General features: G+C 37.4%; 3 protein-coding genes across 3 annotated transcripts; all 3 read left to right on the top strand.

Annotated features, from left to right (window-relative positions):
* Positions 1-23,677: 23,677 nt before the first annotated feature.
* On the top strand, positions 23,678-29,867 carry LOC104226451 (chromo domain protein LHP1-like). The gene is made up of 6 exons (XM_009778466.2): positions 23,678-24,007; positions 24,124-24,149; positions 24,267-24,353; positions 24,484-25,218; positions 28,944-29,004; positions 29,401-29,867. Exons 1-6 carry the CDS (start codon positions 23,759-23,761, stop codon positions 29,446-29,448), a joined length of 1,206 nt encoding a protein of 401 aa, XP_009776768.1. The 5' UTR covers positions 23,678-23,758; the 3' UTR covers positions 29,449-29,867.
* Positions 29,868-33,861: 3,994 nt separating this feature from the next.
* Positions 33,862-40,066, top strand: LOC104226450 (hypothetical protein At1g04090-like). Its single transcript, XM_009778465.2, has 3 exons — positions 33,862-34,136; positions 37,784-37,988; positions 38,282-40,066. Exons 1-3 carry the CDS (start codon positions 34,080-34,082, stop codon positions 39,808-39,810), a joined length of 1,791 nt encoding a protein of 596 aa, XP_009776767.1. The 5' UTR covers positions 33,862-34,079; the 3' UTR covers positions 39,811-40,066.
* An 18,336-nt stretch (positions 40,067-58,402) lies between these two features.
* Positions 58,403-58,813, top strand: LOC104226449 (uncharacterized). Its single transcript, XM_009778464.2, has one exon. The coding sequence runs from the start codon at positions 58,403-58,405 to the stop codon at positions 58,811-58,813; it is 411 nt and encodes a 136-aa protein (XP_009776766.1).
* The last annotated feature ends 13,276 nt before the right edge of the window (positions 58,814-72,089 follow it).

The following is a 72,089-nucleotide window of genomic DNA, read 5'->3' on the forward strand; positions in this document are numbered from 1 at the left end:
CACTCAGATCGAAGCTCAAAGCCTGCATTTGATACTTCAGGTATTCCTAGCTCGATCAGTTCCACCCCTAAGGTAGAAAAGGAAAAATTCTTACCACAAGAAGGCTCATGCCTCACCAAAAGGCTTCTGTAATGCAAGCTCCGATACGTCCCGAATCGCCAGTGCACCTACTCGACCCTTATTTCCCTTCACTAAGGGGCCTACCCTCATCCAGGGCCCCCAAAGTATAGCCCCTTGATGGAACAGCTCAAAGCCTAGGTTTGTTAGAGTCTTACGGAGGGAAAACCCTATAAGAAAGGGAAGACCCGAGATACGAAGGAATCATGCTGAAACTTACCACGAAGTGAAGCTGGTAAACCTACTCGATAACCGAGCACCCTCCTGGTGGCCCAACCCTTGTTGGCCCAAAGGAACCTCTGCTCCGGATCCAAGGACTCCAGGAGCGCCAGGCTCGAATGATGCACTCTCCTCAGAAACACGGGCCCATCTCGCCCCAATAAAAGCTCCTTCATGATTATGAAGCACACATCTCATCTATCGCCGTGCCCGGTCTCTGCCATGCCTCGAATGAGCAGCTGCTAAGGGCATGACCCACCAACACCACAAAATCAGCAAACCCCGAGGACCCCCGGGGAGCGAAAGCAACCTCACGACTACATACGAAAAGGGCGGGAACGATTCAACGCCAACCAAATGCACCAACCACCGGCACCGCCTCTAGTTTCGAGGTAATGCTCAACCCTGAAGACCTCCGCCATAGCAAAATAGCGCCACAGCAGGCCAACAATGCCTTCGCCGAATTGGCATACAACTTCAAAAGGCCTCCGCCAAAGAAGGCTAGCTTACGAAGAAATGGCATCCCTAACAAACGCCCGTGCGAAACAGGTTCTAAGTAATGACCAGGGCGTCCCGGAGCACGGCCAGGCCTCCATTAAGAGATTGCCTCCAGGAAGTCACTAGCGCCCCAGAACCGCGAGTCCTCAGGCAAGTCTCTTTTTGAAGGCCATTATGAGGCCCGAATATATTATCCACGCTTTCACGCAGAGAAAGGGTCCCGGCGGCCTGAGGTTATTGGCCTAATTCGGGTCCGGTTCGAGAGGTCACGAAGGACCCCACGCGAAGCCGCTTCATCAACCGAAGGCCGGGAGGAATACTCGTGCCCAAGGCCAGTATCATAAGCGACGAAACAGGATCATGCATTCGAAGCTGCCAAAAATATAAAGAGATACAACAAGTGTCAAAGGAAGGAATTAAGAAAATATCTTTGTATTTATACAAGTGTTCGGTTACAACGACCCTCGAGGGGTCCTTACATATGATTACATTGCATTTAATTACAAAAGCCCACAGGGGATCCTTACGTAAAAATAAAGAAGTATAAGTGATATGCATACAGTAGAAGCCTAAGGTCCTAGCCTATTCATGTTGCCTCTCTGTCATCATCCTCTCAGGCATATGACCTCAAAGACAATATCTTCCAAGTTCGATCCCCTCGGGGAACACATCCTAATCCTCTCGAAATGGCATCTTCAAAAGGGAGGGTATGGAAAAGGAAGGCAGGGGAGAAGAGCAAAATGACGAAGGAGAAGCCGAAAGAACACAAGAAGTGGCTAGGTGAAAATTTTGGCTAGTACGAACTCTGCCAGTACCGCCATTTTGAGGCCACTTCTTGAGACGTTGCCTCGGCCTAGAAGGCAACAGCCGGTAGAGACCACCGACACACCCCCCGGGAATCCAAAAGGGGTGTAACACGCTGAGCCGAGGGAGGAGGGTGAGCAACGATGTATAATCCGAGCCCCCTCTTGTGCAGCGGTGCATAATCCAAAGTATCCCCGGGGTTGGAGGAAATCGGTCCTCTACCACATCACCCGGGCCAACAATAACAACAGCATCACAGTGGCATAACTTTGCCCAATCAAAAGAGGATCGAGGGTTGGGCCATGATGCACATGGCGTAATACCTTGAGGATACAAGCTTCAAACATAACGAGATGGAAGAAATTCGAGATAGCAGGAAAGGAAGAAAATATGGGTGTCACAGGAAATTTGGATAAAAATCCAACCACAAAAACTCCCATTTATAGGGAGGGCAAAGTAACCGACGATGCCATTACCGCCCTCGAAGAGCGTAATAGCAGGCGCACTCAATGTGTTCATAGAATCTGAATCGATAGCAATGAAGATCAAAGAATCGTGACATTTTGGGTAATCCTTGAGAAGCGGAAAGGCGAGGTGCCTCGACACCTGTAAAAAAGAGGTTGTGCCGTCAACGCGATGTCGTTATGGGAGATCGAGAAGAGGGGTGTCAAAATCTCTTATCACTTCCCTCTAAGAAATGTGGAGACTATCTGTGCACGGTGAAATGGGGGATGCTGATTTCTCCTCAACTGAAACCTCGAAGGGTGATCCCAGAAGCCCGGGATCTCTAGCCAGTCACTTCCCTCAAGATCAGCCAATACCTTGCCAAGGATGGTGTCGACTAAAACCTCGACGAATGCAGGAATCTCCCGAGAAATGCACCCGGGGTCGATCAGGTCTATTCAAGCGGCTCGACATCAGCCCATGCGTACATCACAAAGCTAGCCGTTTGTCCCATCCTATTTCTTTTATCACGCAATGTATCTTGTACGAAGTTGGGTCTTCCCCCTCTATATAAAAAGGGAGTCTCTAACACCCTGTAAAGACAGAGCTCTATTTTCTCCACAAATGCAATAATATCTCTCTCGCTCTTCTTTCTAAACTCGCTCTCTATCTCACTGGCTCGAGGCCACTTTAATATTTATCGCTTTCTCATTTGTTCTTCATTTTACCACCTGGTATTGAGTATAAAGAGCCTTATTTAATTGTATCTTAACTGTTATCCCATTCCCGACTATCCCCGATAGCCCGAGCTTGACCCCGACGTCGACCCCGAGGCCCCCTTCGACCAGGCCTATACTAGGGCAGCAGGCCCTCCGGTTCGATTACTATCTCGTTTTAACTTGCATTTCATCATTAAACTTCATATTATTAGCATCAACTGCTCTAACAACTAGCTCAGGAATAGATCACGTATTTTTAGAATCCCATTTACAAATTTAATTGTTGTTACCATTTTCACGGTAAACAAGTCCCTTATTAGCAAGCAGTACCTAAGATGCTGTTTTTTTCGAAAATAAGGTGATAGAAACCAGGTTCTCTATCAATTCTCACAGTAAGCAACTGATTGTAAAACTAAACAGTTTAGAGAACCAGGTTCTTTAAATTGGTAGTAATTAAAGAACACGCGATATTTATGTAGAAAATTCCTTGCTCAAGAGATTAAAAACTACGACCCACCCTAGTAGGATTTCAACTCCACTAAATCAAGCAAACTTCATATTACAACCTATTGCAATCTAGGAATTAAACTCTTAATCCATCATCCCTTGTAAATATTGTAAGCCATTTGCAATAACTCTATTACAAAGCAACAAATCTTGACTAACTCTAGTCAAGAAAATAAACCAAACAGTGGTTTAAATATCTCCTACAGAGATACTTCTTGAAAGTAGTGTAGGATTACAAATAAAGAACCAAATAACAAAGACTAAACAAACCTAAGGACTTAAGATATCTTCAATCTTTGGATCTGGTCCTTGAGATTGAAATAACTTTATTCTTGAGAGAGGTGGTGGCTAGCACTTGAGAGAATATGAATTTTGGATTTGCAAGTGTTGGGAAAATGAAATCTCTTGCCTCGTGTTGATAATATGTGTGGATGAGGTCATCAAAGATGATGCAATAAAGTGTCTTTTAGTTTGGCCTTAGCAAGCTACAATTGTGTTGTTGTACTGGTGCTAGACGGTACAGTGCAACAACTTTTACAGCTGTAGATTTGACTGCACGACAACCATAGGAACTGATCCTTATATGTTCCTTCTATTATTACTTTATTTGATTTCATTGAGAATTGAACCGGACATGTGACTAGTCACTCTGAACGCAAGGGAACTAATTGTATTAGGTTCCTTATCTAGTTGACTTGTATTGTGACCGGAGGAAATGATCCCTATATGTTCCCTCTATTGTTCCCTTATTTGATTTTATTGAGAATAGAACCACACATCTGACTAGTTACTCTAAACGCAAGGAAACTAATTGTATCAGGTTCCTTATCTGGTTCTCTCATAAAGTTTGTCAAATCATCAAAACAAAAGACGCATAACTTATTAATTTTCCCATTTTTTATGATGACAAGCTTAGAATTGATATTCCCCCTGAGAACCAGATCTCCACATTGTTCCCCTTATGAATCAACCATATTCCTCTAGAGAAACTATCGCAAAGGAACTGATCATAACTGGATCCTCGAGACTGTTTGACAAATCATCAAAACACAAAATAACATAACTTATCATAAGGTGAAGGAAAAATTTAGCAATTTTTATTTGGGAAAAGGTACAAATTTGCCTTTGTACAGAGGTGAAATGTCTAACTTTACCTTCCGTTAATGGTTGGGGTCACATATACCATTGTTGTTACAATAGTGGTACATATATGTCCTTATTCATGGACAAAAAATAATTAGTTACTAATTAATCTCTAATCACAATATCTAGCATCAAGTTAAGCCACGTGACTAAAGAATAAACTAGCCCCTTTACCACCTCCATCCCCCAGTGATACCATTAGAATGCGCATACCAAATCATCCTCTAATTTCATTCTACATCTTGCCACCATTCCAAGTCCAATCAAAGTCATATCATTAGAATCATGCAAATGAATATAGTTAAGATTAGATAGGTACTTTGGTGACCGCCTTTCAAAACTCTCAAAAGAAATCTATATATTATCAAGGAGGGACAAGAAGAAGTGATGTGACATCTTTCATTAATCAAGATTGCTATTTATCTTTTTACCTTTTTTTTTTGCCTTTTTCCACTATTTCACATTTATCTCTTTATTATATATATTTGTTTAACCAAAAAATATTTTTTGTAGTCAAAGTCAATATTAAAGAAAATTGTGTTTCTGAAACTAAGTTTACTTCACTTTTTCAAAAATAAGAGAGTAAAAAAACAATTGAAATTTAATATTCAGTAAATAAAGGAAAGAAATCCTATTGAAGAACATTGTTTTCTCCCAAGAATTGTGGACAAGAATCTTCAATCAAATAGGGATAAAGTAAATGACTGATTCCATATATTTAAGAGTCTTCTAATGATGGTACAAAATAAGGTCTTCTGATGATGGTACAAAATAAGGTAAGGAATCTTATATAATGATATAAAAGATGTAACGATTCCATCTTACTTAATTCCTACCCGTAACTTACATTATCTGCATTAATTGTCCGTTATTGAAATTACTTGCGACGGTTATGGTAATAATAGATGATCGCGTATAATCAAGGATAATGCCGATTCTCTTTTCATATTCGTAATTGTTCGTGAATCTTCCTCATTTATGGCCTTCATGCATCTCGTGCCTATTTCTTCTTTTCTAGTTATCAGGTACGGTACCTTCTTCAGTAAATCCCATGGGTATTTTAACCGCGATTCATCATTTTTCTTTGTTAGCTTGCTACAAATGCCATTTGTCATCTTATCGTTAGTCCATGTGTCCGCTTATTTTTCCACCAATACAGATAGTCCCCCATTTTCTGAATATTCTCGACTGAATATTCGGGAAGTGATAAGTTTAATTATGGTTGGAACGTCTTGCCGCCTCTTCCCAACATCATTAAGTTTTCTTCATAAGCGAAGAGACGTACTTCCTTTCCATTTACTGCTTGGGACATGTATCCTATTATGATTAGCTCTACAGTTTATAGTATCTATTTAGCATTTTCTACGACTATGTCAGTTTAAAGTGACGGTTCCACGATGACGGTCCTTCCTTATAAATACTGCATTACATGCCACCCAAAAATTTCTTCTTTTTTGCATTCATACTCTAACTTCTTCTACAACTTTTCCCCTTTCTTCATGCTTTCACCATTAAAAATGACTTCTCATTGTTCGTACCCTTCTTCATCATATGACCCTCGTAATCATTGTTGATGAGTTTCCCCTTCTTAATCCCCAGTTAGGAGTAGGATAGGTGGTAGGCTCCATAGCCTAGATTCTTTATCCAGCCGTAGCTCTACTCCTTCCTAGAAGAATATTTCAAAGCCCTCTTCTTCCAAAGCTAGAAGTCGATCAGCCCCTAGATCTTTCTCTAGGAGTAAGGACCATAATGAATTGATACATGAGCCTATTGTTTCTGAAATTGTTCCTCAATATTTATTTTTCAAATCAGACTATGAAGCAATGAGAAAACAAGTTCTTCTATTGCAACACTTAATCCCGCCGATCGTTACCCTACTTTAGTCACCGCTGGCCTTCTTTCTCTAGTTCGCTGTGAATGCCACTAGAAGTCTAATTTTCCTGTTGTAGTTCCTAGTGCTAATATGAATAACATCTTATCGTGAAGGTTATTTGTTTGCTTACATTTATTCTTTCACCTTAGGATTCAAGCCACTTATTGACAAAGTAATCATTGAGTTTTGTCGTTACTTCAATGTGTGTCATGGTTAAATAGGCCTGATAACGTGGAGGGCAGAGGACAATAGCTTGCATTCGTTATGTATCAAACTTGATTTCAACCCTTTTACTTTACAACACTTACTTCATATGTATTCCTCGAAGCTCGCGAAGGTGTATTTTCTCTTGTGGAGAGAAGCAAGAGAGTTTTAGTCAATCATAAAATTGATCGTGATTGTGGCCGGTATGCCCAGTTCGTAGCTGTTCCCACTCGTGATTTGGTGAGTGATGAAAATATGCTTTTTCTGAGAAGTGGAGCTTTGTACGTGAGTATTTCTTTCTATCACTTCCTTTTCTTTTCTCTTATAATTCCGATTTCCTCAATCATTTCTTCCATTACTTTCAGCAATCATGAAAGTTTTTGGTGAACTTCCCAACTTTTGTGGTTGTGTCAAAAAGATGTTGACTGATTCCCCTATAGAACAAAGAACGTGGAAATTTCTTTCTCAGAAGTTCGGATGGAAAGTGAAAACCCATGGTATTTTACCTTTCCGTACCTTTCTCTTCTTTTTTTTACTATAACTTTTCTTACTCTGACCCTTTTTCGTTATTCGTCCCGTCTCTATTCCCGCTGCTAGACTTTCTGTTAGAATAACCTAAGAGCAGATTTTGAGCATGTCTTCTTCTAAGAGGAAGAATAGTGAAGATCATGACTCCGATGAAGAAGAAGAAGAAGATGATGATGATGATGATGATGATGATGATGATGCTGATGATATATCTCTGGTGAGGAAGTCACAGGTTAGGAGGCGTATGGTTTTACATGATGAAGCCACTGTTCCCCAAGACCTACCTTTATGCCTCGTGCCTTTAAAACTATTTGACGAACCTGAGAATGTCCCTTTGGACATCTCAGAATATGAAGATGATGTTTTTTCTGGTAATCCCCCCTCAAGTCCTATTGACATACTCTTCGCTCAAGGATTTGAAGGTGAAGAAGATCTTGGCCCTATTTCTAAAGAGCCACCCCTTGCTGCTCTTCTAATGAACCCGACGACTCTTGTTGTTAATCCTTCCATCTCTTCTGCTACCTCACCCATTGTTGCTTCTGTTACTGCACCTACGTACTATAACTCCTCATGAAGAGGTTGGCCTTTCTAGTGGGAGAAGATGCATGAAGCATATTTTGATTGAAGTCCACGATAATAGGAACTTGTTAAAGAAGTGTGTCCAAGATGCGGTGTGGTTGAAACCGTTTCGGCCTTATCGAGAGGGTAAAGCTTGAGTCTCACAACTCTATAACCTTAATGAATGATGTTATACATTCTACCCTTAAGGTATACTTCTCTTCTTTTATGTTTCCTCTTTCTCTTATAAGTTTATAACCTTTCTATATTGCCTTTATGCAGATCAATTAAATAAGTACAGAGTTGATGAGAAGAATATCTTTGACTGGGCAGCAAGTGGAAGAGCTGCATATAGAGGCTGACAATTGGAATGAGCAATTTGAAACTCTTTAACTTGAAAAAGAGACTCTTGTGAAGAAAAAGGGTCTTTGGAGCAGCAACTCAAGATTACAACTGCCAAGTTGGTAATTTCAAAGGCTTCTTCCAATCAAGTTGAAATAGACAAGGATAGACTGAAATCCTCCTTTGCTGAGCAACACTTTAAGTCTACTGAGGAGATTAGAAGCTTAAAGGAACTTCTAAATCAGAAGGAGTTGTACGCTGGTGAACTAGTTCAAATGATCACTCAAGCTCAAGAGGATCTCCGTTCCTCTTCTGATAAAGTCAACTTTCTTGAGGAAACTTTGAAGGCATCCTATGAAGCCTCAGAAGCTGGAAAAGAAGATCTGAGGGCAGAGATAGAGCAATTGGAGAAAGATTATAAAACCCTTGAAGATAAACTAACACTTGATGTTAGTTGGGCTTTTTTAAATACCCGTCTAGAAACTTTGACCGAGGCTAACCCGGAGGGTTTTGATCTCGAGGCTGAGATTTCCAAAGCTAAAGAGGCAACTGAAGATACTCAGCAATGTCAAAGCTTTTCAACATTCGAGGCTGAAAGTTCCAAAAGTGATAAAGATGGTTTCGTAACTGACCAAGTTGATGCACGACCTTCGTTTTCTCAGGTTGATCCTTCCACCCCTATGATGCTCCTTAGTTTTTCACCCTTCACCTCAGAATTTTTCTTTTAGTTGGTGTTTACGAAATAATTTTTTTTGTTTGAAGTTGATTTTGGGAAACTTTTCCTTCCCTAATAGGATACCGATGACTCCTTCCCCTGTTGACTTTGTTTGGATCGGGAGAAGGCGCTGGTTCCTGTAATTGCTATGTTGCATTATCCTTCCCTTTTCTATTGGAAACTGAAATACCGTTCATTTCTCTTGTTGCCGGTTGATCTCCTCTTATCTGTTTAATTCCCTTCGGCATTGGGAATTTCAGAAGTTACTGGTATGTTGACGGCACAACCTTCATCTTGTGCAGCCATGGTCTTCCAAGAATGATATTGTAACCCATATCGCCATCTACTACTTCTAAAAGGGGCGTCTTCATTACCTCTTCGACATTTGTGGGCAACAGAATTTCCCCTCGGGTTGTTACACTTGCTGAATTACACCCGGCAAGGAGCTTCGTGGCTGGAATTATGCTTCCGTTAGTTTGGCTTGTTCTAACACTCTCCATTAGATAATATTTGCTGAACTCCCTGGGTCCACCAAAACACGTCTAATTTTAAAACCCAAAACATTAAGGGAAATTACCAAGGCATCGCTGTGTGGTAGTAGGAGTCCATCTATGTCTTCCTCTGTGAAGGTAATGTCATCCTCAGTGACTTCCCCGAGTCACTTGTTATGGGTCACCGATACCTTCGTCTTTTTTGCTGCCGAGAAAGTTACACCATTAATCTTGTCCCCCCTCCCCCCGCCCCCGAAAATCATGTTGATCGTCAGACGATGGGGATCTTCTCCTGCTTTCGAGGGTTCCACGTTATCTCAATTGTGACCATAGTTATTTTTAGTTCGGTTACTTAAGAATTCTCTGAGATGTCCGTTTTTAGCAATGTTACCACTTCCTCGCACAAATGTCGATAGTCCCCAATCTGATGGTTGTTGGTCCTATGGTACTGCACCATAACTTAGGATCCCTCTGGCTGAGATCGGATCTTATTGGTCTCGGGAACCGTGTTTCCTTAATGTTCCTCACAGCCGACACTAGTTCCACTACGCTGACTTTGAAGTTGTATTCGGATAGCCTATGGTAGGAGAAGTCCCGGGAGCCCGATACCTCTTTGTCATACAATGATTTGTTATTCCAGCCGTGATCAATTCTCCTATCGGTAGCAAATCTATCTACTGACCAAAAATCTCTGTCGCGTCCTTCAGCCTTTTTATAGGACAAAAATTGACCTTTAGAAGACCGTCAATCTGTATCGAAATCATCCTTCGATTTCTCTTTATTCTTCTCCCAGTCCTGACCCTTGGTTGATGTCGGGAAACGAGCTGGTCATTCTCAATTCTTATTTTCGAATCGTTCCAATTGTGAAGATCTACCCATGTTGTTTCCTTGAACTCGAGTAGACTTCCTTTTAATTTTCGGGAAGCGTCAAAACTTTTCGGATTTAGCCCTTTAGTAAATGCTTCAGTTGCCCATTCGTCTGGCACGTCCGATAGCAGCGTCCTTTCTTTATGAAATCTGGTCACGAACTCCCGCAGCAATTCGGACTCTCCTTGCGCAATCCTGAATATGTTGGCCTTTCGGGCCTGTACCTTCCTGGCCCCGGCATGTCCTTGATAAAAAAGTCTACGAGTATCTCGAAGGAATCTATTGAGTGCTTGGGTAAAAGAGAATACTATAACAAGGCCCTTTCGTGAGGGTCTCCCCGAATTTCTTCAATAAAACTGACTTAATCTCTTGCGGAGCTAAGTCGTTCCCTTTCACCGCCGTTGTGCAGGTGGTGATGTTCTCCTGAGAATCCAAAGTCCTATCATATTTCGGCACGTCTAGCATCTTGAATCGCTTCGAGATCAACTCCGGTGTCGCGCTTGATTTGAACGACAACTTGGTGTATTTCTTCGAATCCGATCCTTTCAATATCGGCGGTGCGCCTAGGATCTGATCTATTAGGGCATTTATTTCCCTTATAAATCACATGAGTTCGGTTCTAAGCCTCTCGGGGTGTTGTTATCAACCCTCTGTATTGTTTGGTTTACAGGAGCAACGGGAGGAACTGGACCTCGTCCATTCGCATTGTTGGAAACACCCGACAATGACTGCCTCAACTCCGTCATGACCTAATCTTGTCGTGAGAGGTGGCCTATGATAGCCTTTTTTCGCTCCCTTAGGATTCTTATTGTATCCGATACGTGCGCGTCTTCAGCGTCATCAGGAGTTGCCTCTCGAACATATCGTGGTCATGGACCAACGTGGACTCATCCCCTTCGTTGGGGGTATCACTGATCGACTCTTCGTGTTGAGGCTGATTTCCTTGGGCCTCAACATTGTGTGCGACGTTGACATCATTATCTATCATTTTTTATGATTTTTTGCTAAGAAACACAGAACCAAAACATGTTAGTAATAGATGCAAGGACCAACTCAATTACGCAACTGTCTAAGCCCCACGGTGAGTGTCAAACTGTTTACCCATAAAACGGTACAGTTGAATTTATACGTGGTTTATAGACAAGCGGGTTAATTTGATCCCAAAATGATAAATTAATTAAATAAAAATGCAAGACTTAGCATTGAAATCAAGATAAGATAGCAGAGAGCTTGGTTCCGGGAGCAGAGTTTCCGAAGCCAGTAATAACGATATTAATAAGCAAGAAAATAAAATGTTGTTGAGCTTTGAACAGTATATAACATAAATTTGTCAGAAAATTCGTCTCTCACAATGGCTGTTGAGCTCACTATTTATAGTTGCACCTAGGGAACAAGGTCCTAGGATCACGCCCCTCTTAAATCACAATTATGTGGGCCATTGAAGAATGTGTAACAGCAGGCTATGAATGCAATGTTCTCTATAATGGATTACACATTTAATACTGCAGAATATTCTCCATTGAATGCTACCGGGTGGTCGGCATTTATTTGTCTTTATGAGCAACATTCTCTTCGGGGATAACCGAGATTGTTGTCCCCAGACTAGGTTTACACTTGCCTCGCTCTTCATCTGCCTCCGGCTCAACGTGTTGTTCTATTATGTGAGCATTTAATATGAACATATTTTACCCTATGCAGGTATATTTATCACGGCTAAAACTCGAACTATGAACTAGCCTTTGCGTTTATTGTAAAATATTTGTTGTGTAACTCATTTTACTCATAGAACTGCAGGTAACGTAATTGCAAGTACTATAGTTTTGAAGAAGCATTAATACTTCGTGCCAACTCATTATATCCATCGTCGAGTACTGTTACAGGCATACAAGGACGATGTGGTCAAACCTTTGTATCAAACATCAAGCAAGATACTGGGACTAGGAATTCCAGTTTAAGTGCAAGGTTTGAGATTGTCTCTGTATATGTGAATTTGGCTGAAGGCTCAAAATTCCCAACATTAAGTGCAGAAAGGTTGAGTTTTGAAATGTAACATGGTGTACCTATGGAGGATTATTTTTCATGGTGCCGCATATGGGTAGCTAGCCTGGTCATATAGTATTTTTCTTTAATTTTTTCTCCAAAGCAATATTGCATTATTCATTGTACATAGACATTTATTTCATCAAGAACAACTTTATATACATTTTGCAAAGTATATAACTGAACGTCACAGGATTGCTCTTCTATTAATTGAATTATATAGTTTTAATTATTCATCTAAAAGATTAATAAGTAATATTTTCATGAAAAGTTAGTAGAAAGGTGGCAAATGGAATTTGAAAGAAACAAATGTACTTGAGAAGGATGCATTACCACTCCTCACACCTTTATATACGAGATTAAAACTTCTCTGAAGAAATTGAGGCTAAGTTTCATACTGCCGATCTTGGTCAACATGCGTTAATCATTTTCTCATAAGTCGTGGATTAAATGATGACCATATTTTTATTTTAGGGATTTAAATGAAATTAATTCAGATTAGTTTTTTTTTTCTATAACTCTAAAGAAAGTGATTTTTTATCGTGGGAAGGGTGTTGGATTAGCAAAGTAATTGATGGTGGAAAAAATTTCATTATCAGCTGTTAGAGAATAATCATTTTTTCTATTAAAAGAAGTTGATTATACTGTTAGAGAATATTTGCTTTCTTTCGGATTTAAAAAATTCAGTCTTAGAAGTTGGTAGTTTTGGAGTTAAATGGAGTCTCATCTATGGAATGCACTACATCAATTCTACTATTATCTGAATTTTATATACATAAATTTATCGATTTATAATAAGATCACATCATAAATTCACTTTTTCGTTTATAATCGCAGATAAATTGACTATTGGGTATATGATTGGAATTTGGAGATGAATTGTGAGACAAATTGTTCCTAAGAGGTCCAGTTGCTGCGCCAAATTCTCGCTTCCACTCAGCACTGACCTGACCTCTGGAACTCTGGAAGCAGAGTAAGACAAAATAGAGGATTTGATTTGGGTATCTCGGGGCAGTTTGGACACTGATTTGTAAATTTGATTCTTTTCTGACCACTTTCTTTCCCTATTCATCACCACCTATTGCCTATTGGATGTGTTTAGGAGACTACTTTTAAAACTTGTGGCCATAAATTTGTTAGCTATAAAATTTCTTGCTCCCTCCGTTTTAATTTGCGCAAATCCATTTGATTGGCACGGAGTTTAAGAAAAGAGAGAAGACTTTTGAACTTGTGGTGTAAAATGAGGCACATATATTTTGTGTGGCTATAAATCGTTACATAAAGATAAATTGTTTCCAAATAAGAAAAGGAATCATTCTTTTTGACACGTACCAAAAAGTAAATAGGTTCACATAAATTGAAACGGAGGAAGTATTAAACACAAAAATAGTGTTACATAAAATGAAACAGATACAACACTTTTATTTTGTCCATTGTGAGTTGATAACGAGGGAGACTTTCTTTGCCAAGTGAAGTCTTTGTAACGATGAAGAGATCAGTAGCCGAATATGTTTCTTTTCTTCTTTCTTCTTCTCTTTTTTTTTTTTTTTACAATTTTACAAATGCAATTTATTACAACGTTTTAACTTTTTAATTAGATTAGTCTTAGAGTATGCGCTTTGCGCGTGTACCTTATCTCAATAAGTATTAATTTTTTTAAAAAGTCATATAAATATTAATTTAAGAATTATGTTTGAGTTATATAATAAAGTTAAAAGAAGAAAGTGTAAAATCATAAAAATGATGATTAATGTCGATCCTATTTAATTAACTCAATAAAGAAAGAACCTCTATCTCATGGAAGTCCTTAAAATCTTAAATGTTAGTTCTACTAAAAATATATTATTAATTATAATTACGATTTTTGCTCAACTTGAACGGCACTTATGAAGGATAAAAGTTCATCAACATTTCATGTTAATATTTCATATTTTTATGATATATTGTGTCAATATAGATTGATAGATTAGACTCGTCTATCGAAAAAAATTTGTGCGAACATTGATTCTTAAATTATAGTCCATCAAAATTATGGTGAAATTTAATTAGTTGGATTCAAAATTTTAAATGTTAATATAAATTATTAACATAGAATTATTTGTTGAAAAGGAATAGTTTAGTTTTTTAAAGGTACAAACGTGGAGATATCGACCAACTTTAACTTTGTGACAACTAACTTCATATAAATTACTCTCCAAATTTTTAGATTGTTAGGTACCTTAAATATTTTATTTTTAAATTAACATATACAAAATAGCTACGTATGTAATTTTCAAAATTAATTCTTTGAAGCTATAATAATTAACACTTCCAAATCTAAAATTCTCGTTGTTTCCAATCAATAATATTTTTTTGACTTTGTTTGTACTTTTAAGCTTAATAAATGTTTAGGTAAACATACTCATAATTATAATAAAATAAATTATATGTCTACCTGACGTGAGAGGGTTCATATTTTTGGAGTTAAAGATTAATTATTTTATTCAGTTCAAATAAGAAATGTATTTATATATATCTTAAAGCTTATTTGACTTTAAATTCTTAAATATTAGGAATTTATACGTAGTTCAAATAAGGAAAGACTTAATAGTTAAAAAAAATTATCTTAAAATCCTAAGTATTAGGTAAATAGTGAAATGGCGATATTGTCTAGTGTAAAAATTATTTTTAAAAGGATAAAAAAGGTGAACGATATTTCTCTAAGCGATTTCGTGCTTTTAATATATTATTATAGATTACTAAGTTCATAAACTCCTATAATTACTCCCCTTAACATGGGATAATGGTACAAACAAATTGTTAATAATCAGTTACACATAACCTAATTTTTTAGACTCCTATAGGCTATAATATCTCAATAATCACTCTATTAGTCGTTAATACAATCAAAGTATATTCACTTTCAAAAGAAACATGCTTTCTCAGTTTTAAATTTTACAAGATTTTCGTTTTCTCTCTCTCATTTTTTTTTATAATTAAGACGTTTGAATCTGATATCAAGATGTGTATTAAGATTAAGATATATAAATCTGAATACACATATGAATATCGAGATGTGTATTAAGATCTGAATACTAAATCACTAAGACTGCTTGTCTTTTTAACATCTGAATATATATAATTTATCTTTATTTAAAAATTAATAAACATAAGATTCAAATAAAATATGTGGTAATTGATGGTGGTGATGGCTAACGGAGGTGCCTGTGAATGCCGATTAGAGGCGGTGGTTGGTGATGGTTCCGGGTGGTAGCTAGTGGTGATTGGTAGCGATAGCAATTATGGTTGAGGATGGTGGTGGGTGGTGATAGTTAATAAATGGTGGATGGTTGTGGTTGTGATTGAGGAAGATGATGATGGGTGGTGGCAGTTTATAATAGTGGCCAATGTCGGTTATAGTTATTGATGGTGATATGATGGTTGATTATGGTAGTTGAGGTGGGTGAGTGTGTGTTTATGATTGATGATGATGGTAGTGGGTGGTGGTAGTGGTGACGGCTATGGTTGATGATGGTGGTGGTGGTAGTTGATAATTGTAGGCGATGGCGGCAGTTAGTAATGATTGTGGATAATAGCATATTAATAAAATTAAGTCTTGGTTATAGATCTTCATCATACAGACCTATTCAAACATATTAAGTGGTTGTGAAGTAAAACAAATAAATCACTTAATAATTAACATCTGAATGATTAAAATTCATACTTTAAAATCAAACACAATTAATATTTGAGATTTGATGAATAAGATTCGGACCTCCATTAAGTCCAAACAAATGAGGTAAAACCTCTACGGTCTACACCATCCAAAAGTCGTCAAAGGCTTGGGATGCTTCCCCAGGTTTGTTTGATAATGTATTTATTATTTTCTATTATATATACTATATATTATGTGTATATTTTCATAATATATACATTTTACTACATACATTTAATAATATATACATTATATTTGTTTTCCACAAATTTGCTTCTTCTTTATCTCTCTATCAGCAAAAATGTGTTTCCTTCCCCCGAGTTTTCTTATAATGTATTATTGTATATTATATAATGTGTTATTTTAAAATTTATTTTCTTTTCGGTTTAATGTCTGTATACTATATATAACTATATATATATATTTATATATATGCTTTTGCCATATGCTGCATTATTTCTCAAGGAAGTTACTCTCAGGGTAAAATTGAATATGATTTTATCACTAACAAAATAGAGCATACAGATTCATATGATAATCCAACTCGTGCCACTGCATTTAAGAAGTAATTTAGAAAGTTTTCATCACTTATAAATGTTAATCTTCAATAAGAGATTAATAACTGATGTATTATAGTAGTTAGTTTTTAAAGACGTCCACACATAAATAAAAAAAAGCATTCATTAAAGCTAGAGCTCACACCATTGTTTACAACTTATTATGAAATTCAATTACAACATTAGATGTACATTCTTTTTATTTTTGTCTCAAATCTAGTACTATGTGGAGTATCACTTTTCCGGATTCATGAATAAACAATACTACAAAGAACGTGACAAAAACAAATACAACGTTCATTCTGCATTAATGGATATTAAAGAAATACCTAAATAATTTTAAGAAAAAGTAGACTTAATTATATTAATTATGGTTGGTATAGTAGATTCACCCTTTTTTCCCTCCTCATTTGAAAAAAATTCCTTTAACAAATACTAACTTTAGAGCATGTTTGGAAAGCCATTTAGTAGTAAGATTTGGGTGTAATTGATGTAATTACACGGTTTTGAACTGTTTGTCAAGCCAAGTAATTATTTGGACGCATGTAATTAGGTATAATTAAGAGAAATAATTATACTGTTGAAATGTCAAATATTTCAGCTTCTCACATCGGTGGGTTAGCAATAGTTGGGGGGATTTTTCCCCTATAAAAGAAGGCTTAATGTTTAGGATTTAAACACACCTCTCATTTGCCTTCTCATCTGTTTAAGGCATTTGTATCTTCTCTCTTTAGTATTATTTCACTTGTATTTTTGGAGTGAAATAAAATATTGGTTGTGTCCGAGGAGTAAGCAAAATTAGCCGAACCTCGTAAATTCTGGTGTTCCCTTTATTGTTGCTTTATTGTCTTATTTATTATTTGGTGGCTGTCATAATTTTTGGTATAGTAGTTGTGACTTATTCACACTATATACATTTGGCTTCCGCAACAATTGGTATCAGAGCCAAGGTACTGTCTAAGTATGCTCTGTGGTTGCAGCATAGTCTGATCTTCCACATCAGAAAAGATTTATCTTGGTAACTGAGTCAAGGTTCTGTCTGAGTATGCTCTGTGGTTGCAGCTTAGTCTGATCTTCCACACCAGAAAGGAAATAATCTTGATTTGTGTCGTCAGCTATTAAATAATATTTGTGTCAAAGATGGGAGACAATAAACAAGAAGAATCTACATCAAGTGTCAACAATACGTCATCATTGGCATCTTCGCTTATGACAAGAATTGTGTCAAATGCGAAATTTGCGGTAGAAATATTTGACGGGTCCGGACATTTTGGGATGTGGCAAGGCGAGGTTCTAGATGTCCTTTTTCAACAAGGGCTAGATCTGGCCATTGAAGAAAAGAAACCAGATGTTATTGGAGAAGAAGATTGGAGAATTATCAACCGTGTTGCTTGCGGTACCATTCGATCCTACCTTGCTAGAGAGCAGAAATATCCATACACAAAGGAAACTTCTGCAAGTAAATTATGGAAAGCACTGGAGGATAAATTTTTGAAGAAAAACAGTCAAAATAAATTGTACATGAAGAAGAGACTGTTTCACTTCACCTATGTTCCTGGTACCACGATGAATGAACATATCACCAGTTTCAATAAGTTGGTCACAGATTTGCAAAATATGGATACAACTTATGATGATGGTGACTTGGCCTTAATGTTGTTGGCGTCACTTCCTGATGAGTACGAGCACCTTGAAACTACTCTACTCCATGGAAATGACGAAATTTCTCTCAGAGAAGTTTGTTCGGCTTTGTACAGCTATGAACAAAGAAAGCGAGAAAAACAGAAGGGCGGAGAAGGAGAAGCACTATTTGTGAGGGGTCGTCCTCAAAATCAAACGAGGACAAAGAAGGGAAGATCCAAGTCAAGATCCAGACCCAGCAAAGATGAATGTGCCTTTTGTCGAGAAAAAGGGCACTGGAAGAAAGACTGTCCGAAGTTGAAGAATAAGGCCAAACATAACAATGGAAAGGCCATTATGGATTCAAATGTAGCTGATTGTGATGATTCAGACTTCTCATTAGTTACAACAGAGTCATCAACATCATCAGACATATGGTTGATGGACTCGGCTTGTAGCTATCATATGTGTCCCAACAAGGACTGGTTCGTGGAATTTCAAGAAGGAGAATATGGAGTCGTCCACACAGCGGATAACAGCCCTCTTACCTCATATGGCATTGGTTCAATACGATTAAGGAACCATGATGGAATGATCAGAACATTAACAGATGTTCGATATGTACCGGATTTGAAGAAGAATCTCATCTCTGTGGGAGCCCTAGAATCAAAAGGGTTCAAAATCATTGCAGAAAATGGAGTGATGAGAGTATGCTCCGGTGCACTAGTGGTAATGAAGGCTAATCGGAAGAATAATAATATGTACCGCTATCGTGGCAGTACAGTTATTGGGACAGCGACAGTGACATCCAGTGACGACAAAGAGGCAGAAGCAACCAAGCTATGGCACATGCGCTTGGGACATGCTGGAGGAAAATCCTTGAAAACTCTATCAGATCAAGGATTGTTAAAAGGAGTAAAGGCTTGCAACTTGGAGTTTTGTGAGCATTGTGTTAAAGGGAAACAGACAAGGGTTAAATTTGGTACAACGATCCATAATACTAAAGGCATTTTGGATTATGTACACTCTGATGTTTGGGGTCCTTCCAAAACACCTTCATTGGGTGGGAAACACTATTTTGTAACCTTTGTTGATGATTTTTCTCGAAGAGTGTGGGTGTATACAATGAAAAACAAAGATGAAGTGCTGGGAATTTTTCTCAAATGGAAGACGATGGTGGAGAATCAAACAGGCAAGAGGATCAAGTGTATTCGCACAGACAATGGAGGTGAATACAAAAATGATCATTTCAATAAGGTCTGTCAAAATGATGGCATCGTCCGACACTTCACTGTCAGACATACACCACAACAGAATGGAGTGGCTGAACGTATGAACCGGACCTTGCTAGAGAAGGTACGGTGTATGTTGTCCAATGCTGGCTTGGACAAAGAATTTTGGGCTGAGGCAGTTACATATGCATGCCACCTCATTAATCGTCTACCATCTGCTGCTATTGATGGCAAGACACCATTTGAAAAATGGTATGGAAAACCTGCTGTAGATTATAACTCTTTGCACGTGTTTGGCTCAACTGCATATTATCATGTGACGGAGTCAAAATTGGATCCAAGGGCAAAGAAGGCTATTTTTATGGGAATTACTTCTGGAGTCAAAGGATATCGCTTATGGTGTCCTATGACAAAGAAAGTAATATTCAGCAGGGATGTTACCTTTGATGAATCTGCTATGGTAAATAAGGTAACAGAAGACACCAAACAAAATAAAGGTGCTTCTAAGCAGGTGGAGTTTGAGGGAAAATTTATTTTTCCTACACAAGAAGCAGAGGAGGAAACAAATGAAGATTACCCTCTGGAAGAAGAGCCAGTAGAGGAGATTCCAACTCAGGAATCTCAACAACAACTTGAATCAATAGCAACCAGCAGGCCAAAAAGAACAATAACGAAACTTGTTCGTCTCATAGAGACGGTTGCTTGTGCAACCTCAATTGTAGCTGATGATGTTCCTACCACTTATAAAGATGTTGTCCAAAGTTCAGAAGAAGATAAGTGGAGGATTGCCATGAATGATGAAATACAGTCCCTTCATCAGAATCATACATGGAGATTGGCCAATCTCCCGAAGGGAAAGAAAGCAATTGGGTGCAAATGGGTATTTGCAAAGAAGGAAGGATTTCCTAACCAAGTAGATGTTCGCTACAAAGCAAGATTGGTGGCCAAAGGATATGCTCAAAAGGAGGGAATTGATTACAATGAAGTATTTTCTCCAGTTGTAAAACATTCCTCCATTAGAATTATGTTGGCTTTGGTAGCACAATTGGATTTGGAACTAGTTCAGATGGATGTAAAAACTGCGTTTTTACATGGAAACTTGGAGGAGGAAATCTACATGACTCAGCCAGAAGGATTCAAAGTTGCTGGAAAAGAAAATATGGTGTGCAAACTTGAAAAATCGTTGTACGGATTGAAACAATCTTCTAGACAATGGTACAAGCGATTTGACGAGTTTATGTTGCGGCAAGGGTACAAGAGAAGCAAATACGATCATTGTGTGTATTTGCACAAGCTTAAAGATGGTTCCTTTGTATATCTTCTCCTATATGTTGATGATATGTTGATAGCTTCCAAGAATTCGGAAGAAATTGATAAGTTGAAGATTCAACTGAAGAAGGAGTTCGAGATGAAGGATCTGGGTGAGGCAAAGAAAATTCTTGGCATGGAGATAATTAGAGATAGACGTTCAAAGAAACTCTGTTTATCTCAGAAAGAATATTTGAAGAGAGTACTACAACGTTTTGGCATAGATGACAAGACTAAGCCAGTTAGTACTCCACTTGCTTCCCATTTTAAGCTAAGTACTACTATGTCGCCAATGGATGAAGCTGAACGAGAGTATATGTCAAAGGTACCATACGCAAATGCTGTTGGTAGCTTGATGTATGCAATGGTTTGCACAAGGCCTGACATTTCACAAGCTGTTGGAGTTATTAGCAGATATATGCACAATCCAGGGAAGGAGCATTGGCAAGCTGTGAAGTGGATTCTACGGTATATTCATAATACTGTAGATGTCGGGTTAGTTTTTGAGCAGGAAGACAATCAGTTTGTAGTTGGATATTGTGACTCAGATTTTGCGGGTGATATGGACAAACGAAGATCAACTACTGGTTATGTGTTTACTTTTGCAAAGGCACCAGTTAGTTGGAAGTCTACTTTGCAGTCAACAGTTGCTTTGTCTACAACAGAGGCAGAGTACATGGCTATTACAGAGGCTGTGAAAGAGGCAATTTGGCTTCAAGGATTGCTAAAGGAGCTTGGTGTTGAACAAAAAGGTATCACAATTTTTTGTGATAGTCAAAGTGCTATTCAATTAGCGAAGAACCAAGTTTATCATGCAAGGACGAAGCACATTGATGTTCGGTATCATTTCGTACGAGAAATCATAGAAGAAGGTGGAGTCACGGTGAAGAAAATTCATACTACGGAGAATCCTGCTGATATGCTGACAAAGGTGGTGACTGCGGTCAAGTTTCAACATTGTTTGGATTTGATCAACATTGTTGAACACTGAAGATTGAAGATGAAGACACAACCAAAATTTGTTATAGAGAGAAAATTGAAGACGTGGAATTTTTGCCAAGGTGGAGATTTGTTGAAATGTCAAATATTTCAGCTTCCCACATCGATGGGTTAGCAATAGTTGGGGGACTTTTCCCCTATAAAAGAAGGCTTAATGTTTAGGATTTAAACACACCTCTCATTTGCCTTCTCATCTGTTTAAGACATTTGTATCTTCTCTCTTTAGTATTATTTCACTTGTATTTTTGGAGTGAAATAAAATATTGGTTGTGTCCGAGGAGTAAGCAAAATTAGCCGAACCTCGTAAATTCTGGTGTTCCCTTTATTGTTGCTTTATTGTCTTATTTATTATTTGGTGGCTGTCATAATTTTTGGTATAATAATTGTGACTTATTCACACTATATACATTTGGCTTCCGCAACATATACTCTTCAATTCTCAAAGGGATGCGAGAATTAATGGTAATTATCTGGTGTAATTACATGGTGAATTTTCAAACTTAATTTTTTCTTTATTGAATATGTTAAAAAATAACACTCTTTCTCTTTCATACTCATTCCGACGCGAATAAACGTCGGTCACGCTCCTTCTTCCATCTTTATTTCTTTAATTTTTTTCTTTTTATTAAACACTTTTTTCTCAATTTGAGCTTCCTTCCTAAAAACATTTACGTACTTTGCTATTTTTGCTTTCCATTAATTTGTGTTAATATTATCATTTAAAAATAATATTTAAATATTTGTCATACATTAGAGTTTGCTTACTTTGTATTTTACTAAATTTTGTTTCGATTATTAGTATAAATATTTGTTATAAAAAGTATTTCTTAAGCTCATAACTAGCTTTCTTATATCTACATGAGTTGGTAAAAGATTAGATTGGTTATTAAATTTTTTATAATTAATTTAGTAACAAGATTTCTTATTTGGAAGATATCAATTATTTTTATAATATTATTTAACAATTTAAAATTACTTAATAAATTTTTATAAAAATATTTTATTTTAAAAAAATTAATACTTGATATTCATTGTTTATATATATATATATATATATATATATTTATCACATAATAAAACTTGTTCACATGTTAATCTAAAAAAATTTATTTAGTTAGGTAATTATACTTGTCTAACCATACATGACACTGAAAATTATAATTTAATAATATTTCGACAAGCAAACAAGTTGTTGTAATTACTATACTATAGAATTACCAAATATGTAATTACAATGCCATATAATTAGGGGTGTCAATAAATATTTAAAAACCGGCTAAACCGACCGAACCGATTTTTGGGTTTCTTTTAAAGAAACCGTAGGTTTTTATATAAATCTATAACCGTACCGATAATTAGGGTAGTTTTTTATTTTATAAAAATAAACCGTAAAAATACCAAACCGTACCAAATAAATTTTACATATGAAAAATATATTTATATAGTAAGCTTAAAACTAATAAAGCATTAAATTTTTCATTGGGCCTTGGAATTATAAAACCTGTTACAAGCCAACAAGTAATTAAACTCAAAATACTAGTTCCTAAAACCTATTATCCTACTTATACTTAAACTAATTTATTTAAAGTATCTTTATTAGCAAGATACAAAGTATTCTAGCGATTATGAGTAGCAAACTATAATGTATTGAATATGTTTTCCTTCATATAATTTAGATTGATCTTTTCTAATATTTAATATAGACTTTATTCTTGAGTCATGTCTTGGATAATATCTTTTCACTCGTGTAATTTATATCTTTTCATGTTTTTTAATTCATCAACTTTTAAACCATCAAAATGCCTAGAGAGTTTTGCTAAGTCGTATAACAGAAAGCATATTATTGCATTCTACTTTTACTAGTGAATTTTACATGACATTTAAAAAAATACCAAAAATTAATCGAACCGTACCAATACCGAAGTGAAACCGATATGATTGAGACGGTTTCGAAAATTCTAATTTTGGTTATGCATAATAGAATAACCAAAAAATTAGTATGGTACAAATTTTATAAAATAACCGACCGAACCGAACCATTGACACCCCTACATATAATTATACATAAGTTTTCAATTTTTATTTATTTTTTTATTTTGTTTTTGGAAACATACCCTTAAAATTAGGACGGAGGGAGTAACAAATAAATACAAAAGCTAGAAATTATCTGTCAAAAGAAAAGGACTTCATACCTTTTTTTTGTTTCTTACAACAGTCCTTTCACACAGAAGACTGCAAGCTGAAAACAAACTTAGAGAGAGAGAGAGAGAGAGAGAGAGATGAAAGGAGGGAAACAGAACTCCGACGCCGTCGCCGGCGACAATGGTGTCAGTTCTGAGCAGCCATCCACCGGTGCCTCACAAGCTGAGCAGCAAGAAAGAGATGGGGATGCTGGCGAAGAGGATGAAGATGTGGGAAAGGAGTATGAAGAGAAACTCGAAGAAGAGGAATTAGCTGATGTGGAAAAACCAAAGCTTGCTGAAGGCTTTTATGAGATTGAGGATGTGTGGAGAAAGAGGGTTCGAAAGGTTAGTTTCATTCTGGAGTCAAACGAGTTTTCTCTTTTTTCGTTACCTTTTTTATCCTTATTTAATTTTGTGGTTGTATGAATTTGGGAATCTTGAAAATGCTGTGGAAAACAAAGGGCAAAGTTCAGTATCTAATCAAATGGTAAGTTTACTATGCAATAGATATATAAAGTTGTTTGCTTTCCTTCCCATTTTCCATTTTTGAATTGTTGTACCATGAATTTTGTTAGATTGAAGGATAAGCTTCTGTTGTATACAGGCGAGGCTGGCCGGAGAGTGCAAACACATGGGAACCTGTGGAGAATCTAATGACATGCTATGATGTTATTGACGCATTTGAAGAGAGGTGTGCATTTTTTGTCCATTGCACTTACCTGAGTATAGTAGTTAGCTGAGTTGGTTTAATAGAATAATGGGAATATTGATTTTTCGGCTCTTTTTCATTCTTTTGTTGTGCTTTGTTTTTCTTTTTGAAGCTTGCGGTCAGGGAAACAACGATTGGCACGTAAGCGTAAGCGGCAGCATGGGGTTACTCACACTCAAATAAAAAAGCAGCAGCAGCAGCAGCAGTGTTCCCCTGCAGCTGCTACAAATGATGTGCCTGCAGTGAAGGTTAGCATAATGGAGGAACCTATGCCCTCATCTCCTCTGGCTAGCTTGGATGCTATTAATCATGTGGATAGTAGTGGTAGTGGTTTGAATGATATCCAAGTGGACGGAGTGGCGAACGACAATGATTTGAATTTTGATTCCTCTATAAAAGAAATTAATGAGAAAAATGAATTGGATTTAAAGCTTAGTGAATTAAAGGGAGGGATAGCAACAAAAGAGACATCTGTGGATAGATCTGGTGATGGCCTTACAAGTGGATTTTCAGCAGCCAATGGAACAGAATCACTTCAATCTGGTCGTTGTACCGGAGCTAAAAGGAGGAAGCCTGCTTCTGTTCGGAGGTTTAAACCGGAAACTGCCTCAGGTGTAATGAATGATTCCCAAGATGCTTTACCAAATGCTACTAGTGGCCCTTTTGTTGCATTCACGAAGGAAGGAATTCACGATCATGGATTTGTGGGCAATGCTTTGGGTTGCAAAAATAAGTGGGATGATTCCAAAGATGCCTGTGCCATAACAGAAATTATAAAGCCTATGAGCTATTCGGCATCTGTATCGAGTGATTTTCAGGATGTGTCCGTGACCTTTTTAGCTAAGAGGTCTGTGACTTCTACACTTGTTTTTACTTAGTTGCAAAGAATATGAGCTTTCCTTAAGTATAGTGAAATTAATGTCTTCAGAAAGGAAAAAAGGTACAGTAAAAATAATGAACTTCTTTCAAATGAACAAAAGATGCTTGCTGTGCACTAAATTTGTTGCTTACTCACTTATCCAAACTACCTCAGTTATTCTTGGATGTAACATATTTTTTGGATGCCATGTATTGGAATTAACTGGCTTTTTTTCTGTTTTATCACATGCATTGTCTTGTTTGGTGTCCATTGTTTCTTCCATCAATGGTAGTGCAAAGTTCTGTCTTTTCTTCTTTGGAACAGAATATGTCGGTTGGACTCCAGTGGGTGAACCTCTTTAACAGAACTGCTTTTCGTATACACTTTGAAGGATGTGCTGAAACCTTTAATCTAAGGAAAAGGAACAGTCTCTGTAGAGAGATTATTTAATCAGGATCTGAGATAGGTCTTTGAGAAAGGGAGCCTTGGCGTAACTGATAAAGTTGCTGCCATGTGACTAGGAGGTCAAGGGTTCAACCCGTGGAAACAGCCTCTTACAAAAATGCAGGGTAAGACTGCGTACAATAGACCCTGTGATCCGGCCCTTCCCCGGACCCGCGCATAGCAGGAGCTTAGTGCACCGGGCTACCCTAAGATAGGTCTTTGACTTGGAAAGGGAGAGAAAATGATGGACTATCATTTACCCATTTGATTTCTCTAGGTGACCTTTCTTTTTGGTTTTAGCTTGTTGAGTTTTGGAACATTCATCAGTTACTGAGTTACTCCCTTTATCCTGGTAAAATTTGAGCTTGTTTGGTGTTGCTTAGAGATTAAGAAGTGAAAGTTTGAATAAATTAATATATTTGTACTCGATTTTAGTATGTTTACTACTTTAGTAATGTGAAAATAAGTATAATTGTTGAAAGGACTTTCCTTCAATTATACCAATAAATGAATATCTTTAAAATTCACTCACTTGCTTAATGCCTTGCACTCTCATCAATGCTACTACAACTTATAACCAAGTTTCAAGATATAAGGGAATGCTGTCCATCTGGTTCCTTTGCTATTTCCTTCTAACATTGCCTTAATGTCTGTGACATTGCCTTAACCGTCTCTAGCCATCTTTTTTAAGTGTCCCACATTAGTTGAGGGAATAGGATTTTGTCTCCTGATATGGTCTTGGTCAATGCTCACCTCATGAGATAGCTTTTTGGGTTGAGTTAGACTCATTGTTATTTTTTAACATGGTATTAGAGCTAGTCCTATGCCTATCTTGGTTTATCAAATGTTTGGGCCCTTAAGTTATCCAGATGTTCAGTTTTGGGCGGTGCAACGGTGTTTTGGTTGAGGTAATGAGCTTCTGCCCTCCTCATATGCTCTTTGGGTAATCCTCGTCCCATGAGCTAACTCTTGGGATTGTATCAGGCGAAAGTCACCAATTTATTCAGTCCAAATTGTCGCTAAATAGAACTTGCCCTGCGTATCTCTATCTTTATTATTTCTAGCAATATCCACCACTGGACTTTGCTCTTCACCTCATCTAACAACGCACCTCTAGTCAACTTTTGCAGTCTGTTTAACTATCCAAATTGAAGACCAATCCTCTGTGGAAACTACTCTATCCTCCTGGTGTAAACTTTATCCATGAAGAGCATAGCATCTCCCTAATCTAGCTTGTTATTAACAAATTAACAAAACTTGCGTAGAAGCAACTAATATTGTTCTTGGGCTTGCTCCTTGACCTGGTAATGATAAACTGTAATTTCTAGTGAAGTTGGTTATCGTGGTAAAGTTGAAACTGTCTATGCTGCTTTGGTTGTTAGTGTTTGGACCAGAGTTACTTTAACATGACCCCTAGGGAGTAGTAACTTGAATTTGGCCATTCTAAACACAATACACTAGCAATTCATTTATATCCCTTTGGTTTACAATTTAGCTAGACTAATTTTTTTCTAACTAGACTCAACTTATTAAACCGTGGTTCATAATTTTTTGCTAGTGCTTCTTTGTGGAAGAACCTTTATTTTGGATAAAAAGAAAATTCGTAAATCATATCTTCATCTATATTTTAAAGAGAATTTATACTATTTTAACCAAGGTTAACACACACGACACCCATTTTCTTTTACAATTTTGTGACAATTAGTTTATCTAAATCTGACTCTCCTTAATGGAATTGTAACTCCAAAAATCTTTTGTTAGTGCTTTATTCTGTAAAAACCTTTGAAGTTATTTACTTGATGATAATAAGAAGTGATTTGATACTATTTTGTTGAAGGTTTTGAACTACATTACCATAAAAAAAAGGTTTTTACCTAGGTTAACTATATAACCTAGTGAATCCTACTCTTTGCAAACTAAAATTTATGCTGGGTAGTGTATCACATTTTTTTTCCCATTCCACAAACTGGAATAATTTTCATGTTAAGCAACTTTTGTGTGGAGGATGTAGGGTTTAAGTAGAGATGCTGGTAGACTAAACTTTAGGTACAGGGAAACGACCAGTATCATTCTTGAATGTGTTGTGGAAGCCATTATGGAAGAGCAAGAATGTAATAGGGACTAGGGAGAGCCAGAGTTGTTACAACAGGTTGATAGAGCAGTCAAGTCATAGAGATAATAACTGGCCTTGGAAGATGATTTGAATAACCAGAGTTCCAGTTAAGGTAGCATGCTTTGAGTGGTTAGCAACCTCGGGAGCCTCTTTGACTCAGGACAATTTGCAGAAAAGAGGCTTCAGTCTATGCAATAGGTGTTACCTTTGTGAAGAAGAACAAGAATCAGTGAATCATCTCCTCCTTTATTGTAGAGTATCTAGGCAATGCTGGGATCTATTTTTCAGCATCTGGTATTTCTTACTGTCAGGGGTTTGTTAGAAGCGGAAACCTCAAAGAGTACCTAGAAGGCTAAAACAGATGTGGAGAACCATTCCGTTGTGCATTCTATGGACCTTATGGCTGGAAAGAAACGATGCTTGCTTTGAAGGACATAGGAATCATATTATTAGAATTAAGAATATATGTCTCCATAATCTATATTTTTGGTGTAAAAGTAGTCAGTTAGGAAATCTGAATCAATATTCGGACTTTCTGGAGGTGTTAGGAGGGGGGAGATAGCTTGTTGATGTTGTCATTTGGGATGTTTCTTGTACCATTTTGTACTATCTTGGTACCTTATAAATAAACTTTTACCTTGTCAAAAAAAAATAATTTATATGATAATAATAAGCGGGAGAACCACGTAGGCATATTTATGGAAATGGACGAAATAAAATAAAAAGAGAATTTCACAAGTAATGCGTCAATGAACCGTGACTGATATTTTAAGAGGGACAATGTAGTCTTTGAAATTTCTGTTGTTGCAACAGTAAGGATTAAAGTATGAAACTTAATGTGATTTTTGTGAAAATTGTGTCTAATTGTGTTGCAGCAATATTATGTGTCCATGTAGGTGTTTTCTTGGATGGGTAATGCGTATAGGTGTTATCTGTTATATTACATCCCCCTCTCTTTCTTGTCTTTCTTTTTTACTGGAGAGAGGGGGCTTATGCCTGACTTGTCTTTTTTTGCTAATGATTTGACCATTCTCATCAGCTTTTACCTTGTCGCTAGCTTTATAGTCTAGTTCAATCTGTCAGCTTAATATTACTGTGGTGAATCTTTTATAAGTTTATAGGTTATATGATGGCATTTTGTAATGGCTTCCTGCAGGTCTGATGGAAAGGAAGTTATGGTGGATAACAAGTTTCTGAAGATGAATAATCCACTTGTGGTAGCTGCTTTTCTTTTTCTCTTTCGAATCTTTCCTCATCATAAAATGCAGTGATATTATATTTTCATTATGGACTATTATAGTGACCCTCTATAATTCCCATACTTTAAAGAGACCTCTGTTGTTTTAAAAATACACCAACCTGATCTCTTAACATATCATCACTTAAACACAGTTCCTTGATGCATCTTATTTCATTCAAAATAAAAAATATTTACTTCTTAGTTGGTCATTAACAAAAAAATGTTAACCTACTGGTTTGTGAATTAATGTCAGAAACTAGAGGAAAAGATCATTTTAAGTGTAGTAAACCTGAAGAGGAGGTTAATGTAATTTGTTATTTCTGTTTTATGTTCTATTCTTTTTAATTGAACTACCATTTGCTTTCATTTGCAGTTGATAAACTTTTATGAGCAAAATCTTCGATATCATCCCACACAATGAGTGCGCTTCTGCGGAGGTGGAACTGTTGTCGCCCGACTTGTCTCTATGTATAGAGTAGCAACAGGCTGTAGGTATTAAACCTGTTAGAGTATTTATTAGGGAGGTTAGTAAAGCACTAGAGTTATGCTGCATATTATGGGAAACCCTGCATTAGCTTCAGCTGATTTTTCAAAAAAAAAAAGGTAGACTTTAAAGGTTGTATTTCTAGAGTATAACCCAATAGATGCATTGTAAATGACGATAATATTCTTTTGTTATCTTAGGTGGCAAAACCATTATAAGTTTTGTAGTTCAATAGCATTAATATGGAATGCAGACATCCGCAAATGTTTGTGGCATTGCTCTGCTGGTGGCCATTGTATGTAAATGAACAGAAGGGAGGATGATTGATAATCTAGCTGATCGAGTTTGCTTAACAATTGGGTCTTTTGCTTCTCTTTCCTAATGTTGTGTCAGTTGGAGATTTTGGTATGAGATTTTTTCATTCCTATACACTATTGGAAACTTTATTACCCTAAATGTTCATGTTTAGTAAATTACCCTACCTATACAAGTTTTGTTTACAAAATATATACATTCCACCTTAAAAGGCTCCCAATCCATTATTAGTGCCTTCAATTAAGGGATTTAGTTCCACCTTGAATCACTTCCAGAATTATTCCGCATGTCCATTGTTATCCACGAAAGGTTTTTTGAGTTTTGATCAGTATTTTTTTTTGCTTTTTTTTTTGGAACTAATTTCTGAGGAACTCCAGCCACCAGAAGAATTAGACTTTCAAATTTGCTCTTTCCATTCTTTGCTTTATCGTAGAAAAGAACTACTCCATAGACACTTTTGGAGTAGAGATTTTCTATTAATAATCATATTGATTTTCTTTTGTTTATCAGAGAAAAAACTTTTCTTACTGAATTTGAAGTTACTGAATTGGATATGTCAAAATTTACTCTCAAGTCATTTGCCTCACAAATTGATTTTGGTCATAATTGTTTAGATAACTGGATACTCATTTAAAATTTGCATACTGCATATATTTTTCTCTTTTTCTGATAATAATCAGCATTTTTAGTATAGCGTTACAAGCTCGGATGTTCAGTCTTTTAACTGCATATCTCTACCACTAGAAAAGAAGAAGCCAATGAATGGAAGGATGTCAGCGATTAAAGGCTCCCCAGTCAGACTCCTGTTCCAAAATGTTAATAATCCAACTTTGAACATGACTGTATGATTTTAATGTAGCAGGACTATCTTCACTAACAAAATAATCTCTTAGCTATGGCTTTGCATTTGAAAATTTTCCGGTATATGGATTAAGATTTCAAGTTAAAGAAGAGAAGATAATTAAAAGACAAAAGAACCCTAAAAGTGAATAAAGTTGCATAGAAACGAACAAATTCGACTACCCAAAAAAAACCCTGATAAACTTGCACAATAAGCAAAATCCTCTGACAACTTGCACACTTGTAGTTCTAATACCTGAAACACCAGAAGCAAACACCTATATTACATGTACTCGGTTTTAGTTTTGCAGATTGACTGTGGCTTACAAGATTACATTCAACTATCCACTTAAATACAAATTTTATACAAAATTTATACATAGTAAAAATAAATTTCATACAACTAATTATATATTATACAATTTATCTACAACTTTCACACATTATTTCTACCCAGTTAAATACAACTACAATAACATACAACTTAAATACCAATTTTATGCAAAATTTATACAATATGTCTTTTGTATATTTTATATCTGATTTATATATAGTAAAAATAAATTTCATACAACTAATTATATATTATACAACTTATCTACAATTTTCATATATTATTTCTACTCAGTTATATACAACTACAATATCATACAACTTAAATATAATTTTTATACAATGTTGTTCAACTTTCATACAATAGTTAAATAAATAAAAGAAAAATATATAAACAACAGAATACAATTTTTCTACAATTTTACTACAATTTTGTAAATATAATGTATATCATGTCGTTTTCTTCTTCTTCTTCTTTGAGTTTCAATCTGAAATTCAGCCAAAACCAAGTCTAATCTTCACCAAAACCCCTTAAAATTGAGATATAAACTCCAAACCATATTCCCAATTGTTTACAACAACACCCAATCCAAATAAATAATGATTTTTGAAAACCCAAATTCGAATTCAAAGCTTCAAAGCTTTTTAATGGCTGTCAATGGTGAAATTGTTGCTCTCTTTTTCTTTGCTTTACATTACTGAAATTAGGGATTGAGAGATAGAAAGAGACATAGAGAGAATTCCCAATTCTTTGCAACAACATCCAATTCAAACAAATAATATTTTTTGAAAACCCAAATTCGAATTCAAAGTTTCAAAACTTTTTAATGGTTGTCAATGGTGGAATCGTGGTTGGGTGCAAGATACGTGGAGGAGGGTGTGGGGATGTGGAGAGAGAAACGTGGGGGAGTGGAAGATATGTTAGAGTAATTTTAGGACACTAATTATTATCATTAATTCCTTTAAAATGTACATAAATGATAATTGAGTATATAAAATATAATTATAGTAAAACTTGAGTAGGGAGGGCAATATAATTTCATATAATGTATAGGAATGTAAAAATTCCTTTTGGTATTATCGCTGGCCCATATATTACAGAGCTAGCAACTAGCTTAGCCAAGCTCTACGCACCCATTCAAGTCCAAAGCAAGGGGAAATTTCTCAATTTAATGTTATTGTCACCACCCACATCTATGGTGGCAAACTAGTGGGTCTGAGTCGGATATGTGTGGGTCGAAAATGGGTTAATATAAAAACGAATGAAATATTCGATCGGATCCATATTTTATATGGATGGAAAATGGGTTAAGTGACGGATATTCATATTATTTATAGGTTATTTAATTGATCACCTTTAGGATAATTATTAGTCTTCCAAACTTGAGGATCCCCAATTTGAATCTTTACAAATTTTATCCATTTAAGTGGATAATATATATGAATAATTATTTTTTAATCCATTTTACCGCCACTACCACAGCTATGGACAAAGCATCAACAAGAAAATAATTAGAACACATAATGCTTTAGCTCATATATTGATAATATTTTAGATTGGGGACACTTTTAGAGATTAGGGGATGGGAAAATGAAAAGTCAAAGATGCCATTTGCAATATCATTGATGTTAATGATGTTAGATCAACTAACCATTTGCTTTATTTGAAAATCTAACCTTCCCCAACTTATTCATCTACTAAGACATTTTTAGGGATCATTTGATACGCGGGATAAGGTGAAATAAGATAGGATAAAATATAATATTAAATTTATATCATGTTTGGTTGAATTGCATAAATTTATCCCGGGATAAAATAATACCACAAACCAAACATGATATAAACTTAGTCCCGGACTTAATCCTGCATATCCCATCTTATCCCACCTTATCCTATCAAACTTGGTATTATTTTATTCTACCTCCAAGGTGAGATTAAATTAGTTTAGGGATTATAATCTCAGGACTATAATCCTAGGATATTTTAGATCGCGTACCAAATGACCCCTTATTTTGATGCGGAAATCATAGCTATTGCTTTTTGTTTATGAAGAAGACCCCGTAATTCCGTCTGGTATGAACCGAAGCCGTCAGGAAAAGATAGGAGTAGTACATTAAATGTACTTGAAAAACTTGCATGTCTTAATCATTTGTTGGAAATTTCCGTAATTTTACATAATTTCGAAATGGATGAATTATAATTCAAGAAAAATGAGAAATCAATATTTGAGTTTACACAAAGAAAATTTGATGGGTTGATCATTGCATTTCAAATCCAGCAATTAGGCGGTGATTATGTTTTCTTGTACAATCAACCAATCAGTGTACTGCTTATGCTAATTTAGGCTAAAATTAATCATAATAATGGAGTATTACTAATTCACTCCTTAATGGATTATACAAATGGAACCGCACTATTCCAACATAAGTGCCGATAGCAAAATAAAATAGGGCAGTTCGGTGCACAAAATATTCTACGTCCATATAGGGCTCGGAGAAGGGCCGCAAATCAAGGAAATGTTATGTAGATAGCCCACCCTACTGGAAGCACCAGTAAATGGTTCCGCTGTTTGAACCCGTGAACTATAAGTCACACAAAGACAACTTAACTATCGCTCCGAGGCTAGCTTTATTGTTGCAAAATAATGGATGGCAATAATACTTTATAGTATAAGTTACCTAAGAAGAGGTTAAAAAGGCAATGCACTAAAGTAATATAGATAAATATGGCACTCGCAGACAAAGTATGATCTATGCCAGAATCCAGCCACCCAACTAATACAAATATAACCTGAAAATGACAAGCAACAAAACCTTACCCCAATCAGCTTTAGATTAAAGTATTGCACAGCTTCCAAAAACAAACAAAAAGGTATAAACCTACACCCATTTTCTCCCCATCCTTCATTAACTTATCAATCTAAACACCAAAAAGTCATGGAGATTTTTGCAATGCGAAAAGATTGAGAGTGTAAATGTAGTGGATATTTACCTAGTGGCGTTGAAGGACACGGTCGAGCTGTTCTGTGAAGAAGCAGAAAAAGATCCGGTGAATTTCGGAAGGGATCTCGCCGGTGACAATGGCGTCATTTTCTACTCTACTGTGCCTTCAATCTCGCACTCACCTACTTCTCAAGGTAACCGACCTCTCTTTCTCTATTCGAACAGAAAAGAATACACACACTCAAATATCAAATTATGATATACACACACTTTTATCATGTAATCTGGTTAATTTTATGGACATATTATCAGTCTAATTTATCACTTCGTTATTATGATTTGATACAAACGTGGAACAGAGTAAGTTCTTTCTCAATGAACGCAGAAACACGCCAAATTGCCAGAAGTTGTCCTCTTTCTGTATTGCGTTTACCAATACATAGAATTGAGAAATGTACATAGAATTGAGGGAAGAACCAATGATGTTATCTTTCACTGTTTTCTGGAGATTCGATTTTTCGCATTGGCTGGGCAAGCTGCTGCCCAATGACAGTTAATGGGCTTGGGCCCCGGTAAAGTTATTAATGGGCTCGGCCCTTTTAGCCTCTACACCACGAAAGTAATTTTTTAGGACAACGTCTTTTATGGTAAAATTTTGGGATAGATTCGCAAATACCTATAAAAGCCAAAATAAATTACACTTGCTCTACCCATTAAGAATCGAGGAAATTGGCTTTTATGACTTTTTACAATGTTGAAATAACTTACCCATTCAATAATTACCATTATACATGTCTTAATCCCCAACTCATACATCAGCTATCTATTTCTATTCTCTCTCACCCAAGGGGCGAAGCTAGAGTGTTCGCCGATAGTTTTGATCCGAACTATGTATTTGTCTTAAAAGCCCATAAACATGTATAAATTATTAATTTAGAACTCACTAACTTAAAACAATTAGAATCTCGAACCCATAAGCTTGAAATTCTGACTCCTCCTCGACCCTCCTCTTTCTTTTCTTTCTTTATATTTTTTTCTATCTTTTTCTTTTCGTTCTTTTTTCCCCCTTTCTTCTCTATTTCCATTTTTTTCTCCTTTTCTGTTTTCTTTCTCTCTTTTATTTTTTTCCTTTTTTTTTCTCTTTTTCTAATTTCATTCATTTTTTTGCTCCTTTTTCTTTTTTTATTTAGTCTTTATTTTATCTATATCAATAAAAAAGATAACTTATATAATATACTTTTTTTATTTTTTCCTCTATATTTGATTAAAAAAAAGTCAGAGTATATTTTTTTACTTTTTTTTTCCTGTATATAAAGTATAGTATGCCTTTTATCTTTATTTTTTACTGTTCTAAACGTGTGTATTGCAAATATTTCTGGCGATATTATATCAAATCGTATAGTGGTATAACAAGAATAATATATCAGTGTAATAAAATAACTAATTCTACTTAATATTATTGTGAAATATTTTATATAATACTCGTAGTATACTAGCACCGTATATAAATATATCAAATATATATTACTATTTTATGTCTATTCCTATACCTACTTGTAATACAGTGAATAGTACCTACGTGGAACTCCATCAAAACATTTCATTTAAGAATTTTTTTAAAGAAGTATGAGAATTTTGTTGAAAATTTAAAAAGTAGCCTAGTTGGAAACTTCAAAAAATTTGACAAGGGATCCAATTATAATAGTATATTGTTATATTATGCTGTATACTACTGAATTATATATTGTATACTAAAATGGCATAAAATATATTAAAATGATATCTTATGTTTTTTTGTTTAACGTCTAAAATCTCTTTGAAATTGCCTTAAAATTTTTAACACAATTTCCATATTGGGTAAGATAATAGTATACTTAACAACAACAACTACACTTCTGCCTTACCCAAGAGAAAGAGATTTTCCACCCAGTTAATAACACAATTTCTGCATCAAAAAATAACATTCAACAAATTCCAACAACAAAAGAACTTCAAACGCACACGAAAATTCAGACTTGAAACTTTGAACTCATACACATGAAATCTTATTTTTTTTCTTCAAATCTAGAATTTCGACCTCAATTTGTAACGGTTTTGACCTTAATCCCATTCAAAAATGGAGAATGAATTGATGAAAAATGTTCAATGGACACATAAATCCCATTATGAAATGAGAAAGATAGATTTTTTTATTTATTCTTGAGAAGACGATGAAAATAAGGAAATATGAAGCAAGTCCTAGTCTTCTCCTTTGAATGCTAGGGTTAGCGTTTAGTAATGATAGTGGTTATAATGAAAAGGCCGGGTAATTAATTTGGGAGAAATAAGTATAAATTGAAATAAGTAACATGTAAGATGGGTAAAAACAGGTAGTTCTTTTGAATTGAATTGGTATTTAGTGTAGATTATCTTTTGTGGCAGTTGTTTAGTAAATGATTTTTTTATATTTCCTTAGGGTAATTTCTCAAGGGCTATATTTGCACAATTTTTTAAACAAGGGATAAAATCTAAAACTATGACCTAAAAAAGAATGCGTAATCAACTTTTTTATGATAAGTCATTTTTACCAGCTTAAAAAGGAAAAAAAAGAGTTCCCTCGCTTGTGTACGAAACTTATTTTACTCACAACTATCTTGACTTTGAATTTTATATCATTTGTTTCAACCAACATTAATAATCAACTTTTTAATTGAATTATTATCCAATTTGCTAATATCTACTGATCTTTAATATACTTTCATGGGGAATTGGCTTTCGCCTAGCAAATCAAACACATACGGAAAGAATAAATCCTTAGGGACCTCAATTTCTTAAGATCAAACTTTTCTTTTTAAAATATTTTCCCCAATTTTTAATATGTTTTGCTAAATATATCTAATTAATATCATTAGTGGAGTTCTTAATTTAGTTTGAGAAATAGTATTAGTAGAACTCTTAGTGTAGTTTGAACTATTTTAGCCTTTCCTTGTAAAATTGGGATAATTCACATAACTTCAAATGAAAATAATTGTAAGAGTTAACAGAGTATCATAATACGAGGAGAGAATGACAGTATACACTATCCTTCCCAGATTCCATTTGTAAAATTTTACTGGGTTATTGTTGTTTTATTAAACGGGACGGAGAGAAGTACAAAAAAGTGTCAAAGTGTCCATTTCATGCCGTTAAGGTTGTAGCTGTTATCTATTACAAAAGATCTGTTAAAAAGTTATTGCATATAGCCACACGCAAGTATATTGTGATTATATTATACTAAAGAAAAAAGAGAAGAAGATGTATACTTTGATTATTGTTATTGCCGTCAATGGCCCATGACTTCCATGCTTCGTTGCACTGCAACTTTATAAACTAGAATCATGACGTACAAAAAAATTAAACATTTAGCTTGAAGCAATCTAACAACTTAGCTTGAAGATAGTTCCACCTATATCAAGTCTCCTTGTGAAACAATAAGATTTTAGTAACAACGCACAACCTTTTTTTATATTTCTAACATATTCTGATTACGCGTCTAAACATTTACGTGGTTGTAAACAAAGCATTCCTTCCGTTTCATTTTATTTGACGATGTTTGACTAGGCAATAAGTTTTTTTCCCTTAAAAAAAGAAAGAACATTTCTATCAATGTCGTTCTTGGTTGTTAAATATGATAATTTGCAACTGCAAAAGCAAATCAGATAAACTGTTTAAATCGTCTAGACATATGAGATAAGTTCTTCAAGACTAGGAAATTGTTACTTTACTTACATACCAGATTTAGCTCTCCCTTGCACGACTAACTAATATATAGTCTTAGCTAATTAATGTGGGTCTAATTCTCTCTTCACAATATTGTCTGCAGAATATGCTTTTTGTCTCTTGCATTATTTTAGTCTCAGCACTTCCTTTAAAAATGAGTTGTTCAAGTCTTCCCTTCAAAGATTCAACCATGGGAAGCAACTTAAATGCAAGTTCTTTGCTGGATAATGCTTCAAGAAAGAACAGCATGTCAATCCCTATTGATACTCACTTTCAGCTTCCTTCTCCATTGCCCAGGTGGCCTTCAGGTATTTTCTCTTCGTCCATATAGCTAGTATTCCTTCCATTTTACTACCCATCTTCTCCTGATTAGTATTCGATGATCACTTGTTTCTTGTCGCCGATCCAATATTCTTTCACTATTTCAAATAATATACTTCAGTTTGCATTTGAAACCATCAGTATTTGAGATGCTGGTGAAATATTCAAAATACTGCTTCGAGGAGTAGTTCACAATGGTTTCTGCTCACACTTATCAACTTTCACAAATCTTTTTTTTAAGTGAAGTTCATGTCGAAACCCAGTTTTTCTGAAATTTCAGGTGAAGGCTTTGCAAGTGGAGTCATTGATCTTGGAGGATTACTTGTGTCCCAAGTATCGTTGTTAACTAAAGTTTGGGCTACCCATGAAGGTGGACCAGATAATCTTGGAGCTACGTTTTTTGAACCAACAAATTTACCAAATGGATTCTTTATGCTTGGTTCCTATAGCCAACCTAACAATATGCCCCTTTTTGGATGGATTCTTGCTGGAAAAGATACATCAGGAGGTGCCCTAAAGATGCCAACTGATTACGCGCTAGTATGCAGTAGTCAGAACTTGAAAATTAATCAGGATGGCGTTGGCTATATCTGGCTGCCAATACCTCCTGAGGGCTATAAAGCCATAGGCCATGTTGTCACGACCGCACCTCAGAAGCCTTCTCTGGATAAAGTCCGTTGTGTTCGTGCTGATCTTACCGATGTATCTGAAAGTCATGATTGGATTTGGGGCACCAATGGCTTGAATGTGTACTCTTCAAGACCTAGAGACAGTGGAACACAAGCTCTAGGAGTGTCAACAGGTGCTTTTATGGCTCAGAACAATGGAGCTGCAGACTCACTAGCTTGTTTAAAAAATGTCAAAGCTAAGTTATCTGCTATGCCAAATTTGAACCAAGTTAAAGCTTTGGTTCAAGCATACTCTCCATTGATTTACTTTCATCCTGATGAAGAGTTCTACCCCTCATCAGTAACTTGGTTTTTCCAGAATGGAGCATTATTATACACCAAAGGACAAGAATCTTCACCGGTTGGTATTCAGCTAACCGGTTCAAATCTTCCTCAAGGTGGTTCGAATGATGGTGCTTACTGGTTGGACCTCCCAAGTGATAATGCAGCAAAAGCTAATGTCAAGAGAGGAGATTTGCTGGGTGCCACAGCCTACTTACACATTAAACCAATGTTTGGCGCAACGTATACTGATATAGCTGTGTGGCTATTTTATCCTTTCAATGGCGCTGCAAAGGCCAAACTCGAGTTCATGACTATTTCATTGGGAAAGATTGGAGAGCACGTTGGCGATTGGGAACATGTTACATTGAGAATTAGCAACTTCAATGGAGAGTTACAAGGCGTATACTTCTCGGAACACAGTGGAGGCATTTGGATAAGTGCTTCGCAGCTTGAATTTCAAAATGGTAACAAACCTGTGGTGTATTCATCGTTGCACGGACACGCTGCTTATCCGAAACCAGGACAGAATTTGCAAGGCAGTGGAGATGTAGGAATCAGAAATGATACAGGAAAGGGGAAGTTGATGGATACAGGAGGAAATTTCTTAGTAGTTGGTGCAGAATACTTGGGTTCAACTATAGTGGAGCCACCTTGGCTAAATTATGCAAGGGAATGGGGTCCTAAAATCAACTATGATATATCAAAAGAGCTCAACAAAATAGAGAGATTTATGCCTGGGAAATTGAAGAGGGTTGTTGAAAAAATTGTGAGAAGCCTACCAAATGAGGTTTTGGGTGAGCAAGGACCAACTGGCCCAAAGTTTAAAGACATGTGGAATGGTGATGAAAGAGGTTGAACATTACTCTCTCCAATCCAAAATAAGTGTCATCTAAGGTTTGGCACATCCACTAATTAAAAAAAAACTGTGATTTAAATTACCTTTTATCTCTCATATTTTTTAGATCATTGGTTAGAGCGAGGCTAAATTTGAAAAAGTTGTTAATGCTTATTTTGGATCAAATTGATTTGGCTAAAACGACACTATTTGGACAGGGAAGAGTAACATAATTCAGATATTTAAATATTGATAAAAAATGTATTGGCTTTTCCCATGTGCTTTTGAGCAATTGCATTATTAACTAGCCATTTATTTTACAACTAATTTACTTTGTGGTAACCCAGTAACTACAGATAACAAAATTCACGGAAAGTCTCGAGTCCTGGCACCTTTTGTAATAAATTTTATTCTTTCGATCCTTTAGTTCAAAATTCAGAATTCTTTTAGCAAGAAGCAAAATCTAGGCAAATGGAAAACGTTACTTTGACATTATGACACACCCTTGATGGATTGGCAATTAACAATAAGCCCTACACAAACAAAAAAGGGACTCGTCAACTAATTAATCTATTTTAAGGGACTCGTCGACAGGTTATTTTGGTAACGTGAAATGGGGTAATTATAAGGAGTTTTATTTTTTCCATCCTTTCTTTACTAACTAATATAATGGGCAGTTTTTTTATTTTTGGACATAGATATGGTAAAAACATATTTGCATCGGGTGTTAAGTGATAAATATACTTAAGGTGAAAATGTGCATTTGTAAATTAATTATGCTTTACTCATAATTATACTAGAAGACATGTCATCATGTGTTTATAAGTTTGGTGTAAATATCTAATGCAGGTAAATTTACCGTCACGTATGAAAATTAAATTATTTAACCCTTGATAAAGTGTCATAGAAAGTAAACGCGAACACGCTATCTAAATTGGGAATATTAGGATTTTTTATTCGTTAGGAGGAAAAAGATTTTTTACTTTTCGATTCATTTATGATAATTAAGCACCAATCCATTAGCTCTATTGCCGCAAAGATTTCTCTTATCTGTTGGTGTATCACTAACATGCATGTTGTGGAGAATTAAAGTTAAATCTTGCTATTTATGTCAGTAATAATATGAACAGAAAGAAGTAAGTAGTTAACGTTAACGTTTTTAATACCTTTTAGCATTTTTCCGAAAATGCTATTGTCAATTAGTTATTTTGTCACTACACGTTTACTGGTCACTGAACAAGTTTCTTCTAACATGTAAGCAATATAATTATTTTAGGAACTTGATTATTGACGTCTTCTAAAACTAATGAAGTGTTAAAGAGAAGAAACATATTGAACCAATTGAGATCATTTTCTAAAACTAGCAAAGTGTTAAAGAGAAGCTAATAAGAAACATATTGAGCCGATTTGAGAAGTGATCGGTGTAGTTTAACTATTAGATGAATCTCTTAAGTTATAATAACAATAATAATAATAATAATAATAATAATAATAATAATGATAATAATAAGGTTTGGTTTCCAATTTCCAAATCACCATTACAGTTTCAGAAACATGTTTTATACTACTTCCTTTGTTAAAAAAAGGACATATTTTAATATTTCATTAATAAGAAGCTTTTATACTCACATAAATACTATGACATCTTTAAACCATAAGTTTCAAAAATTTATAATCACAAAAAATATTATAAAATATTTAAAGACCACATATTTTAAAAATCTTTTATTTTTATTAAAAATTGTGCCAAGTTAAATTATGACAAACAAAACAAAATAAAGGGAGTATAAAATATACCAATGGATATACTGTGAGTTATAATAATATGCCCACATTTGTTTTTCCTGAAATATAGTACTCCCTATAAGGACAAGTGGCGGATGAAACTCACAGATTACAGATTCATCTGAATTCAATTTCTTTAGGCCTTTTTTTGACGTGGAATATTGATATATATGTAAAATTTATTAAAATTGTAATAGATATTAGATATGAAATTATAATTTTAAAAGTACAATGAATTCAGTGTTAAGAATCTTAAAGATTAAACTTAAATTTTGAATCTGTCTATAATAGGAAGATCTTAGATAGAGTCTGCCGATAGCATCCTATCCCTGAGAATCGTGTTAGGTCGATACATGATTTAAATTTAATTGAAAACTTTTAAGGGATGATCTTGAATTTTTGTTCATGTTTGTTCCATGGGCAGTACATCAAGTTTAACAAGTGTTGCCCCCTCGCTTGTCCCATGGATAACACTTTTAACTTTCACCTTGAAGATCCGCCCATGGGTAAGAAAGGTCAAAAGTTAAAGACCATCCCATAAAGTATCCTATTTATGCAATTTTTTTTATTTATTATGTAACGACCCGACCTGTCATTTTGAGAATTTAAGCTCCGTTCGGCGGCGTAAGGTCTTGAACAACTTCATATTATATGTATCGACTTGCGTACATGGTTGAATTCAGTTACCGGAGGATTCAGAGTCGAATTGGAAGAATGATTCTAGTTTTGAAAGCTTAAGCGGTGAGAATTTGATCGGATTTTGACTTTTGATTAAATGGCTCCGGAATAGGTTTTGGATGATCTCAACAGCTTCTTATGGTAATTTTGGACTTAGGTGTGCGTCCGGATTTGGATTTAGAGGTTCGTAGGGTAAAATGAGGCATTTCGGTGAAAGTTGGAAAAATTAAAGTTTGAAAAATAGAGAAGTTTGACCCATAGTTGACTTTTGTGATATCGGGGTCAGACTGCGATTCCAAGAGTTGGAACAACTCCGTTATGTTTGGGAATTGTCTACAAAATTTGGCGCCATTCCGTGTTGGTTTGGTTGGTTTCGGCACGAGTTTTCGAAGTTCAAAGAATTTGGAAGTTCATAGTACGATTCATGGCGCGATTTGCATTTCCGGCATTGTTTGATGTGATTTGAGACCCTGAGCGAGTCCGTGTTAGGTTATAGAACTTGTTTGTGTGTTTAGACGGGGTCCCCCGGGCCTCGGTTGTGTTTTGGATGGGCTATGGGCCAATTTCCTCTATTGTTGGATTGCTGGTTTCTGGTGTCTTGATATCCTTCTTCGCGATCGCGAAATATCTTCTGCGTTCGCGTAGTGTTCCGTTGATCTGCCCCATGATTCTTCTTCGCATTCACGTTCAGCCTCTCATGTTCGTGAGGGTCTGACTCTTCCTTCTTCGCGTTCGCATTCCCCATCTCGCGTTTGCGTAGCAGAACCAGGCCCTGGGCGCTGGTGATCACTTTCCTCTTCGTGTTCGAGTGTCCCTTACACGTTCGCGTAGGTTATCGTTCTCTCTTCTTCGCGTTCGCTCGCTTCATTCGCATTCGGGATAGGTTTTTCTTGGCAGCTTCATTTTTCTTCTTTGCGAACGCGATTCCTCTTCCGCGTTCGCGATACCAAGGACCTGGGCAGAATATAAGATCTTCAAATCGAGAGATAGGCCATTTTGATCATATTTTGACTTGTAGAGCTCGGTTTTGAGCAATTCATTATGGGTTTTTCAAGCAATTCGATTGGGTAAGTGTTCTTCACCTAGTATTTAATATATTCCATGATTTTATCTTCATTTTTATCATTTAATTTGTGTTTTGGGTTGAGAAAAATATTGGTTTTTGAAAAAAAATTCTAAAATGAAAAATCATAATTTGACGGACAAAATGGTACCGAAATTTGATAATTTTTGTATGGTTGAACTCGTATCGGAATGGGTATTCAAATTTTATAAAATTTGTCGGGTTCTGAGGTGCAGGCTCGGGGGCCGACTTTTTGACTGATTTTTAGATTTTATTAAAGATTGAGCTTTATGATACAAAATAGTTTCTTATGAGTTTTATTTGTGCCTTGAAGTTACTTTGGTTAGATTTGAACCAACCGGAGGTATTTTCACCCGAGAAGTTCATTTTAGAGTATCGGTTTGTCGTCTTTGAGGTAAGTATCTTGTCTAACCTTGTGTGGGGGACTTCCCCTTAGGATTTGAGTCTTCTATGTTAATTGTAATCCGTGTACGCAAGGTGACGAGTGCGTCCCCGGACTTATTTGTCGATAGTTAGCCTTTTAAGATTCTTAGGTCCTTATATTTACAGTGTATGAAGTTGTTCTTGATATGAATGAGTTCCTATTTACTGGTTTCACATCTAATTGCTTAAATTATAATTAATTACTTTAGGATTCACTCTTATTGCCTATTTGACTCTTATTTGACTTAACTGAAAATTTTACCTCTCTATTGTCTTGCTATCTCTTCATAAATGCGTATCTTTAGTTGAAATTATCATCATCTCCTTCTATAATTATTTAGTCTTAATTGAGGTTATGATTACCTTTCCACTGTCTATGTATAATTGAATTGTTGAATATTCTTCGTAATTGCCCAACCTTAAAAGAAGTCCAGATATCCCATGTTTAGTTGACTTGCCTTTATTTGGAACTATTTGACTCGTGTTAGATTTCCTTTGTTGCCAAACTGTATATTGTGGAATCGTTATGGCATATTAGTTCCTGCCTTGTTGAGCTGTTCCCTTTACACCTAGCATTCTTTACTGTCGTTATTCCTTGTGAATGAGTTCTACTGTTTCTTTGTGATTTTAAGTTTTTGAGTTGATTTACTTGTCATACTTTGTATTATTGTCATTGTTGTTTGTCACGACCCAATTCCCGAACCTGGTCGTGATGACGCCTCTCATGAAGACAAGGCCAACCATTCAACCCAATTCATCCTTTTAAGATAATTAATTAACACAATTATAGTATAAACATAGTTTAATAATATCCAATAGCGGAAAGTATAGATAAAATAAGGAAAATCCAACCCAACTCAGCCCTAACCGGGGTGTCATAAGTCATGAGCTACTACAGAGTTTACTAAAAATTCTACAAAGTATGGAATTAGGAACAAAGTCTGAAGATATCATAAATGACAGAAGATAAGGGAGAAAACGGGTCTGCGAATGCCATGCAGCTACCTCGATAACTCCGATGAAAACTGAACAGCAGAAAACTCGCTCTATGCCTCAGGAATACCTGTACCTGCACACATGGTGCAGGGAGTAATGTGAGTACTCCGACCCAGTGAGTAATAAATATAAATAATGACTGAAGGTAAGAAAACACGTTAAGGCACACAACATTCTATACAGAAGCAGTGAAATCATTTAAAATAACAATTCAGTGAAACATCATGTGAAATTTCTTTTAAACCAGTAAAACAGGTAATTTGGCAGTAAAATGACGAGTAGAAATCTGCCCCTCGGGCTCAATATCAAAATAATAAGTAGAAATCTGCCCCTCGGGCTCAGTATCAAAATAATAAGTAGAAATCTGCCCCTCGGGCTCAGTATCTCAGAACAGTATCAGCCCCTCAGGCTCAGAACAGTATAAAGCAACCAGTCAATGAAATAAGAGCACATAATTATTATGGCAGATAATGCAGATAAAGAATAAATGCATGAGTGCAATGCAATGCATATGACGGTACCCTCTGGTACCCACTGCGGCGTGCAGTTCGAGCCATCCATATTTATTTATCGTCGACGACACTCACTGAGGGTGTGTACAAACTCCGGAGGGGCTCCTACAGCCCAAACGCAATATCAAGCCATCTCGTGGCATCAAATCTAGGCCCTCGGCCTCATATCAATCTCAGTATAATCACCCAGGCTCTCGGCCTCAATATCAATATAACACTGCTGCGGCGCGCAGCCCGATCCATGCTCAGTCCAGAAATCATCATAAGCCCCTTGGGCATTTGTAAAATCGAAATATCATTTAGAAATATCATTTAAGTTTTCAAATCTTAGAAAGATGGCTGAGTTTGCAAAACAGTATTTAAAACCTTGGACTGAGGTCAAATGATATGCAAAATATGCGAAAGCAGTGATATCAATCCCTGAAGGATTCAAATAATTGGCAAGAAGCCTACAATTGGAAACATGACTGAGGATATAAATTCTTTAACAAAATAAGTGAGGAAAACCAGTCAAAAATCCCCTAAGGGTTCTACAGGTCGGCACAAGGCCCCAAGCATGGCAACAAGCCCAATTCACAATAATAAAGTATACGTCTCAACCAAAAATGTAGTAAAATATCTCTCGGGACGGACCAAGTCACAATCCCCAACGGTGCTCTACCCCACGCCCGTTATCCGGCGTGCAAGTCACCTCAATATAGTGTTACGATGTGAAATTCCGGGGTTTCAAACCCTCAGGACATCATTTACATCAATTACTCACCTCGAACTGGCTAATTCTCTAGCTCACGACGCCTTTGCCCCTTGAATTGGCCTCCACGTGCGTCGAATCTATCCAAAATCAGAACAAACACGTCACAATATGCTAAGGGAACAAAGCCCAAGCGAAAACATTCGAAAAATATCAAAAATCTCGAAATTAGCAAAACCCGAGCCCCGGGCCCACGTCTCGGAATCGAGTAAAATTTACATTTTCAGAATCCTTATACCCTCACGAGTCTAACCATACCAAAATTATCCAATTCCGGTACCATTGGGTCCTTCAAATCATCATTTTACATTTTTGAAAGGTTCCACAATTTTCTTCCCAAATTCTATCTCAAATCACGAATTAAATGATGAATTCAGTGATAGATTCATGTACTCTAACCAAATCTGAGTTAGAATCACTTACCCCGACCAATTTCTTGAAAAACCTTCGAAAAATCGCCAAAATCCGAGCTCTCTAGGTCAAAATATCAAATAAAACCCAAAACCTCGTATTTATAGAGTACCCCTCGGATTCCAACACCGCTGACCGCACAAAAATGACCGCGGTCCACGCAAAACCAGCGGGTTCTGTGCAGAAACGTCCGCGGCCGCGCAGGCCTTGCTCTGCAGGGATAGGCTTTAGTATTTTGGCCATAATTTTCGCTACCGATGTCCAAATTGCGATATCTTTACCTTTCTGGAAACTAGACACGAAGGTCTACAACTTTCGTTTTTAAATCACCTCACAATTCCATGAAGTAGGACCAGTAACCTGCAGTCTTCAGTGACCGCGGCCGCGCCTACTTTGACGGGTCAGCGCTAGGCCATCGCGCCCAGCGCGAAAAGGAGCGCGGTCCGCGCCACAACTGCTGCCCCCTCCATTTTCTAAGTTCCGGGGTGTTCGTACTCGCTCAAAACTCACCCGAAACACGCCCGAGGCCCCCGGGACCTCAACCAAAAGCACCAACGCATCCTAAACATTATTCAACCTCATCCCAATCATCAAAGCACCTCGACTAACATCAAAATCATCAAATCACATCGAATTCAAGCCTATGAATCTCAAGAACTTCCAAATTCCATTTTTGATAAAAAAACCCAACCAAACCACGTCCGAATGACCTCAAATTTTGTAGACAAGTCCAAAATGACATAACAAAGCTACAGAAACTCTCGGAATTCTATTCCGACCCTCGGATCAAAATCTCACCTATCAACCGGAATTCGCCAAAATACTAACTTCGCCAATTCAAGCCTAATTCTACACCGTACCTCCAAAACCACTTCCGATCACTCTCCTAAGTAACAAATCTCCTCCCGAAGCTAACCGAACCATCGGAACTCACATCCGAACCCTCTAACATATAAGTCAACATCTGGTTGACTTTTCCAACTTAAGCTTTCTTAAAAGAGACTAAGTGTCTTATTTCTTATTAAAACCAATCCGATTTAACTCTAACACACCGAATACATATAACGAAACATGAAGAATCATAAAATGGGGAAAACGGGGCGGTAACTCATGTGACGACGGGTCGGGTCGTCACATTGTTGTTGTACTCGTTGTGGTGATGCACGAGTTTTCTGCTTTGCTGTAATTGTTATCTCTGTTGGTTGTGCTGCATATTTACTTTGGGACTACGGAACGGTATTCTGAGAGATCCCCTGCATATTTACTTTGGAACTACAGAATGGTAGTCCGGGAGATCCCCCTGTAGTGCATATTTACTTTGGGACTACGAAACGGTATTCCGGGAGATCCCTCAGCACTGCATATTTATTTTGGGACTACGGAACGGTATTCCGGGAGATTCCTCTGCCCATTTACGTTTGAGACTACTGGATGGTATCCTGGGAGATCCCTTGTTGTTATATCTGTGTTCTGAGCTGCTAATATTTTATGCTTACATTCTTTTAAATATTCTACATGCTGTTCGTTCTTTTCCTTATACTTACTAGCTGATACGAACTATATTAGGACACTTGCACAAGCATACACGTAGCTAAGCACCCTATTGCTGAGTCTACACAGATACACTTTTTACTTGCGTTCCAAGTGGGAATGACTCTATTTGGCACGTGAGTTGTTAGTGCGGTTATGAGATGTGATGAGGTTACAGGATGCCAAGTGTTAGGGTTCAGGTATTAAGACCCGTATTGTATGATTATGAGATAAGGTGTCATAGGATGACTTATATTCGAAGGATATTAATTGAAAAGATTATATTCGAATGGTATTTATTTAGGAAAAACTATGTCTGAAAGATATTTATTTGAAGGAAGTATATCTCGAATTATCTTTATTGAAAGGATCATATTCTAAAAATTTATATTCGAAAACTTAGGTGAAAGATTTATACTTGAAAGGTTTTGACTAATTGATTGAAGTTTGTTGGCTAAGACCTGATGTGAAAACTGCCCTAGTTGCTGAGTTATTACTTGTCTTTACTGTATTCGTGATTTCGGATTTGGGTTGTGTTTCTGTTCATTCTTCCGTGTCTTTATTATTGTATTCTGCTATATTTACTGTATCCTTCCTTGTTGCAATTACTGTATTGTTAGCCATATCGCACATTCTTTATGTAGAAATCATGCGTGGTTGTTTCTATACTTATACGTGTTTTGTTTGTTAGACCAGTGGGTGTCTTGACTGTTCTTCGTCACTACTCCACCAAGGTTAGTCTTGATACTTACCAGGCACCGCCGTGGTATGCTCATACTACACTTCTGTACTTTTTTTTGTACAGATCTAGGTTTTGATCATTAGTAGCTGTGCGGATTCTTGCCGAGGAGACTCAAGGTAACCTTGCTGCTGCATTTGCAGGCTTCAGAGTCACCTTCCTATTTTTTATTTACACTGTTGTATTAATTTCCAAACAATTGTATTTAGAAGTTGTAGCGAACTCTGTAGAGCTTATAACTTTTACTATCAGATTTTGGGAATTATAAATTTTTGTAGAGATTTTTGCTTCGAGACTATTAATTTCCTTTGTTATTGTTGTATTTCAGTACGAGTTAGGCTTATCTAGTCCCTACGACTAGGTGCCATCACGATACCCAAACAGAGGGAAAGTTGGGTCGTGACAAGTTGGTATCAGAGCTCTAGGTTCATAGGTGCTACGAGTCATAAGCGAGTTTAGTAGAGTCTTGCAGATCGATACATAAATGTCTGTACTTATCTTCGAGAGGCTACAAAACTATTAGGACAATCTCACTTCTTTCATTCCTATCGTGCGAGCTTATTGATCTCGGATATTTGAACTTTTATCAATCCATTCACTCACCGACAGTGAGGACATGAACTATGATTATTGATGACGCTGCTCCTGGAGCAGGTGTCACCAGAGGAAAAGGTTGATGAGGAGTACGTGCCGCAACTAAAGCACCTCCAGTCAGCGAGTTCACGTTGTTCAGGGCAATAACATCTGAGGAAGGGAATCTTAGATTTGCAAGGTTCAAGGAATATTCCATCGCATTCTCCATACTATGGGTATTGTTGAGACGAGTGGGGTTTCTTTTACTATGTTCTAGCTTAAGGGAGCAACCCATCAGTAGTAGCGGGCATATGAGTTGGGTAGCCCGGCCGATGCAGCTTCACTTACATGGGTTCAGTTTTCAGAGATATTTTTGAGAGAGTTTGTACTTCAATCCCTTCGAGATACATGGCACACCAAGTTTGAGCAGCTGCATCAGGGCACTATGTCAGTATTAGAATATGCCGTCAGATTTAGTGATTTGGCCAGACATGCACTTGCCTTGGTCGCTACAGTTAGAGAACAAGTCTGTAGATACATTTATGGGCTCAGACATGATATTTGGTTTAGCATGGTTCGGGAGTTGGAGTCAGATGTTTCGTTTCACCAGGTGGTAGGGATCACTCACCGATTAGAGGGCATATGGGACCGATAACGAGAGGACAGACGAGATCAGGAGAGAGAGAGAGAGAGTACATGGAGGTGAGAAGGACTCGTAGACCGGAGAGATCTACTAGTCCTTATTTAGAGGCAGGGTGCGACATGGTAGAGGTTTCGTGGGTCAGCCATTTTGGTTTGAGCTTCAGGCTTCGCATAGTGATTTAGGTGTTCATGGGTCTTAGAGTACCCGTACCACATAGTTCCCACAAACATGTCAGCAGAGGGGTTACTTTGAGTATGGATATACTAGCCACATGGTGAGAGATTGCCCCAAATTTCCGGCAGATGTATCACATCGAGGTATTCAGGTGAGTAGAGGGCTCCCAAGAGGGGGAGGCCCGACCCGTTGATGTGTTTCATATAGTAGGCTTGAGGCTTCTGTGCCAGATGATGCCATTCAGGCATGCTTTCGGTTTGTTATAGAGGAGTACCATCCATATTTCATTTTAGTTCTGCTTATCGGGGCGAGTTCCCCTATTTGTTGCTCCACTTATGGGTGCATTTCATGATTAGCACTCTGTTATGTGTTGCACTGTTGGGAGATTATATGAGCGATAGCCCGTGTCTATCATCTGTTTTATTCATTATTGAGAGTTATAAGACCAGTAGTAAATTCCTATTGTCCATTACGGTAGGCTTGGTGCGATTTTTGAGTATTTTTGGTTACGAATTGTGATTTTTATGCTCCATCGGTGTGGGAGCCAGTACGTGTTGTAATTTTGTTGACGGAATTGATCTAGTGAAAGATTCCCATTGGTTTGATGTATATCTTACTTGTGATTCAAAGTTGAGGGGGGGACCCTCGTGATTTCATGTGATTTGATGTGTTCGAACTGGGCTGTGTACCGCGGTCGAAGTTATGTCAGGATGAGATCCTTGTGATTTGATCATATATTTGAATTTTCCTTGTATTGATTCATAGAATTTTACTGATAAAGAGTTGTTCCTGTCGGGCTTGTTTGATAGTTCTCTTATGTGTTTCTCTTTACATATTCAGTTATTTTCGTTCTGTGCTTCTTAAATTTTAGCTTGCGAGGTATGTGCCCGGTGGTGTTAGTTGTGACTTGTTGATTTGGGTGTTTGGTTATGAGTTCTTCGTGTTCCTTGCATCATTGTCAGTGTTATGGAAAATAGAATTCCATCAGATATAAGGCTAATTGTCGGTGCTGGATTTGATTTCGAGCAGCTATTATGATAAGAAATGTTATTATAGGCCTATGTGTGGTGTGTTATATTGTGTGGTCATACCTTGTGGGTGTAGGCATGAGTTGATGCAGCTGGTTGAGATTGATACCGGATATGGATATAGAATCGGGTCTTTTGGAAGTGAATACAAGGTGAGAATTTTGTCTATAAGGCTAATCGATGTTGGTAGAAAGGCAAAATTTCAGTTGAGATGGTGTCGTCAGGTTTATGTGGATTGGGGTGACGTGGGATCACCCGCAGGTGTCTGTTGGAAGTGTGAATTCAGTGATTTGATGAATTCGAGGCAAATCTTGGCACGTTCGAGGACGGACGTTTGTTTTAAGAGGGGGATGATGTAACGACCTGACCTATCGTTTTGAGAATTTAAGATTCGTTCGGCAGCGTAAGGTCTTGAAAAACTTTATATTATGTGTATCGACTTGCAAGGGTATTGAATTCAGTTACCGGAGGATTCAGAGTCGAATTGAAAGAAGGATTCTTTGGAAGCTTAAGTGGTGAGAATTTGACTGGAATTTGACTTTCGAGTAAACATCTCCGGAATGGGTTTTAAATGATCCCAACAACTTCATATGGTAATTTTGGACTTAGGCGTGCATCTGGGTTTGGATTTAGAGGTCCGTAGGGTAAATTGAGGCATTTTGGCGAAAGTTGGAAAAGTTGAAGTTTGGAAAATGGAAAAGTTTGACCCAAGTTGACTTTTGTGATATTGGGGTCGGAATGAGATTTCGAGAGTTGGAACAACTCCGTTATGTTTGGGACTTGTCTACAAAATTTGGCGCCATTTCGGGTTGGTTTGGTTGGTTTCAACACGAGTTTTCGAAGTTGGAAGAATTTAGAAGTTCATAGTTCAATTCCTGGCGCGATTTGCATTTCCAGCATTGTTTGATGTGATTTGAGACTCCGAGCGAGTCCGTGTTAGGTTATTGAACTTGTTTGTGTGTTTATACGGGGTCCTGGGGGTCTCGGGTGTGTTTCAGATGGGCTACGGGCCAATTTCCTCTATTTTTGGATTGCTAGTTTCTGGTGTCTGATATCCTTCTTCATGATCGCGAAGTCTCTTATACTTTCGCCTAGTGTTCCGTTGATCTGCTCCATGATTCTTCTTCGCGTTCAGCCTCTCGCATTCATGAGGGTATGCCTCTTCCTTCTTCACGTTCGCATTCCCCATCTCGCGTTCGCGTAGCAAAACCAGGCCCTGGGCACTGGTGATCACTTTCCTCTTCGCGTTCGCGTGTCCTTTACGCGTTCGCGTAGGTTCTCTTTCTCTCTTCTTCGCGTTCACATCACTTCACTCGCATTTGCGATGGGCTTTTCTTGGCAGCTTCATTTTTCTTTTTCGCAAATGCGATTCCTCTTCCTCGTTCGCAATGCATAAGGACCTGGGCAGAATATAAGATCTTCAAATCGAGGGTTAGGCCATTTTTATTATATTTTGACTTGTAGAGCTCGGTTTTGAGCGATTCATTTTGGGGTTTTCAAGAAATTCGACTGGGTAAGTGTTCTTTACCTAGTATTTAATATATTCCATGATTTTATCTTTATTTTTATCATTTAATTTTTGTTTTGGGTTGAGAAAAATGTTGGTTTTTGAAGAAAATTTCTAAAATGAAAAATCATGATTTGAAAAACAAAATGGTATCGGAATTTGATTCTTTTTGTATGGTTGAACTCGTATCGGAATGGGTACTCGGTTTTTGTAAAATTTGTCGGGTTCCGAGGTGCCGGCCCGGGGGTCGACTTTTGGACCGATTTTTAGATTTCTAAAGATTGAGATTTTATGATCCGGAATAGTTTCTTATGAGTTTTATTTGTACTTTGAAGTTACTTTGGTTAGATTTGAGCCGTATGGAAGTCTTTTCACCCGAGAAGTTCGTTTTAGAATATCAGTTTGTCGTCTTTGAGGTGAGTATCTTGCCTAACCTTGTGTGTGTGACTTCCCCTTAGGATTTGAGTCTTCTATGTTGATTGTAATCCATGTACGCGAGGTGACAAGTGCGTGCCCGGACTTATTTGTGGATAGTTGGCCTTTTAGGGTTCTTAGGTCCTTATTTTCACTGTGTATGACGTTGTTCTTGATATGACTGAGTTCCTATTTACTAGTTTCACATCTACATGCTTAAATTAGAATTAATTGCTTTAGGATTCACTCTTATTGCCTATTTGACTTAACTGAAGATTTTACCTCTCTATTGTCATGCTATCTCGTCATAACTTCTTATCTTTAGTTGAAATTATTGTCATCTCCTCCTATAATTATTTAGTCTTAATTAAGGTTTTTTATTTTTTTTAGTCCGCTAGGCAATTGCCTAGGGTTAGTTTTATATATAATCATTAAAAATACGAAATACAACGTCATGATATCCTACGAACTGAATGAAATATAGTTTGAACTTAACAAATATCCTATTATCAAAATTGAGTGATGCACTCAACATTGATATCACATTAATGCTATTAAACTTTGTAATATAATTCAGCATCCCCGAAAGTGCATTTGAAAAGCATAATGCAACGTTCTAATTGCGTGCACTCCATTTGCAATTGTCATTTTGTATCCTCCAATGTACTTTTATCTGTCATTTGCGTTCCTCCATTTTTTAATACGTTTCCAGCATACATTCTTGAGGTTCCAAATGTTGTTGGGAAACCAGTGCACAGCTAAGCTTGCACGCCATCTTCTTTTTGGTCGACGTCTGTTCTTGAAGCAGCAGCCATCTGCTTCGTTCTTGTTGCATGACAGCGCTGATGCCGAAGAGTGAAGATCCCTTTGCTCAACAACATGTGTTGTCTGCCATGCCTTTCTCATTAAACCATGTGTGCACATTAAAATATTCAGAACTGCGTGCTCTTTGTCCCTTGGCATTTTTAGTTGCTGTGTTTAATTACCTTCGCGCATGCATTAATGCCGTTAATATCGATCTTCTGTAGCCTTATGGTTGTTGTTCTTGCTGTAAATTCCACTCCAAAAAGTGTACGTCTCTCTCACAAATTCAGCATAATATTTTAATCTCTCCCACATGTTGATCTCATGAAGTTTGACAAACATTATCGTGCATGGCAGCTGCACCTTCTTTCCCCTTGCCGCGTTCCTATTTCTTTGTCCTTAAAGGAGACAGCTTTTCGTTGGAAAGCACGTGAGCTCCACCTACAGCTGCATCATAAAGAAATATATCCCATAGTACCTTCTTCCTAGAGTATTGCATGCTTTTATGTATCCTAGATAAATTTCCATGTGCTTTCCACTTTTTCATATGATTCCTTTGCTCACCAGCAGGTGTTGTCTGCCAGGCCTTCCCCATTAAACCTTGTGTGCATATTAAAAGATTATTTAATCGCTGTCTATCTATAATTGAATTGTTGAATATTCTTCGTAATTTCCCAACCTTAAAAGAAGTCTAGATATCCCATATTTAGTTGACTTGCCCTTATTTGGGAACTATTTGATTCGTGTTAGATTTTTCTTGTTGCCGAACTGCATATTGTGTAATCGTTGTGGCATATTAGTTCCTTCCTTGTTGAGCTGTTCCCTTTTCGCATAGCATTCTTTATTGTGGTTATTCCTTGTGAATGAGTTCTACCTTTTCTTTGTGATTTAAAGTTTTTGAGTTGATTTACTTGTCGTACTTTGTATTATTGTCATTGTTGCTGTTGTACTCGTTGTGGTGATACACAAGTTTTCTGCTTTGCTGTAATTGTTATCTCTGTTGGTTGCGCTGCATATTTACTTTGGGACTACTGAAGGGTATTCCGGGAGATCCCCTTGCATATTTACTTTGGGACTACAGAACGGTATTCCGGGAGATCCCCCTGTACTGCATACTTACTTTGAGACTACAGAACGGTATTTCAGGAGATCCCCCAGCACTGCATATTTACTTTGGAACTACAGAACGCTATTTCGGGAGATCCCCCTGCACATTTACGTTTGGTACTATGGGACGGTATCCTGGGAGATCCCCTGTTGTTATATCTGTGTTCTGAGCTGCTAATCTTTTATGCTTACATTCTTTTAAATATTCTACGTGCTGTCCGTTCTTTTCCTTATACTTACTAGCTGGTACGAATTATATTAGGACACTTGCACAGGCATACACGTAGCTAAGCACCCTTAACGGATATGAGGTTTTTTTGATATTGCTGAGTATAGACACACACACACCTTTGTTTACTTGCATTCCATGTGGGAATGACTCTATTTGGCACGTGAATCGTCAGTGTGGTTATGAGGTGTGATGAGGGCACAGGATGCCAAGTTTTAGGGTTCAGGTACCCGTATTGTATGATTATGAGATAAGGTGTCACAAGATGACTTATATTCGAGGGATATTAATTGAAAAGATTATATTCGAAAGGTATTTATTTTGGAAGAACTATGTTTGAAAGATATTTATTTGAAGGAAGTATATTTCAAAATCTTTATTGAAAGGATTATATTCTAAAAATTTCTATTCGAAAGCTTAGGTGAAAGATTTATACTTGAAAGGTTTTGACTAATTGATTGGAGTTTGTTGGCTAAGACGTGTTGTGAAAACTGCCGTAGTTGCTGAGTTATTACTTGTCTTTACTGTATTCGTGATTTTGGATTTGGGTTGTGTTTCCGTTCACTCCTCTATGTCCTTATTATGGTGTTCCGCTGTATACTGTATTGTTAGCCATATCGTGTAGTCTTTATGTAGAAATCATGCACTGTTGTTCCTATACTTATACATGTTCTGTTTATTAGACTAGCGGGTGTCTTGACTGTTCCTCGTCACTACTCCACCGAGGTTAGTCTTGATACTTACTGGGCACCGCCATGGTATGCTCATACTACCTTTCTCTATATTCTTTTTGTACAGATCCAGGTTTTGATCGTTAGTAGCAGTGCGGATTCTTGCCGAGGAGACTCAAGGTAACCCTGCTACTGCGTTCGCAGGCTTCAGAGTCACCTTCCTATTTTGTATTCACACTGTTGTATTTATTTCCTAACAGTTGTATTTAGAAGTTGTAGCGAACTCTGTAGAGCTTATGACTTGTACTACTGGATTTTGGGAATTATAAATTTTTATAGAGATTTCTGCTTCGAGACTGTTAAATTTCCTTTATTATTGTTGTATTTCAGTACAAGTTAGGCTTACCTAGTCCCTGAGACTAGGTGCCATCACGATACCCAAACAGAGGGAAAGTTGGGTCGTGACATATTAAACCGTTACTTATATTTTGATCTCGTTAAGATAAATTTTACTAAATAGACCGCCAAATTTTAAAACATGCTTGCAAGAATTTTGAAGCACAAAAAATTATGATGATCACCAAAATTTTAGCTTTGTAGCTGAAATTCTAATGATCCATAAAAATTTGTGGTAAAATCCAAACGATCACCATAATTGCTTCATGTTTTAAAATTCTATCACCATATTTTAACATTCCAGTGATTGAGAAAATCATGCCGAGCAAACTTTAAAATTCGGGCATGGAGTTTTTTTTCAAACTTCTATTACTGGGGTGTATGCGGTAAAATTAGTTGGTGATAGTTGGACGAATGAAGAGGTGACACGTGGAGTTGAAGACAGACAGAATGTGAGTCAGCAATTAGTTGATACAGGTTGCAACCATGTGATCGGTGTTTGGTGAATTTCGAAGAAAGGGTAACCGATAACAAGGATTTGAAGAATTTATATCAGATAGCATTTAATAAGCAGCTGTTACAGAAAGTATCTGCATTTATGGCTAACCATTATACAACCATCAATGACGGTTTTATTCTTATTCAAGAAGAGCTTGATTTGGGGAACTTGTCTCCTTAAACATAGCTATAAATAAGAGAATTAGTACATTATGTATATAAAAGCTATATTCTGCTCTCAAATTATAAAATTACTTGCTTTCTTTTGTTCTTAATATTATTCATACTACTGCTTCCGGAGAAGCTCATCATACTAGCAAGCTCGTATTTCTTTAAGTTATTTTTACATTCTTGATTTCATTCTTATTTATTTCATATTGATGGATCAAATTAATTCACGTATTTATAAACCACGTTACAAATTCAACTGTTCCATTTTACAGGTAACATGAGGTCAAAAAAATAAATAGTGATACTGAAATATCCTAAATTTGTTATTCTATCTTTAAAATTCTTAACATCAAACTCATTAAAATTTTTAATTATGGGTTGAAGACTTCAAATTTAAGTTTGTTTAGATATATTATATTTACTCCATATTGAAAATACTTTATTTGAATGAATCTGTTTCGGAAGAGCGGCATCCGTGACAGTCAATCATGTTAAAATAGCACGGGCTAGCCAGTTTTAGGATTGATCATTCAAAAATAGCTAGTGTTTGTAAAGTTATTGAAAAATAGCCACTATATTACTGCAACATGGACCGGTCCATCATAATATACTGGAGATTGGTGCACATATTTTTGAACTCCCAGCATATTATGCTGGAACTCCAACACACGGAAAGTTCCAGCATAATATACTGGAGATTGGAGCAACTGTGTATGAACTTCCAACATATTATACTGGACCGGTATATTATACTGGAACTCCAGTATATTATGCTACTTATACTGGAACTCCATTATAATATGTTGGAGTTCAAATATACTTATGCTGGAACTCCATTATAATATGCTGGAGTTTCAGTATATTTATGCTGGAACTTCAGTATATTATGCTGGAGTATTTTCCGAATTTTGAACAGTGTTGTCGTTCAGATTTATCTTTACATGAAAAGTGGTTAAATTTCGATTACTTTTAAAACTGTGGCTATCCCACGTGTTAATATTGCTATTTTGGAATTTCTCCCGTCAATCATGCCCACTATATGTGTATTGGCAAGGGCCCGGTTGCACACTCTCATATTAGTTTGGCTTACAAAGTGCCAAATGTCATTAATTGACTCACGAACCTCAATCTTCAATGGTCAGAGCTTACGTGAAATTATAAAATTTTGCTAGTCATAGTAATGACCAAATTAATATACAGTACCATTAGTTTACATGTTTCTTTTTCACTAGTGAATGAGTGGAATTGTCACCCAATGAAGATTGCCACTTTGTAAATCCACACCAACCTCCCTTGATTTGATATTCAACCCATCATCAAATTTTTGGAGAGTTTTTAACAAAACCATCCAAGAAAAATGACACCTCACCCTGAAAATATGACACTAGCTAAAACTGACCATTAACCCTGAATTATTTAATCATGTGGTATCTCCAACTTATTAGTTACTAATAATAATCTTCTAGGAGGGGGGAAAAGAAAGAAAAGAATGGGAAGTAAAGTTTCTCCAAGAAAGTTGCATTATGATGTTAGTATGTCAAAGAGAACAAGAAAGCCATTGAATCTGAATGCAATTAGTGATAAAAAACCTCAGCAGTCTGAAGAGTTGATTGGTTCAGTGGAGAAAAAACAAGCTCCAAGTGAAGAAGAAAGGAAATATGAGAGGAAGAGTTTGAAACAGCTGATTGAAGTAAGAAGCATTTCGCTAAGGCAACATTTTATAGAGGAAGAAAAGCAACTACAAGTGATGGTAAAACAGCAGCCAGAAGAGAGCATGGTAAATGGACTGAAGTTGAAGAAAATTGTGAGATGTTATACCAATGTTTTAAGTCATATGATTAAGAGAAAGAAGACTGCTGGTTACAGAATGAAAATGCAGGTCCACAAGTCCAAATCTTGAGCTTATACAGAGGAATTAAGTTTTTTTCGTTTTCTTCATTGGGATCTAAAAACTCCCAACAGGAAGAGTGGGGTAGGGGAAGAAGATTAGAACTATATGATTATGTATATGTGCACTTCTTTTTGACAAAATTATTATTATTTGCATTCACGAGAGGTAGCAACAACAACATACATCACAAATTATCCTTAAACTGTGTAGTCTGTCCAATATCAAGTAATTAACTATAGATGAGCAAAAAGCTTGAGGTGCAACTCATACATAATCATAGCAATTCATAATCCCCTTACGAATGCTAGTACAACTCAACGACTGGACTACTAATAAGCAAAAGAAGCTCAAAAAGGCACCCACGGATAATTTAATTAAAAGCAATGAAAAGAAAGTGGACTCCAAATAATCCACCAGTTACAAATTAGACTTCAACTTTCCAATAAATATATAACCAGAGATCTAGAATTTTAAGCTTATGGATTCCTATAATAATAGTAAGTTAATCGATATGATAATTGGACCAACGAACTGGGTTCAAGTTAAATATTCTTATACTTTTAATGAATTTTTTAGTACAAACACAAGGTCTAAACAAAAGTTACTGGGTTCACGGGAACCCGTAGCCTTTGCTCTAGATCCGCCCTTGTAGATAACAACTATAATATACCTGGAGTTTCAAATAGGCATGGATATCTGCTCCGCATCTCCCGCTCGATCTCCCAGGTAGCCTCCTCGACTGGCTGGCCTCTCTACTGCACCTTCACTGAAGCTATGTTCTTTGACCTCAAGTTTCGAACCTGCCGATCCAAAATGGCCACAGGCTCCACATCATAACTCAAATCATCATCCAATTAAACCTTGTTGAAATTCAAAACATGAGACGGATCGCCGACATATTTCCAGAGCATGAAAACATAAAACACTGGATGAACACTCGATACACTAGGTGGAAATGCAAGCTTATAAGCCATCTCTCCAATCCTCTCAAGCACCTCAAACGGGCCAATGTATCGAGGGCTCAACTTGCCCTTCTTCCCGATCCTCATAACACCCTTCATGGGTGAAACTCTGAGTAGTACCTTCTCCTCCACCATGTAAGCAACATCATGAAGCTTTCGATCAACGTAGCTCTTCTGTCTTTGCAAAGCCAATCCTAAATCAACTTAACCTCGTCCAAAGCATCCTGAACCAAGTCAGTATCTAATAGCCTAGCCTCACCTAGCTCAAACCAACCCACAAGAGACCGACACTATCTCCAATACAAAGCCTTATATGGAGCCATCTGAATGCTCAATTGGTAGCTGTTGGTGTAGGCAAACTCTGCAAGCGGCAGAAACGGATCCTAAGAACCCCCGAAATCTATGACGCAAGCGTGTAGCATATCCTCCAACATTTGAATAGTGCGCTCGGACTATCTGTTCGTCTAAGGGTGGAATGATGTACTCAACTTAACCCGTGTGCCTAACTCTTGCTGCACTGCTCTCCAAAACTACAATGTAAACTGCGTTCCCTAATCTGAAATGATGGACACTGGCACACCGTGAAGGCAAACAATCTCGGAGATGTAGATCTCATCCAACTACTCCGAATAATAAGTAGTCCCAACTAGAATGAAATGTGCGGACTTGGTCAACAGATCCATAATCACCCAACTAACATCAAACTTCCTCGAAGTCCGTGGGAGCCCAACTATAAAATCCATGGTGATACACTCCCATTTCCACTTCGGAATCTCAAGCCTCTGAAGCAATCCGCCAGGTCTCTGATGCTCGTAGTTTACCTGCTGACAATTTAGGCACCAAGCTACAAACCCCACTATATCCTTCATCCTCCTCCTCCACCAATAGTGCTACCTCAAGCCTGATACATCTTTGCGGCATACGGATGAATAGAATACCGTGAACTGTGGGTCTCCTCAAGAATCAACTCATGTAGCCCGTCTACATTGGGCACACAAATCTGACCCTGCATCCTCAACACTCCATCATCCCCAATAGTAACCTCCTTTGCATCACCTTGCTGGACTGTGTCCTTAAGGATAAGAAAATAGGGATCATCATACTAACGCTCTCTGATGCGATCATATAAGGAAGAACGAGAAACCACACAAGCTAGAACTCAACTAGGCTTCAAAATATCTAATCTCACGAGCTGATTGGCCAACGCCTGAACATCTGATGCGAGCTGTCTCTCACCCACCGCAATAAATGCAAGGCTTCCTATACTCTCCAACTTTCTACTCGAGGCATCGTCCACTATATTGTCCTTACCAAGATGATATAGAATGGTGATATCATATTCTTTTTGTAGCTCCAACCATCTTTGCTGCCTCAAATTTAGATCCTTTTGTTTGAACAAGTACTGGAGACTTTGATGATATGTAAATACTTCACAAGACACACCATAGAGGTAGTTCCTTCAAATGTTCAATGCATGAACGATGGTTTCCAACTCCTAATCATGAATATGGTAGTTCTTCTCATAAGGCTTTAACTGGCGTGAAGAATAAGCAATCACTTTGCCCTCCTGCATCAAGACACACACAATACCAGTCCGAGAAGCATCACAATACACTGTATAAGAGCCTGACACTGAAGGAAAACTAGAACTGAAGTTGTGGTCAAGGTAGTCTTGAACTTCTAAAAGCTCTCCTAACAGTCATCTGATAACCTGAATGGAGACCCTTCTGGGTCAATTTGGTCAAAGGCGTTACAACGGATGAGAAACCCTCTATAAAGCGACAATAATATCCGTTCAAGCTGAGAAAACTCAGAATCTCAGTAGCTGAAGACGGTCTGGGCCAACTCTGAGCCGCCTCTATCTTCTTTGGATCCATCTTAATACCCGCACTGGACACCACGTGCCACAAGAACGCCACCGAACTAAACTAAAACTCACACTTGGAGAACTTGGCACAAAGCTTCTCCTCGCTCAACCTCTGTAGTACAATCCTCAAATGTTGGGCATGCTCCTCCTGGTTATGTGAGTACACCAGGATATCATCAATGAATACTATGACAAACGAATCAAGATATGGCTAAAATTCACTGTTCATCAGATGCATGAATGTTGCTGGGGCGTTGGTTAGCCTAAAAGATATCAAAAGGAACTCATAGTGACTATAACGGGTCCGGAATGCCATATTTAGAATATACAAGTCCCGATTCTTCAACTGGTGATACCCAGACCTCAGATCAATCTTAGAGAATACCCTCGCTCCCTGATACTGGTCAATTAAATCATCAATGCGCGGCAAATGATACTTGTTCTTAATTGTAACTTTGTTCAATTACTTATAGTCGATGCACATCCGCATAGTACCATCCTTCTTTTTCACAAACATAACTAGTGCACCCTAAGGAGACACACTAAGCCAAAAAAACCCCTTATCAAGGAGCTCTTGAAGCTGCTCCTTCAACTCTACTGGTGCCATATGATACGGAGGAATAGAAATAGGCTGAGTGCCTGGTACCAAGTCAATACCAAAATCAATATCCCTATCGGGTGGCATGCCTAGTAGGTCTGCAGGAAATACATCTGGAAAGTCTCGCACTACCAGGGCAGAATCAATAGTGGGAGTATCAGCAACAACGTCTCTCACAAAATCCAAATATGACAAACACCCGTTCCCAACCATCCGTTGGGCCTTTAGGTAAGAAATCACTCTGCTGGGAACATAATATAGAGAACCTCTCCACTCGATACTTGGCAACCCCGGCATCGCCAATGTCAGGGTCTTAGCATGCCAATCTAGAATAGCATGACATGGAGACAACCAATCCATACCAATATCACATTGAAATCAACTATATACGCAATAAGAGATAAACTTTAGTCTCCAATCTCCCAATAGTTACCACACATGACCAATACACATGGTCCACAATAATAGTATCGCCCACGGGCATAGACACATGGACATTTGAGACTAAGGACTCAAGGGGCATATTCAAATAACAGTAAAATATGATAATACATACGAATACATAGAACCAGGGTCAAATAATATATAGGCATCCCTGTGGCATACTAAGACAATACCTGTGATCACTGTGCTTAAAGAAATGGCCACTGTCCTGACAGGAATAACATTGAATGGAGCCTCACCACCACTAGATTAGCCTCCCCCTTTAGGGCGACCTCTAGATGCCTGAGCCCTACCCCGAGATGGCTGTGCGAGTGGTGAAGTGACTGGTGCAGAAGTCGTAGCCTGACCCCTCTACTGAACTGGACCTCCCAAGAGATGGGGAAATTGCCTCCTAATATGTCCAAGCTTCCCACACTATTAGCAACCTCGATTTGTCAATGGTGGTGGGGACAGAATCAGACCCCGAGAACTAGAATAACTGCTAGAAGAACCTGGTGCAGATAAACCCTGAACTGAAGGAGCACGAGATGAACTCTGATCTGGGAGAGCACTAAGAGATAACTGCCCCGAGCGAGCACTATATGAACCATGGCTAGCTGATGCACCACGATGAACCTATCAATCCATCTAAGCGGGCCTATAAGGACGACCCTTGTTGTGGTAGGACTGCCCCCAGAAGGAACACCGATGAAACCACCTGAACCACGAGGCCTCTTAGCCTCCCTCTCCTCACAATCCTAACTATGGACCAACTCTCGCTACCGAGCAATATCAACCGCCTCGTCGAATCCTAGCACCTGATGCATTCTCTTGAGTTATAAAAACAATGCAACAAATAACTGAGGCCATCAATGAACCTTATAATCCTCTCTCAGTGGGAACCAATTAGATTTCATGACGAGCAAACTCGAAAAATCTCATTTCACACTGGGTCACAGACATGACCTCCTGGCGTAGCTGCTCAAACTGCCTACGTACCTCCTCCATGCGGGGTCAGTGGCACAAACTTCACCAAAAAGAGAATGGAGAACTCATTCCATGAAAGTGGTGCATCATTGGCTGACCTGCTCTGCTCATAGGCCTCCCACTATCTAAAATCTTTCCATGTTAACTGAAAAGTAGTAAATAAGACCCCACTAGTCTCCAGAATACCTGCCGTGCGAAAATTCCACTGGCATCTATCCAAGAAGTCTTGAGCATCCTGAGACTCAACTCCACTGAATGTTGGAGGCTTGAGCCTCCTAAACCTCTCTAGACTCTTCTACTCCTCATCACTCATAATGGGACCCACTTGGACTTGAGCAATTACAACCGGCCGAGTTGGAAATACCCCCGGTGTCTGAAGTCCCTGCATCACCTGCTCTGGAGTACGGGCGGCAGGAGTCTGAGCACCACTCCCAGCCTGAGAAGTGGCTGGTGTAGCCAGAGCTGAAACCGCCTGAGCAAGGCTAGTGCAAACAGTCAATATCTGAGCCAGATCCTATTGAAGGCCTAAAATCACAATGATCATAGCTAGTCCCACCGGCTCAACCACAATTGGGATCTGCTCCGGCCACACACAAATCCGAAAATCCTCAGATACCAAATATGAATCTTGAACCCATTAAGGCCTTCTCGAGAGTCATCCACCCTACTCTAACATCAATGCACTGCAACAAGTGCCGAGCAACTTGTACTCCATTAACATATAAATACCTTAAGATCAAAACCTCATCCTTATGCAACCAAGTAAATCCTCTCTCCTTGTATACCATCTCCATAATGAATATCAAATCTGAACCATTCCATAACTTTCATATACTAATAAAGCATATTACATCATGTATATAACACATCCCTTGCTCGAAATCATCCCCGATAATACCCTTCTCAAATCGTAGCTAATCCACAAACACATCCTAGTCTAGGAACTATACTCATGCCCATATGACCTATTCATGGATTGTACACTCCCCCACTTGGCTCAAAGCCACAAAACACATCATCTGTTAACCACAATACTCTTCCTTTTTAACTATTAGGGTCTCACACTATATTCAACTTAATTTCCTTATAAGCTCATGTAGTATCGGTGAAAACTCAGTTCAAATCATCTACCGAGTGCATACTCATCCTTGTGACACTCGCACGAACTTCCTCAAGCGATATGAACTCTAATCATAGTACATACATTCCAGTGGATAGAAGAAAAACTCTCCAAAGAATCCTCATAAGTACCACACAACATCAAACCTCCTTGCATTAGATAACCTTCTCGCTTCAACTCAAATTGACATCTTTTGTGACTCTACCATGTTTATAACTACTATGCAATCAATTAATCCTTCCAAGTCTATACTCGTCAACAAGATACAAGAATCCACTTCATTCCACAATTGAAAAAATAAAAGATCCACCAACACATCCACATCTAACACTATACAACACATCGAGAAAATAATCAAGAATCCATAGCCCTTCGCACCCCAAGAAAATCCTTCTCGTTACATCCAAACCATCTAAGTGTTGTCCTCAGTCACATAATACTCATCACATAGCTATCTTGTTACTCACTAAGCCATCAGTCCTTCGAACGGGCTTGCCTCGCCACATAGGAAAACATCTCACAGCTCATCCTTGACATCTCAAGCCATCGATGCACAACTGATACCGAGTGCTAATATCACATACGATGAATGGAAAGAAATCAATGACACATGCTTGGAACTAAATCAAAGACGCATGATAAGGAATGAAAGAATGTGAATTTTCCTAGATGGCCTATAGCCTCTCGAAGATAAGTATGGACATCATCATATCGATTCACAAGACTCTACTAGACACTTGCTCATGATTCGTAGAACCTATAAACCTAGAGCTCTAATACCAACTTTTCACGATCCAAACTCCCACCTAGTCGTGACGGCCCCTAACACCAACGTTCACAGTAAGCCAAGCAATTAAAAATATAACTTGAATGAAAGATCATCAATAATAAATAAATAAAATAGTGGAAAATCCATACAACTATCCCAAGTATTGGTATTAAAAGTCATGAGCCACTAAGATTTAGATTTACAATTTTGGTACGAAAAAAATACGACATCTATTTAGAATATACATAAATAGAAGTACAAATCCTAGACTACCATAAAAAAGTGGTAGCTTGTATCTGGAATGCTTGTACAACTTCAATGCAAGCCTCCATCATCCACAATAGCTAAGCTCCAAATATCCACACGTAAGGTGCAGAAGTGTAGTATGAGTACAAACGACCCTATGTACTCAGTAAGTGTTTTCCTTGGTGAAGTAGTGATGAGGTTTTTAAGTCAAAGTATTCTCACACAACCTGTGCAGCTCAATAACACATTTATATATAGGGTAGAAAAGTATTCAGGAAAACTAGTCACGAAAGAATTAGTATTACAAATAAAGGTGCACAATTGAGGAAAGAGAATAAACATGCCTTTTCAGTTAAACAAGTCAAAGCAAATACAATTTGCACCAACTTCGAACACAAATGAGCCACACACCGAGTAGCATGTACTCAAATACTCCTACATGAGTGTAGAGTGTCTATATCTAACAATGAACCAATTTCATATCAATTTCTACATGGCGTGTTTATGAAACCTTTACATTGCTCCAACCGATCAATGTATCATGATAACTCTCTTTTTATCTCAATCTGACACTCTCCAAGTATCAACAACTCATTAACAAGTCCCGTGCATATGTAAAATATATCAAATAGCATATATATAAAATATGCATGAATAAAGCATGTAAATGCATTAATATGCACAAAGGATCACTTGAATGGCTAGGTTTCCATCTTTATGCTCAATAACTCATCACATAGGATTCCATATCACAATCAACGAGAAACCCATTATTTTTTCACAACCTGCGTGTACGCTATCAAGAGAGAAATATGAGAGGGCGACCCTAGAGGGATAGATCCATATCCACACACGGCACGACCATAGCCTCATGCCATAATAATATCACAATAGTTGCATGTCAAAGACCTCGTTCCAAATCAATAATAATATCACAATCATTGCACGTCAAAGACCTCATATGAAAGCAATATTAATACAATAATATCCGCAACAAAAATCTCGTGCCATAACCTCCGTCCATATCCGAGAACCATATGCAGGAATGCATGCATATTGAATAAGAGATAAGCATATATAACGCACATGGGCAGAGATTTAACCATGCATGAGCGTATGCATGTGTGCAAGGGATGATCCCTAGGTAGGATGTATGTCGATATGTATGTATGACTACGAACCCAACAAGTAATATGTAATCCAAACAATAATCATGCCTCCAATCAAAAGACACATCATAGTGTTTAATCTGGGTATGAAAACTCAAGTAGTCATACATCAATTGAAGGCATACCACAAGAATATCGAGTATAGATGCATGTTCATAATATTCGTGTGACTACGTCTAAAACAAGTTTCTAACTGATCTCAAGAATAGTTCATCATGCTCAAAATAAGGCATTATCAACCTAAATATTATCTCTAGCATGGCATATTGTACTCAAATAGACATTCCATCAAGTAAAATCATAGAACACGTAAAATCACACAACCAAACAAGGCATAGAGTAATCTAGAATCTACCCCAAGCATGATTAACCATGGTACATGTATATACGCTTTTCACCTCTCATATACATCACCCCCATATAGAAAACTCCATCATTTATTAGAAAAAATTCCTCAAACCAAAGCTAGGCAGGACACTCACCTTATTCGGCTAGTCCAAAGCTCCAAAATCACATTTCCTTGAGAGATCACCTCTAATTGGCTCAAATCTAGCCAAACATCAACTAGGGAAGTCAACCAATACCATAGGAAGTAATCCTAGTCAATAAGGCTTCGATCTTTGAAGGATTCCCAAAAAGTCAACAAAGGTCAACTTGGTCTCTCGTGCACGAAATCTAGAAACAATAGCAAAAGCCAATGACCTATAACCTGCAGTGACAAAAATTCAATTAGATTCCAAAATATAGTCCAAATTGGTATTCGAATCCTCAAAATACACTATCTTAAAGTATAGACAAAAGCCCCAAATTCCATCTCAAAATTCCATGTTTTGAGTGTTAATAATTCATGTAGATTCTTGAAATAATACCAAAAAATGAGTAAAAATAACTCACCCCTTAGTCTTCCATGAAAATATCCAAGCAAAATCTTCCATCTCCAAGTCTAGGGTCCAAAATATGAGAAAATGAACAAAAGTGTCGAAATAAGCACTTATAAAGTCTATCCAGGGGTAGCCTTCACGATCGAGACAGGGCCACCCACAATCCCGAAGACCAAACGCTACAAGCCTCTCTAGCTCCTCTACACAAACGTGAAGCTCTAATCACGAATGCGAGTACCTGAATCCCAAGTCAATGGGAATGCGGCACCACAAACGCAAACGCATAAGACACAACTCCTGCCTGACTGCACGTCTTCACAAACGCAAACTACTCACGCGAACGAGATGAACCAGTCTGCCTAGCACTACGAGAACACGGTACACTAGATGCGAACGTGAAGAACAAAGATTCTCCATCCCATTTCTTCTACGAAAACGTGAGAGCTTCCTCGCGAACGCGATGTCTTATTTGACATCAACAAAACCAGCAATGCAAACTCAACCGAAATGGTCCTAACCAACCCCGAATCACAAATGATCCCCTTGGGACCCCTTCCGATTATACCAACAACTCCAAATATATTACCCAAATTATCCAAAGGCTCTAACACCATAAATAACATCAAAAATAAAAATTGAAGATAAAATCGTTCTCTTAACTTTCAAATATTCCAACTTTGCTGAATGCGTCCGAACCACAATTAGACATTCCGAATCACAACTAAAGTTTGAAAACAAGTTCCAATCAACTAAAATAACCTATCCAAGGTCTCAAAACTACAATAGGAGTCTGATAACACCAAAGTCAACTCCCGATCCAACTTATGAACTCTCCAACTCTTCAAAATTGCCAACTTTCAACAAATAGGGCCAAAACCTACTAGGAAAACTGATTCCAAGGTCATTTACTTAAAAGTCAAACCTTGGTCAAATCATCTAACTTAAATTTTCTAAGTTGAGAATTACTCTTTCAAATCAATCTCGAACCTCTCGAAAATCAAAACAAAACTAGAAATACATGTAAGTCATAATGCATAATATGAAGCTACTCAAACTCTCAAACTACCGAACAAAATTCTAACGCTCAAAAGGATCGATCGGGTCGTTACGCACAAAAGACCAATTTGTAGAAAATTTCTGCCTTAACAAGGTTAGACAAGAGAGTTACCTCCTCGCTGGAAAACTTCAACTCTAAAATACCGCTTATCCTTTAAAATTTTCCTCCAAACATCCCAAATCTAACCAAGAAATACTTAACGGGTTCAAATAAAGTCATACAAACCAATTATAAATAATAAATCTTCAATTTTTAATCAAATCTTAAAATTTTAAAAAAAAGGTAACCCGGGCACACATGGTCAAAACCTGGGTAAAGGCCAAATCCCATTGATCCATAATACTATGATTCCAAATATGTAATTAGTTTTCAAATTCGAGTCTAAATTGGTGTTCAAAACCTTTAAACACACTCTCTTAAATTGTAAAAACACACCCCAATCTTACTCTTAAATTCCGTGTTTTAGGTGTAGAAATCCATGAGAATTTAAGATTTATGATAAGCCTCTTCAAAATCTCCCTTTCCCGCACTTCAAAACTCAAAAATGGTGAAAATGAGCTACATTCTAACATCTGAATATTAAATACCATTGCCAATAAATTATTCTACACGTTCGTGACCATCACCCTCAGAATCGCGATACACAAAGGCATTGCTGGACTCCGTTCTATGCGATCACATCAACTCTTCCGCGATCGCGAAGGCCACAGGCTTGGCCCCTCTATGCGATCACACCACTTCTCATGTGATAGCAATTCAGCTTCTGCCAGATAGCGTGATCACAAATCTCTCTATGCTATCGCGAAGCACAACTTTCCTAGCCCACCCTCCTTCTATGTGATTATGACACAAGCAGTGTGATCCAATTCACACCACCAGCAGCAGAAAACCAACAATCCAACTCAATCTAAAATGCTCTGAAACTATCCAAAAGCTCATCTCGGCCCTTTGGGACCTCGTCTAATAATCCTAACAGCTCCGTATATCCTATACAAACTCGTCGAATGGCTCGCAACACCTAAAATAGTATCAAAACCAAGAATCAAACAAAAAATTTCAAAGTTTCTTAAGTTCAAAATTTCAATTTTTCCTATGAGCGCATAACCAACATTGGGACACCTGAGACCTTAACCAAACATACGTCAAAGTCAAAAATCATCATACAAACCTATGGAAACTTTATAAAACCAATTTGGGGTCTTTAATAAAATGTTGACTTTGGTAAACTCTTTTAACTTTTAGCCTCAATTTAGGAACTAAGTGTTCAAAATTACCCCCAAACCTCTCGGAAACCAGATCACCCATCCCCACAAGCAATAAATAATCAATCCAACCCACTAGAAGTATCAAATAAGGGAATGAGGTTCTATAACTCAAAATGATCAGTTAGGTCATTATATTCTCCACCTCTTAAAAAATATTTATCCTCGAACGGGTTTAAAAATGCACCCGAACTGCTAAAACAATGTGGATATTTGCTCTACATATATGACTCGATCTCCTAAGTAGCTTCCTTACTCGTTTGTCCTTTCCAAAGGACCTTTATCGAACCTATCTATGTCGACCTCAACTTTCAAACTTGTCAATCTAAAATAGCAACCAGCTCTGCTTCATAGGCCAAATTCTTATCTAGATTCACCATACTTAAACATATTTTTCACTACCCAAGCCCATAGCACGTATTTTCTGCTTTGGAACTATGCCTTCATGATTTGTCTTTTAGGCTATGCCACATCGAGCCCCAAAAGTGTGCGTACCATGTGAAATTGTGTCATGACTTATAAAGCTCTTCACTTTCCTCTCCTATTCCAATGTGGGATCACCTAAGGTGATATATGTACCCTTTCTTAAGAAGCTTGTCCATCAAGAAGCTGGCCACTCCTACTTGACCTACCCTAATCAACTCTCCCTCCATCAACAACAACAATAACAACGACCCAGTATAATCCCACAAGTGGGGTCTGGGAAGGGTAATATGAACGCAGACCTTACCCCTACCCCGATGGGTAGAGAGGCTATTTCCAGGAGACCCTCGGCTCAAAAAAGCAACATGAGCCGATATATTAGTACCATAAAAATGCATAATAAAATAACAACAATATAAGAGATATGAAATACAATATACGAAATACGAAATAGATGGCTGGTATAGTAAAAACTAGCAGGTAAAGCCCTGCATCAATAGATGACCAATGACATTCTTAGTCTAACTCCTAACTGGCTAGTCTCTCCCTCCATCATGGGAATCATATTTACCCCCTTGGGACTCAACGTCCTCACTGAGGTTGCCCCACAACCTTCTCAAAGATGTTTGATTCGCCTAAATTTGGCCACTGAGGTTTGCCCCACCATTGCACCGAGGGAGATTCGGCTCTGATACCATATTTGTCACGGCCTATGCCCATGGAATGTATTGTACACTTTAGGCCTGGGCTGTCAAAGATTAGCCTTTCAAGCTAAACCACATCGAGCACCAAAAATGCGTGTACCATGTGAACTTATTTCATGCCTTATAAAATTCTTCACTTTCCCCTCCCATTCCGATGTGGGATTTGCCTAAGGTGACATGTGTACCATTTCTTTAAAAGTTTGCCAACCTAGAAGCCTGCCAGTCCTTCTTGACTCGCTCTTATTGGTCGGCCCTTCATCATGGGCATCACAATGCTGAAGTCCAAAACATGTGACTTATCTTTATTATACCATCGAAGCATATAAATATGAAATACCAAATATACACCCGATAGGTTAATATGCAAAGAAATCATCTAAGCAACCTCACCAACTCTTTCCAACAACTCAAATGGACCGATAAACCTTGGATTTAACTTTGCCTTCTTCCTAAACCTCACAGCCTTCTTCGGTGAAACTTTTAGAAGTACCTTCTCACTCGCCATGAATGCCACATTGTCTGCATAACACTTATGCCTAATCTGAGTTGTGCGACATCATTCTTAAATCAACTTCACCTTCTCCAAAGTATCATGTAACATTTTGTAGCCAACAACCTAGCCTTACTAGGATCAAACTAACTAATAGGAAAACTACACCGTATACCATACACGACCTCATATGGAGCCATCTGAATGCTGGACTGATAACTGTTACTGTAAGCAAACCCTGCCAAAGGTAGAACTAATACCAATGACCTCAAAAGTGGATCACCCAAGCTATCAACATGTCCTCGATAATCTGAATAGTCTGCTCGG

This window comes from Nicotiana sylvestris, chromosome 8 (assembly GCF_000393655.2).
Source record: "Nicotiana sylvestris chromosome 8, ASM39365v2, whole genome shotgun sequence".
Classification (NCBI taxonomy): domain Eukaryota; kingdom Viridiplantae; phylum Streptophyta; class Magnoliopsida; order Solanales; family Solanaceae; genus Nicotiana; species Nicotiana sylvestris.

What these genes read in the sequence shown, in the direction of transcription:
- LOC104226451 (XM_009778466.2), top strand. Translation starts at nt 23,759, where the DNA reads ATGAAAGGAGGGAAACAGAACTCCGACGCCGTCGCCGGCGACAATGGT. An exon ending in GTTCAGTATCTAATCAAATG is followed by an intron (nt 24,150 to 24,266) that starts GTAAGTTTACTA and finishes TGTTGTATACAG; the next exon opens with GCGAGGCTGGCCGGAGAGTG. An exon ending in ATTGACGCATTTGAAGAGAG is followed by an intron (nt 24,354 to 24,483) that starts GTGTGCATTTTT and finishes TTCTTTTTGAAG; the next exon opens with CTTGCGGTCAGGGAAACAAC.
- LOC104226450 (XM_009778465.2), top strand. Translation starts at nt 34,080, where the DNA reads ATGGCGTCATTTTCTACTCTACTGTGCCTTCAATCTCGCACTCACCTA. An exon ending in GCACTCACCTACTTCTCAAG is followed by an intron (nt 34,137 to 37,783) that starts GTAACCGACCTC and finishes TATTGTCTGCAG; the next exon opens with AATATGCTTTTTGTCTCTTG. An exon ending in ATTGCCCAGGTGGCCTTCAG is followed by an intron (nt 37,989 to 38,281) that starts GTATTTTCTCTT and finishes CTGAAATTTCAG; the next exon opens with GTGAAGGCTTTGCAAGTGGA.
- LOC104226449 (XM_009778464.2), top strand. Translation starts at nt 58,403, where the DNA reads ATGGGAAGTAAAGTTTCTCCAAGAAAGTTGCATTATGATGTTAGTATG.